This window comes from Bacillus rossius, chromosome 1 (genome assembly GCF_032445375.1).
Source record: "Bacillus rossius redtenbacheri isolate Brsri chromosome 1, Brsri_v3, whole genome shotgun sequence".
In the NCBI taxonomy this organism is placed as follows: Eukaryota; Metazoa; Arthropoda; class Insecta; order Phasmatodea; family Bacillidae; genus Bacillus; species Bacillus rossius.
The window spans coordinates 292,578,169-292,650,257 of record NC_086330.1 but is presented as its reverse complement, the minus strand read 5'-3'; the positions used below and the strand labels follow the sequence as shown (position 1 = coordinate 292,650,257).

General features: G+C 36.9%; 2 protein-coding genes and 1 long non-coding RNA gene across 5 annotated transcripts; all 3 read right to left on the bottom strand.

Moving 5' to 3' along the window:
* Positions 1–17,888: 17,888 nt before the first annotated feature.
* On the bottom strand, positions 17,889–22,411 carry LOC134527748 (uncharacterized). The gene is made up of 2 exons (XM_063360676.1): positions 21,893–22,411; positions 17,889–20,550 (listed from the first exon to the last, which is right to left on the bottom strand). The coding sequence occupies exon 2, from the start codon at positions 20,539–20,541 to the stop codon at positions 18,226–18,228; it is 2,316 nt and encodes a 771-aa protein (XP_063216746.1). The 5' UTR covers positions 20,542–20,550; positions 21,893–22,411; the 3' UTR covers positions 17,889–18,225.
* A 20,070-nt stretch (positions 22,412–42,481) lies between these two features.
* On the bottom strand, positions 42,482–45,883 carry LOC134527747 (uncharacterized). The gene is made up of 2 exons (XR_010074263.1): positions 45,266–45,883; positions 42,482–43,002 (listed from the first exon to the last, which is right to left on the bottom strand). It is a non-coding gene; the product is annotated as an uncharacterized LOC134527747 (long non-coding RNA).
* Positions 45,884–54,086: 8,203 nt separating this feature from the next.
* LOC134527744 (uncharacterized) lies at positions 54,087–63,891 on the bottom strand. 3 transcript variants are annotated; one of them, XM_063360672.1, is made up of 5 exons: positions 63,487–63,891; positions 63,231–63,371; positions 61,831–61,929; positions 60,012–60,168; positions 54,087–57,769 (listed from the first exon to the last, which is right to left on the bottom strand). In XM_063360672.1, the coding sequence occupies exons 1-5, from the start codon at positions 63,591–63,593 to the stop codon at positions 56,963–56,965; spliced, it is 1,311 nt and encodes a 436-aa protein (XP_063216742.1). In that variant the 5' UTR covers positions 63,594–63,891; the 3' UTR covers positions 54,087–56,962. The 3 variants fall into 3 exon arrangements, with proteins under 3 accessions (XP_063216742.1, XP_063216741.1, XP_063216740.1); XM_063360671.1 differs by having other exon boundaries at positions 60,012–60,137; positions 63,487–63,881; XM_063360670.1 differs by having other exon boundaries at positions 63,231–63,881.
* Positions 63,892–72,089: the final 8,198 nt, after the last annotated feature.

Below are 72,089 nucleotides of genomic sequence, written 5' to 3'. Positions count from 1 at the left end.
AGCTTAGTGAAATAATCGCCAACAATCACACGATTCAGTTTCTGTGCTCTAGCTGGATTTAATGATTGTGCTTTTCTGTTTGCAAGACGTGGATGAAGGCGCATGAATGAACGGTACCATTCCCTACCTGCTAGCTGCTCCTCTTTGTTGAACGGGTGTGGAATACCGTGCTTTTCAACAAATTTGTAAACACACCTGCGTAGAATTACCGGTGTGAGTGGGAATCCAATTTCACAGAAGCGTATTATTCTGTTCTCTAGGTCACATTCTTGATCAATTGTTAGAATGCATCGTTTCTCCAGCTTACGCTCAGATGACCCTGATTTTATGTGATTCCTCAGGGTTCTGCGTGGTATACCCAACTTATTTTCCACATACCTTTGCGATTTCCCCTGTGATAGTAACCTCAGAGCTTCTTGCATCGTAGATTGGTCCCACTTTGCTCTCAGTCCTCTGCATTTCTTGCCCATTGTTCAATAATCTGGAACAACAATTTTATTTTTGTTATATCAAACAATAAGTGTTGGTTATAAGTTATTTTCTATGCATGTTGTAGATAGAAAAATGTGTGGCCACTAACAAGAAACGAATTTCCTTGCGGCTAGTGATTAAGTATTTATTTGAAATTCATTTTTAAAATAAAAATCGAAGCATGGCAGCAGTAACTGTCATATTTTCTTTAAATTCTAGATTTTTAAATATTAAAATTAATATATCTGGACAGAGATTAAATTGTTTTGTTGAAATTATATTTTATTAAAAAGATTTCTTTAAAATTTACACTAATCACATTGATTAAAACTTTACTTAAAAATAGTCAAAAGTTATTTTAGAATTTAAATTCATGTACGTGAAGTGTAACATTTTTTTAAAACCAATGGCAGGTAAAAAGGCCTACCTCGAATAACACTGGGCTTTATTTCTTGTTAGCACGCCATTTTTGTTTTATTCAACACAAAAAATAGGAATAGTCTTAACCTAAATTTTAATGCATGATTGCATGGTTAATAAAGTACACTAATACACTCTATCTTACCTTAACTTATTATTAATATATTGATTAAAATGTAGAGCTTCTTTTCTGTAGAAATGTTATAAAATAAAGCAAACACTCACCTCCCGTTTCTTTGACGTGATGTATACTGAACACAACGAAGACTACGAAGTTGATGAGTTTGTCGTTAGATAGCACTACTAGTATCTTCATGACGGCACTCTCAGCGTGCAAGATTTTTGGCGGGATATATGTTAAAAAACAACTGGGCCTTATTTACTGGTGGGCCTTATAACCGCAACCTACCTTATATGACTTAAAAAATTGGTTGTCTGTAAAGTCGGTTTACGGACGATAGTTTAACGTGACAACGTCATAACAAAACATTGATGAAATGATTGCATCATTTTATGAATAAAATTGAATCAGTTTTATTCACGAAATGATTGCATACTTTTATGAATAAAATTGAATCAGTTTTATTGTAATAATAAAAGAATAAATACTTGAAATTATACTAGTAATCAGATTTTTTAAATGCAAGAATAATTAATCTTTATTGCCGAAATTATTGTTGTAATAAGCAATGAAAACCACATTAACTTTTCACTTCACTTTATAAACAGTCGACGAAACAGTTCACGTGTAGATGTAAGTTGTGTGCTGCCGTTGTCTTTCTTCTCCTCGGACGCATAGGCCAATCGAGTGGAAGAGGGATAGATGCGGCGCAAGCATACAATGAGCGTAACGGGACACAACGTAACAGAACAATATGTGTAACGGAACAATGTGCGTAACGGGACACTTTTTCGTGCGTGCAGCCGGCGTTCATCGATTTATTAGACGTCACGTCAAAAAATATTTAGTTCCTGCTTTATTATTATCAGTTTTACTACCGGCTAGTTTGCTTACTCAGGGAGGCATAAAAATATTTTCTATACGGACCACTGAACTCGGGCGAGGTCATGTAATGTAACTTAAGTTGAAGATTTAACCAGAAAAAAATGTTTCTCACTTTATGTCAGTTCCAAATACTTAATAAAAAATCACAGTTATTTGTAAGGTATTCGTTTTTACATGGCAATATTAAGACGTTTCAGTTCACATGTACAAAATTGCATCTCTAGTTGAACAATGACATTGCCTTGACTTGAGTTTCAATTACTGATTTAAAGTACTTAAAAGGCATAAATACCTTTGCATTCACTCACGTGTAGGTAATTTACATCGCAGAACCTTTTGATAATACTCACAACACAATGTATACGATTATTTCAATAAAAGTTGCAAGAAAAGCAACAGCGTCTGGGGCTTAACCCACACGAAGATGACGCTAAAACGTTCTCTCTCAAATTATATTTAAAAACTCATTATTAATTAATCGTGATCCCTGATTGCCTGGAAGGCCAGACACATAGATAGAACTCCATACAACAATACAATATATGAAAACAAACAGGAAATCGATTAGGAAATATTCACAACATAAAATTAGTGTTATAAATTAAATCAAATCATATTATATCATTTCCAGACGTAAATACAATTTTTGGGTTATTTCAAATGGCTTTAACTTGGTTTGTTCACATTTCTATTACAGATGTTGACGGATTTTAGGTAAACATGAATACATGCAGTTAATTGGCTTTTAGACTGAAGCATAAATAATAAGAATCAAAACGAAATAGTATGGCAGGAAAATAAATAAATAATATTTAAAACAAAATCTGTGTGGTTCATTGTTACCGCACACCATAAATTCGTCGTCTTTCTTCAGTGCTTCAACAGTCTTTAATAAACGCCATTCGTTATCCAGGTTTTCGTAATATTTTTCTTCAATAACAATAAGAAAATATTTGGCCAGTGGCATTACACTGTGATTGTCATCTGATTTGTACTTTTATGGACTCAGCGAGGCTAAACCTATTAGAACAGAGTCATTAAAATTTATTCGTTTTAAACCTTGGCTGCAAAATTCAACATAGAAGGCCAAACAATTAACTTATCGTGTTAGCCTACATCACTTGGTTTAACTATGCTCTTGTCTAATCCCATCAAAAAGAGCTTCCAATCTCGTTCCTAGATAAACTTTCCTTATGTCTAAAACTGGCCGTTGTCAGCTGTATTTTCTTTTTCAATTGGATTATTTGAAACATATTGATGTTTAATGTAATATGTCATTGTCAGTTTCATTTTTTCTCCCACCGATGAAATCAGAACATGAAGACGATATTAGTACATTGCTAATCTAAATTTAAATTAATTATTACTGTCGGCAGAATAAAAGCCAGGAACAAAAATATGCCTTAATTAATGCCGAACGACCGACTTGAGTTCCTGACCTGACTCGTCATCAACTGAAAAATTAGATTCCCTTCCACTCCTGTGTGTGTTTGAACAACACTTAATAATAAAACAATTTAGTGTTAACATAATATTATATTGAAGGCAAAAAACTTGAAAAAGTACTAGCTGTGGACACCCTGATTGTATCTGAGAGTTCCCGTACTTATGTTATTCTTCTCCTGGTCACGTTCCCTTTCCCCGATAGCTACCGGCCAATGGCAGCGAGGGGGCGGGGCTTGCGGTGATTCTGACACACTTTCCCCTGGTAAGGTCTAATGACCATACGGTCAAGCGTGTCGCCCCATTCATTCATTGGACACAACAAGGGGGCTGACACGAACACAATAACCCATTCTAGAAAGAGGAGACAGCTTAGATCATATTGACCGCACAGAGGGCGTGGCTTTAACGGCGTGGGGTTCACTCCACTGCTAGAGAATTCTGCTAGTGGTCGCTCCTATCTCCGTCTTAGCCCAGGAAACAAAGGTTTCAACCTGTGAAAAATTTGTCCAAAGCTGAATTTTTGCACAGTGGTAGAGTCGACTATGCTTAATAACATACCGAAAGTTTACCGCTGTAGACCTTGTGCGTATCACTGAAAATTTGCAGTTAAGTCCTAGATGACAGCGACTTGCAGCAGTTCATTAAAATGCTTCCCATTTTCGCACTTTTTACCGTAGACTCTCGATAGCTATATGAAAATAATTTTAAAGCACTACTACTCACATTTATAATGAATAAAGTTCTAAAAGTTAATATTAAAGGTAAGAAAAAAAATGTTAAATTAATGAAATAAGTTTTTTTTACATCAGTCAAGGCAATAAAAACACAATTCACTTAAAAATAAAGGGTCTTACGCAAATATTTCTTGAACAAAAGTTATTGTATAGTTCTTAAGCTTTACAGGGACATATCTCTCAAAAGTCTAGCTTAATTTATAGGATCACTAGAGACTCCCGAGCTTATCAATGTCGTCTACGCACTGCGACAGAGCCACAGCTGCAAGCGCTGTGGCCACTCTCACTCCCACGAAATCGGAAGATTTTTAATCTTTGTAAAATTTGCTCCTAACTGAAATTTAAAACAGTGGTAACATTCAAGTTTTCTAGCAACATTTGAAATGTTTACCTCCGCAAACCTTGCGCGGAACACCGAAAACGAGAAGATAAGTCCTAAATAATACTTTATTGACCACTCAACAATATGGCACTATAACGTAATTACTATAGTATACTTTCAGAATAGCAAACCAAAACTTACTCAAAACATTATTCTCAATGATTAAATTTAAAAATCTTTCACTACGTTTGACTAAATATGATATTTATTCAATAATATTAGAAGAGAGGTGTTCTGGAAAAAAGGGCACAAATGAAAATACGTATTACAAAAACACGTAGAGCCCGATGTGAAAACATTAAATAAAAGTAGTTGCAAAGTTCTTAAACTTTAAATTAGTTTATTTTTTGAGAGCTTGGTACAATGTGTCTGACCGCTAAAGCGATCCGAGCCGCGTTGTGTATACTACTGCGAGGTTGTCGAAGTAGGCTCGGATCGAGACGAATTTCGCCGTAAAGAAACAAAGGTTTTTAATACATGGAAAATTATCCCAAAGAAGAAACTTTGTACAATTGCAGAATGAACGTTTCTTAGTAACTTATCAAAAGTTTACCGATGCAAACCTTGTGCGTCACGCCAAAAGCGAGCAGTTAAGCCCAAAATGTCAATTTTTTTGCAACGATCCACAATAATGGATATTGCAAATGCAGTTTATGGAGTAGACTGACAGTATGGAACCCAAAATAATCTAGAAACATTGCCCTATCTGAGGATAGTGATAAAAAGTACAAAGTTTAAACATCTTTCTATAAAATAGACAATTTAAATCATTAAAGTTAACGAATTCACTTTCATTCAATTTTTAGGAAATATAAATACATTTTACAGAAACTTAAAGAGCCCAAAATGGAAATCGCTTAAAGTAAACGTTGTTGCATATTTATTCATCTTTAAATTGGTATAATTTTTAAGTTTCTCATACAATTAGTCTGACCGCTGAAGCGATCCGAGCCGCGTAGTGTATACTACTGCGATGTTTGTCGAAGTAGGCTCGGGTCGGGACGAATTTCGCTGTAAAGAAACAAAGGTTTTTAATACATGGAAAATTATCCCAAAGAAGAAACTTAGTACAGTTGTAGAATGAACGTTTCTTAGTAACATATCAAAATTTTACCGATGCAAACCTTGTGCGTCACGCCAAAAACGAGCAGTTAAGCCCAAAATGTCAATTTTTTGCAACGATCCACAACAATGGATATTGCAAATGCAGTTTATGGAGTAGACTGACAGTATGGAACCCAAAATAATCTAGAAACATTGCCCTATCTGACGATAGTGATAAAAAGTACAAAGTTTAAACATCTTTCCATAAAATAGACAAATTAAATCATTAAAGTTAACGAATTCACTTTCATTCAATTTTACGGAAAAGTTAATACATCTTACATAAATATAAAGATCCCTACGTGAAAATCGCTTTCAATAAACGTTGTTGCATATTTATTCTTCTTTAAATGGGTATATTTGTTAAGGGTCTCATACAATTTGTTTGACCCCTGAAGCTATCCGAGCCGTGAAGTGTGTACTACTGTGAGGTTGCCGAAGTCGGCTTGGGGTCGGGACGAATTTCGCTGTTAAGAAACATGGAAAGTTATCCCAAAGCAGAAACTTTGTACAGTTGTAGAATAAACGTTTCTTAGTAACATGTGAAAAGTTTACCGATGATCCCTTGTGATTTCATCAATAACGAGCAGTTAAGTCCTAAATGATAATTTCCCAAACGATCCACAAAATTGTGTTTCGTAAATAATTTAATAACTCTATAAATACTTTTTTTAAGTAGGCTCCCAGTAAACAGCAAACTTGGTTTGTCCTCAAACGCCATACTACTACGGTAATACGAATATGAAATCACTACAGACAAGATTTTGTTCCGTTTACTATGGTGAAGCCAGAGCTAACCGAGAAATGACCGAACGTCCCGGAAAGTTGTGATATTTGACGATATTGCGCGAGTAGCACACCCGTACGTGACTACAGAGAATGGATAGTTTCCTTAATCGTTAGGATTTCTGGTACGAACACCCTCTCACAGGTAGGGTCATAAAATACGGTCAAACTCTTGCAAAAACATCCACCACCGCTCTTTGCCACTAGCAATCCAACGACGTCAGCTAGGCGCAGCACTCAAATACATTAACTTATAAAAAAAACTGAATATGTAATGCTACCTATACGTTTTACAACACAACTCGTGTTTTATTTATTTTCTGGTAAATAAACCTATTATTATAGGATTTATGTTGTAAAAGTGAAAAAAAAAAACTCAGAGTACATTTACGATGTATCGTTTTATTCAATTTTTATGTAGTAAACTGATTTTAAAGAAGTAAATATATATTTTTTTTTCATTTTGTCGAATACAGGCTACATTAAAATTTTGCATTGTTCTGATCGAAAATAAAACGATGTATCAGAAATTAAAAAAAAAAATTTGTTGCTAAAAAAATTATTTTTAATAATAAAATTTTTGAAACAGAATAAATCCATGCAGATATAAAACCAGAGGTCCTCTAGAGTTTTTCATTTACAAGTTCCAAGCAGAAATCGTTTATTGTTAATTTAATTGTATCAAAAAACATTCATATAAGAAAAAAATGCATCTCATTACATGTAACATACGCCCTCTCATATGAATTAGCTATGTTTTAAGTAATCCCTAAATAAGACCCAGTTGAATGAGTGTCGCAGTACGCAGTGTGTCGCATTGCCGCGCTGGAACGGCGGTGGCCGTGAGAGATCAGTACGGCCGCAGTACACTGCAGCGCTCGGGCCGCTTTAATGAACCAACTAATTACGTTAGACTCTTTATAAATATACTGTCTTAAAGCTAAAGGTATAACCAAAAACATTTATTTGGACATTTTTCGCATTGGACTCTTCAAATTGGTGTAAATAGTATTTTTATCTGAATGGCAAAGATAAAAAATAATATGTCATGAATTAATCGCTTAATATCAAATCTTTAATATTAACAATTTATGCTTTTTACAACATTAACGGTTGTATTAGAGTCTCAAGATTATTTTGGTAGTTTTATGGACAGTCTAAATTAAAAACTGTACAAATGGGTAGCATTTTAATGGACTGATGTAAGTCGCTGTCATCTATGACTTAAATGCAAATTTTCGGTAATACGCACAAGGTCTACAGCGGTAAACTTTCGGTATGTAATTAAGCATAGTCAAATCTACAACTGTGCAAAAATTCAGCTTTGGACAAATTTTTCACAGGTTTGTGCCTTTTTAAGTCTTGGTTTCCTGGACTATCTTTCTCCTGCGCGGAACTTCTCTTTCTATTAGGTGTGGGCATTCCCGGGTGAAATAATCCCCGCAGTCCCACGAAAAGAAGGGGGGCGGGCTGCCGTGTTGCCAAACGTAAACTCTAGCTGGTAGAGACATTCCTGGAAGCGAGGTCATTATCCCTGGTCTCTCTCGTTCGAAGATGACAGTCGTCTGCGTTACTTTTTGCTGCCAGACGAGTCAGGCGCTGGCTTTCTGTGAGAAACGCAACAGCTTTCGAAAGAGTGGTGAACACGAAATCAATAAGGAAATGATTGTAGGCCTATATTATATTATATTAAAGATATAATTTGTTTGCGAAAGCCTAAACGTTTAAACGGATTTAAATTAAGGACAGATAGCCCAGAAATAAAACACCATAGCAAATACTCAATAATTTATTAAATGACTTTCAGCAGGGCATTTTATTTCCTTACGATTCAAACGCATGGATACTTTAGCCACGCAGTTAGTCAGTATTTCGAGTAAATATATTAATAATAATGTTTTATTGTGGTATCAGGTTCTTGGAAAAAAGCTTTAACAGCAGGAATATTTAACAAAATTTCCTTCAGAAATGTAGTTGCTGTAAATAAATGTACAGCTGCATATGGTTATATGCTTTGATTTATATACAAGCATAACAATAAATCGTAACCAGATACTACAATCATTGGTTTTAAACCAAACAGTTCTAAAAATTGTTTTTTTGTGATTATATTCTGTCCATTTAATCTTTTTGAACACTTTTGAAATCAAACCTTGAAAATATATCTGCCAATAACTGTGTATAATGTAAAATTGTCTAGTAAACATCCTGTAAATTTGACAATGACACCATAAAAATAAATTTTAGTGCATTAACATCGTATAAAAGGTGTAGACTAATATTTAATTTGCCTGCTCCTGTAATTGGTTTGTTTTTGCTTTATGTGAACTAGAGTAACAAAATTAGTAGTATTTCAAGTTTGTAAAATATTTTAACTTTTCTCGTGATAGATGTATGAAAACAAGCGCTACGCGAAGTACAAAGTCAGTTTTGCTACAGAGAAGAATGATAAAAAACAAGATAAAGAAGATAGTAAGCAAGACTTTCTAAAGGGTTCAGGTAAACCTGAACACACAATTTTAAATGTTGTAACTTATTACTAAATAAGCACTACAAAATACGCAAATTGACACACTGTGAAAGTATTGTATGTTATCAATATAACTCACATTACATTGCGTATTTTAACCCAAACCATATTGTGGATATTTTACATTTGACATACTTGGTAAGAAAAAAAACTAGTTTCAACGATTTCATATCCCGAGTCAAAACACCCAAAATCAATTACAAATTCATAAATTATAACTCACCGTATTTGTATTTTGTAATACGTAGTTGCTGTAAGAACAAGCTATGCTTATTTTTTGAGGCAACTCGATAAAGGTAAGTTTAATTTCAGATTTGACTACCAGGGATAATTTTATACTGAATAACATAATTTTGAGGGTTAAAAAAACAAGGGTTTGAAAACTAAAAAAATCATAACTCCCATTGTATGCACAACTTCGAATCTGAGCGAATATTTTATTAATCTTATAATTTTTATCTAAAAGTTTTGGCTTAAACATATTTGATTAGAATAACTGCTTTTGGGAGGATTTAAAAACATAGGGTAGAATTATAAAACAATTCATAACTCCCTCAGTAAGAACACGATCAAATCCGTTTGAATATTCTTGTAAAGCTTATAATTTTTAACTAAAACTTTTGTGTAAAACAATTTTTATGGGACGAACCAATATTGCAAGGGGTTGAAAAACAAGGGTTGAAGGACAAAAAAAAATCACAGCTCCCATTGTAATCACAACTTCGGATCCGTGCGAATTTTGTATTAATCTCATAATTTTTATCTAAAACATCTGTCTAGAACTTTTTTGATCAGACGAATATTTATTTTTTTAAAGAGAATATATATATATATATATATATATATATATATATATATATATATATAAACTTCCTTAGTGGGAACACTATCACATCCGTTCAAATCGTGTGTAAATCTTATCATATTTATCCAAAACGTTTGTCCAAATATCCTTGATAATACAAACCATTGCTGCAAGGAATTAAAAAAAACTATGGTTTGAAACGTGAAGATTAACTAAAACATATTTACCATGTACTCTATGGAATTAATGTTTGTACTGCAGGGAGGTAAAATAACAAGGACAGAAAGATAAATAACACAGTTAATACTTTTTAACGCATATTTTTATTAAACTTCAAAAACATTTTTCTACAACTTGTGGCTGAAAGAATTTTTGATAAAATAACCAATAAAAACAGGGTTTGCAATTTTTAAAAAAGAATAACTTACAACAGTATCAGTTTATCCGAATTTTTTTAAACTTATCTTAATATTATATTAAACCTTGGTCCAAAGGTTTTATATTTTTATACGAACATTTATTAGTGCCAAGGATGAGAAGTAGAGTTTGAAGGTTAAAATCAATTACATAACTACTTAGTATATACAATATTAAATTCGTTTAGACATTCAGTGCTGAATGCATTGAGTTGAGGAAAAACATTAGAAACATTTTTGGTGTATGGAATACAAGAAAATGTTTAATCGATAATTTTCGAATATTGGTGAACTTATAATAGGGTGTTATGTACATTGAGTTTTAAAAATGTCCATCTACGAATAATTTTTTTTTATTCACTCCTTTCATCAAAAGAACTGGTGGTAGAAATACTCCTGCATTGCAACATGCAATTCACAGTAAATGAACGAGTGCTACAATTTTTACTGCTAAATAAAATCATTCTTTTTAATAATAATAATGTCATCCTAATTCTCAGTTTCAGGTATGAATCCTAATAATTACTAACTAGATGATGAGTGAGCGTTATCTTTAGAATCCTTCATATAAACTGCCACCTTCTTCTGCATCAGAGGGAGATGGAACGAGTACGACTACTGTATTGTGCTGTGCTTTTCCCCACTCAGCTACTTTCTAATATTATTATGCTAGATAGGTTTGACTGTTGGTTACTATTACTTTCTGCCGATATTGATATATATATATATATAATTTGTAATAGTGTATAAGGGTAGGTCAAACAACACAGATATTATTCAGGTTCTGGTAATTATGTGTAATATTTAATTACATGTGTGGCAATTTATTACATCGGCGCCTATTGCTGCACAAGGGCCTAACCCACTTAACACAAATGAGTATTAGACACAACACAAAACATAGGTTAATATGACAGGTTCATTCATATCTCGGTAAATTGGTAAGGAAAATTAACATACGTTGAAACTTTATTAATTGCCAAAATTTTAAATAAAATATTTAAATAAAATTTATTATCAATAAATTACTGAACTGGGTTGTGGAATGACTATAATGTTCGTTAATCATCTGGATATTTACGTCGCACACATGATTACGATACAACAGTTCATTTAGGTCCATTCAAAAATACGTAATATTATGTTGCACTTTTGCGTGATCAACGAGTTAGCAATCCACAAAATCAAGTATTTAAATAACAATTTCAGTTCGTTGTAGAGTTCGTGTACCTAGGCTTTAGCTCAGTTTTACGATCGGTAGAACACAAAACTATCTCTCTCGTTTCACCTCTGGGTTAAAATTGATAAATTAGATAGTTTACAATTACAATAATCTTTACTGTTTTTGGTTATTTAAAGTCTTTTAAAATGTTTGATAATATAATTTAAACTCAATGTTCTTTCAATTAGTACGTCGCTATAACAATTTTAGTATGGCGCTGTTTCACATGGTATGGAGGGTTTTTACTTACATAAACTAATCACTCCTGGGTACATATTCGTCAGAATATGCCCTAACAAACTAGTAAACATTTAACAACACGACGAAAAAAACTCATCCTTTGTTGCGGATGGTCTGAAATAGCTAATATCTTTTTTTCTTTTGAATTTTTGACCGGCTCCGCGCCCTTGCATCTCACTGGGACGCCATCTCTTACATAACTCTTTCGCAAATAGAAACGTTCCAGACGCCTTCTACTTGAAACATGGCCTCTGATTGGCCGGGGCGGAATGCTGTTAACGAAATTTACAAAATCACATCTTGTAAACAAAAGGTATTAACAAAGTTGCAAACACAAAACTGAATTAAATTTAAAAACAGAATTTCCAACAATGCCACATCCTTCGTATATGACACGTATAATAACACAGTTTATACGTTTTGTTCAATTGGTCCTTAGAGGGGTATATCTAATTGCCGGTCCATATATGTCTTCCCCACTACATAGAGCATATCTCTCATAGATATACCTAATTAATAGGAATATATATTTAATAACTTTTGCGGGCGAACAATATACAAATTAAATAATAAAATTTCATAATAATAATAACAGTCAATGTAATAAGTTTTTATAAATAATAGTATCATTAAAATAAGTCATAACTTTCTGTGCATTCTGAAAATAATAACAGCACAGTATATGATCACTTATCAGAGTAATGGTGAGTCACTGTTATTTTGTGAAGGGTATGCGTATCTGTAATGGCTTTTTTAAAGAAGAGGCTGAATGATAATGAGATTGGGTGCCTAAGGTAAATTAATATTAATATTGATTTTACTTAGGAACAGAACACTCACAGTATGTCTAAGAGGTTAGGAGTTTGTGAAGTTTTATCTGTCTCTCAAAAAAATAACAACTAAGATTATTTAAAATAAATTATAATATTGTATTACAATAATGTTTTTTTTCTTCATTGGCGAATATTTTAAGAGCCAGAATCAACATTACTTCTCTGGAATTGTTAAGTGTTCCGTTAGTTGCTAAGTGGTAAAAAGTCGTACCCGTAATTGATATTTTGCTTTTCGGTTTGTTGACAGTCCCCTAATGAACTCAAATCAATATAAATCAATAAAACATGTGGCGTTATATGTCGTTAGCAAGAGTGTGAAAGTATCAAAGCAACATAATTAGCAACTAAAATACCCCTCAATGATCAAATTATCCAAGAAATCTGCCTTATATTACAACATAGATGTAAAATTCTAAAATGCATGCAAAAAAGTTTTTTAACTTGTCTTGAAAAATAAAAAATAAAATAAAATATCCTAATCAATTAACAAACAATAACAGTCGCATCCAACCAGAATAAAAGATAAACAAGTGTTTTTTTTTTTTCACTTCAATAGTACATGATCACTCTTCAATCAAACCATGTTCTCACCGAGCTTAATTAAGGAAATATAATTCAGGCAGAGTTTGACATAATAGGACTCTATTTATTTAAGTATCATGGCGGCACTGAAGGAGAAAAATATTGTTGTTTGTTTACCCATGTTAAAAGGAAAGCCAGTATGGTAAAAATAATTGTACAGGTCATAAGTATGTGTCATACACTGTGTGTGTGTCTCAATATTTCATCATCTGTTGTATCAGAAATCTTAAAATTGCAAACTGGCTGTTAGTAATAAATTATAAAATTCGCTCTTAAATTATGGTACAAAAATACTACTTTTCCATGTAAAAATTAATAGATCATATTTGATAATGTCACTTCTATTTTCTAGTTATTTGTTAACAGTGTATTAAACCAAGTAATTACATTGCAGAAAAATAATACTATTGCGAAAGTAACTGAAGTGGTCTAAAATTCACATAAGTATTTTTTTTATATATTGGTAGATATAAAAAGGAAATAACAATATTCGCTTGCATTTGATCATGGTCCGAAATTCATGTAAGTTATATATAGGCCCATATATAAATATATATATAGTTTGATATAAAAGGAATATAATTTGTAGATGTATAAAGAAAATAAGAATATTCACTCGCATTTGATCATAGTCCAAAATTCACGTAAGTTTGAATTATATATTCTTTGATATAAAAGGAATATAACAATATTCACTCGCATATGAACCTGCAATACTCATTTCAAAATCAATATGAGTTGGTAAGAAACCGTTTTTTTAGATTTAAAGATCTGCTTTAGCAGTACATACTTGATTTTATGTCGAGGCTTTTCGTTTTTTCGCCTGTAGAGCTATTGTTATGTAAGGTGGGTCTTTGACTCTCATACCTCTGGGTATGCGAGCATCAGCTAGCTCGGGTAATATGCATTCCATGAAAAATAGTTTCAATTTAGGAACCATGATATTATTCCATAAGAGCTCGTCTTTTTGAATCCTATCAACCGTGATAGCACCGCCTGCATACACAACAAAGTCACAATAGTCGCGGTTGCAAATATTAAGTTGACCTTGTACTTGATAATAGTACTTATGTGTTCTGCGCAGTCTTGGTACATCTCTATTTCCATACATATCTTTCGGTCAGTTGAAGAAAGTGCTTGGGCCAGTTGAACATTCTTAAGTGAAAACAAACATTTAACTTCAAGTAAACCATCATTTCCTAAAAGACCATCAGGACTAGCACCAAGGAATGTATGCTTCTCATCGATAAACAAACCACACTTCTTCACAATACACCCTGTCTGAGTCACATACATATCAATAGCTTCAGTCTCGAGTACCCTCCTGTACTGTATTGCAGGTGTATTAACTTCCTTCTTATAAAGAATATCCTTTACTAAGGTGTGACATGGTGTGGTTTGTCGTCGACACATTACATGACCAAATACAGATGCGGTGAGGCGATTTATACGCATTTCCCGCCACTTGCTATTATTGTGCTGGCCAACAGTACTGCGCTCGACTTCAGTTATATGTTGATACACTGACATAGCCTCCATCAACAGCTAGTACTTGTGCTAAACTAACGACCCACATATTGACACACGGGCACCACGCGACGAGCAGGTATGGGACGGGAAGCTAAGCCTAGGTGGAGGGTAGCCGAGGTCTGGCAACCTCGCGGCGGGGAGCCGGGCTGTATAACTGCTCGCTCGGGGGCTGTCCTAGACTTCCCGGCGCCAAGAAAACACGCATTCAATTGGTAGCACAAATCTGAAGTACTATTACGAATATCACACTTTTTATTGTTTCTTATAAAACTGTATGGTTGTAGGTACTGCATAAATATATTGGTTTTTATTTTAAGTGAATTGTTGCCATTTTTATGTTAAAGTGAAATTGTCTGATTTTATGACCGTGCACAAATACTACCAGTCATTTTTTGAAACTTTTGAATACCATTACTTAGTTGTTCACTTATGTGAGTTGCACTATACAAAAAAATGGCAAAATCTATCAAATACTTTTATAGTTTTGTACTACCAGACGTGCTACCAAACTAAACTTTGAGCTCACATAGCTCATAAACTATCAGCTTTAGAGACAATTCGTCACTCCCCAAAACTTCTTTATATGTAAATATTATTTTCACATTACAATCAGGAATAAATATTTTTGGGTCATACAGCCTTAAGCAGGTAGTTTTTTTGGAGGTTTTGGACTGTCGAGCTTCTCGTACCCATCCTCTGCTCTCCGAGCGCACAGTGTTTCAAATGAACTATCTAGGTGAACAAAATTATTTTTCAGCATTTTTGCATTTATATCGATCGGTTTGGTAATATTATAACAATATAAAGCATTTTGGTTAATAATAAACTTTATTACTGAGGTTTTACATAAAGAATTAAACATTTAGGAAAAAATTATATTTCATACAAGAATCCGTTAATGAGGTAAAAATACAAATAAATGCTTAAATAATTTAAAAACCAGTGTTTTAAAAGAAATCAAACCACCAATTACACATTTATGCCACATAAAATACACATTATTACACATTGAAACCAAAAATAATTTATAAAATATTTCTATAGCTAATCCTCATCAGAATCTTCCGAGGATTCAGTTATGTGATAATCGTTCTTGTTTTGTGGTGTGAGGTTTGAACATTGCAGAGGTCGAGGCTCTATCATAGGGGCTATAAGCAGCTTTAATATGTACTTCTGAACACAATTTACTTGTCTTCTTTTTAGGAACTTCTCGGAGGCTGTAGATTAGAGGATCAGATGTTATGATCAACGTGGAAAGTAAGTCTCCATTTGTGGCAATACGTGAACGCTTTCTGGTGTTATATTCCCTGAACCGACGACAATTTTTGTTCCTAGCTTCCTGTGCTTCTTCCGAAAGTTGCCCAATTGGAACAATCGCAGTTTTTATGACTTCTGTACTATGGACCAGAATTTTATGTACAGTAATATACATATAATACCATGAGTAAAGACTGAGATAATGCTTTCTCGTGTCAAGACAAAATTTGTTGAATTCCTTTAAATTAATCTCTAAACCAGAAGATAATGTTCTCAGTAATACATCAAATTGCTTGATGAGTGTAATATCTACTCCTGTGATCTGAGCACTCAATTCAGGTTTGCTAAAGAAACGGCGAGCAGTGTTTCCATCATTTGTTGAATCAAATCGTAGCTTTGGTTTGTCCACAATCAGTCCCATTTCATGCTTCAATCGTTTAATTTCCTTGGATCGTTGATTTACACTAGCCTTATCCTCAGCACTTTTAGCCTGCCATTTTTGTATATCCAGCTTATAACTAATGTGTAAACAGCATTCGAAACAACGAATCCACGCATGAAGCGTTGACAAACCAATGCCAAAATTATCTTTGTTGCTGTTAAAATGCCTTGATTCGTCATTCATTATTTTGGGGATAGCACCACAAATGAAACACTTCTGCGATGAAAGAGTTTCGGTCAAGGTGTTACACACTTTTCCATCAGTCATTGTCAGCAGAAGTTCATGCTTGACAGAAATGTCAGTATCACCAATTTCACAAACTGTTGAAACTAAGTTGTTTATATCTTCCAAGACCTTGTTAGTTTCTGCTATCGTCAATTCTGTGGTTTCCTTAGCAAAAATGAACTTAATCGGACGACAAAGCATCGTGGATGATGGCCTGGGATTCTGCCAAATGATGTTGTTGCCATCGAGTATTCTAAGGGGAACAAACGAAAATATGAATAGATACTCGTCATTATTCTCATTGGATTCAAATTTTTGTTCACCTATAGGCACTGTGGCCAGAACTTCCATCACACCCCCATTTACTTATGAGAGTAAACGATGAATTCGGGTGAACACTACTTATGGGTTCTCTCTGAGCTACTAAGCGTTCAACAGTTTTATCTAACACGGCTTGCAACTTGAATTCAGCACGAGTTTCTGTCACTATAATGTGCTCCTCTGAAGGGTAACAGGCTTTTTTTGACTTCCGTAAACAGTGGTAAGATGGAAATTCATGATGATCTACCTTCATAGACCACTTCCTAGTCTGCTTGTATGAGTGCGTTGTAGATTTAGAGTCTATGTAATAGGCTAATGCCTCGTCACCACTTAATTGTCTAGCACTATCCAAATAACTGGTTTTCTTCAAACTTGTGGTAACACTCGCAGATTATGGACTTAAACTAATTTTTCTGATTGCTGTGGTAATGTATTGCCTGTCGATCGCACGGCTACTTCTGCAGCAGTCAACAACTCTGCAACGCTACGCGATTCAACGAGGTCTTGAATTCGACATTTTTTCGTTTTGTATGATGACTTAGTCAAGAAACGCTTCTTTGACTTTCCAGCAGCAATCCATTTGGAAGCAAATTTCGACAGATTGCTGGCCAACTTTATTTTAATTTCTCTTATAGAGTCCTCAGTAACATCAGTAAAATTAAATTAAGTCGAAAGAAACTCGAAAACTCGAACATTTCTATCATTTTTTCCATGTTTGAGAAATTCTTCAAAAAACTCTATTTTTGAAATAGAGTGAATGTGCTCTGAAAAAAAAAATAGTTGTACTTGAGTGTGCTGGCTAAAATACATATTATTACAAAGAGAAATGGTGCAGATATGATATATAAAAAATTTAGCCTGGTTACATGTGTGTACATGTTAATTACATGCATTTAAAAGAGTAAATTAAATAAAAAATTACATATATTTTTATGTATTTTTAAAACATTCTTTCATATTTTTTGACTACCAGAAAGATTTAAATTTATTTAAACAATAAAGTAGAGGAAGATGGGGCAGAATGGGATATGAAGTTTTCAACTAAACATACATCATCAGGGTGTCTAGGGAAATGATCAGAAAAAATTCCTGTACAATTCCTGTACATTCCTGTACATGTCAAAAATGAAAAGAATACATGTAAATCATACGCGATAAAATTTTACCCCAAAATCATGATAGTACATGCAAAATTGAACAAATGCAATAAATTACTAAATTACTACTGTATGTAATGAGAAAAAGCATTTTAACAAAATGATCATCTAAAGATGCTATAAACATCAAAGACATATGCAGGCCTACCTTCTCACTGGAAATGTTGGAACTTCAAATTCATTATTAAAACATTGGAATTTTTCATTTGTCCTGGTTCGATAGTAATTGTCTTGCAGCTTGTTTGGTCCATAGTCACACTAGTACAAAACTGTGAGAAGTTTAACTGTATAGTGTCATGCAATACACAGCCCTATACTATTTTTTAAGATCTTTCACCTTCTCATCGATGGCAGATACTGCACGCTGTACATCCTCAAGCAACATGAGTTTCTTCGCCTCAAGCTGTTTGATCTCAGTAGCTGCACGTTTTCTTTCTTCCGCTAGCTTGAAAATTTTCTTATTTGCACACTGCTGCTCTGCAAGTGCCTCACTGTACATGGAATAAGCATTCCTCACTGCATGAATCATGGCTTTAGGAATGTCTAGCTTCATCAGTCCACCCGGCTCATTACTAACAAAATCAAAAATACGACGCTGGGCTATGAGTGATGGTTCTTTCAGATTTTCGACTAAAATTTCTTTGTTCACTGAAAATCCTCGTTCGATGTTATCACTGCCGTGAGACAAAATTAAAAGTAGTTTGACTACTTTAAAGAGGTTCTCATATTCCTTCTTTCCTTCTATAAGCTGCACCCAGAAGGTATCCAAGCGAGTTTCAGACTTAGAGTAGGTTTTCATTTCTTCAATGACATTTGATTGCGAGCAAAGAAACCTGTACTCTCTATCAGCCCTTTCAACAGTGCTAGCTGGCAGAAGATTGGCCGTAAGGAGGTGGTCAAGAGCAGTAGTAAGTTGTTTTACACAACTATCTTTGGAAGAAATATGATAAGGGTTCAAAAAAGTAAGAGCCTTGGTAAGAGAATACTTCAGAGGAGACTTCAGCAACAGGTTACTCACGAAAAATTGCAGGACATTCCGACACTCTTTTCTGAAAATTAAAATATCTTTCTCAGAGGCATTCTTACACTTCCTTAGTGCTGCACGGGTACTGTAACCAAGCTCAACATGTTTCACATCCTTGAGATTTACAAAAGTCTTATCTGCATTCTGTTTGAAAACATCAATTTTGTGAAGAGGAGTTTTCTCAATAATCTCGGTTTTCACAATTCTTTTCATAGCAGTCATTACAATAAATGTCAAACTATCGAAAAGAAATGGTGCCATTGGAGAATCAGACTGGAATTCTACCAAAAATGGTTCAACGTCACTTGCCAGTGCCTCAAAGAAAGCTATTTTCGCTTGCAGGAGTTTGTCTTGCAGGGCTTTACATACAACAGAAAAGCTATTACAAGATGGTTCCTTTGCTGTGGTTTTGACTATGTTGACATATTTTTCAACAAGTGGCAATATTTCCATTGCTCTCCTCGCTACTTTGCCATTTTCAATCCAACGAATTGAGCAAACCCTCAAAGGAAACACGTGTGAGTTTGAAGCCTCTGTATAGTCTCCTCGTCGACTTGGAGCCTCTTTAAACAAATTGTAAAGGGCTCTAAGAAACTCAATTATCTCCCAACCAGATTTCTTGATGCCTGTCTTAAAGGCATTGTGCACTGTGTGTAAACCACAAGAACCAATATCTAGTAACTGTGGGGATTCTGGGTCAGATCTGCTGTCTTGCTGTAAAAGCCTAAGTACTTTGAAATTTACGTTAGGACCATCCATTGATAATTGGATAATCTTCATCATGTCAAATCCTTCCAAGCCAGTTTTCATGGCTTGTAAGAGATCTTCAGCTGTAGCGTGATTCAAAAAGATGGATGTTACATACCTACACATAACTTTATTTACATTTGAGTCCCAAATTCTGACAGACAAGTCCATCTGTTGTTTCTGTGCAATTTTGTTCACACTCTCATCAAAACCCAACACGAAATGTTCACACTCTTTCAAAACACTTTTCAACTTATCATAAAAATAAGGAGCAAGTCCATAAACTATGACATATGAAATTTTATCTTTTTGAAGTTTCATATTGTTTGCAACACGATCGTTGGGAAACATTCGCTTGAACATGTTTACGCTACTAGCAGCGCTGCGTAAGGAGTTATGATTCATCACCGTTTCAAGACACCACAAAGCTTCGGCACGAGTCACATCGTCTTTAAGAAGAAAATTATCCAAACAGCGGGTTGTAGAAGCAGATTTCGGGATTAACGAATCTTCAGCAGGTAGATTCATACTCGCACCAGGAATAACAGCAGCTGACGAAGGTTGAATTACAGATGAAGATGGTAAAGGTGAAGGTTCAGATGCTTTAGATGTTTCAGGGGCAGATGTAGTAGCCCAAATTTGAATTGGCGCTGTCTTATCTACACTACTCACATTTTTCTTATGCTTGTTTCCACTGGCATGGCTTGTAAGAGCTGTTCTTCCCATGGAAGTAATGGAAAAAGTAGTCCCACAGACTGCACACCTAGCAGAGTGACGATCATCCTTGATGTCTTCAACCCAAGGGAATTCTACTTTCCAATCCGTTTGAAACGAAATTTTCCCTCTCACCCGACGAGCCATTTCAAGTCCCTAAAAATTATAAAATTACTATTAGGTAACTTCAATTTTTCATTACCATATTTACTCGTGTGAATGCTTCATACTATGTCTCTAACAAATATGTAGTGTAATCTTTATTCTTTTTGGCCAAAATGTTAATATCTGTAGCAGGTATTGTCAGGTATACAGTAAACCCTATATATCTCAGACCTCGATGTCCCAGACATCGGGTGACGGACAAAAAAATGTTTCAACAAACCACATAATATTGCAAGATAGTAAATTTTATATAATTTCTGGAAGCTACAAGGCACGAAAATTGCAAAGTTGTGTTTACAATTTGTACAAAAGAAATACAGTATGTTTACCCAGGAACGGGACAAGCGCACGCACGTGATAGCTATTTTCTCCCGCCTATTATCACTATTTCAATTTATTACGTTTATCAATGAGGCTATCAATAAAAGAATTATGTTCACAAAATTACTGACTAGTGAAATGTATGTGCGCACGCAGTTTGATGGAGTACTGTGCCTTCCAGAGTAAACAAAAGAACATTAAAAATTTTCTCTCTAAAATATTTTAAGTTTAGAATGGGGCGTTTACACGGGTAAATAAGGTAACTTATTTGTTGGAAAAGTATTTAATTTTGCTTAGGCATAGGGATACGACCTTTGCAAGGAAACTGAACGCCAAACAACGCAAAGAAATGTGTTTTGTCAATGCATACATTATTATATAGAGACCTGAAAAAAGAGTGGTTATTTTTTCTTAAAAGCGGTGTTATTTTTCGAAAAATTTGCAACAAAAAGCGAGGTTATTTTACTTTTATTTGCAATTTTATTTGACTGCATATAATTAAAAAAAACTGAACCGAAACCAAATGTTTAAATAAGATTTTACAGAGATTCTGTTTTGTAATTGGTTTACCTTTTAAATTTAAAACTTAAGAGTATAAAAATTCAAACAGAATATGTTTGAATTTACTTATCAAAAGACAGCAACCTTCCCGGACATTTTAAAGGAGGTTATGAAAATCAGCAGCGGTTAAAATAGGCATACGTAACGCTGTTTCGATGCACAACGTGTAGTTTTTCAGCTAAGCTTGGTACGTGACGATATCGGGTGGTTTTGGTGTTGTATTCTGAGATGGGAAAGACGTGAAAATGCACAAATTCATGCAAAATTCGTAGAAATTCGTGAAAAAGTCTGAAAAAATTATGAAATCGCTTTTAACTTCAAAACATTACAACTCGCGTTATTTTTCGAGTTTATCGCGATCGCGATTTTTTCAGGTCTCTAATTATTAGCAACAAATTCCGCCACCTCTGAATGCAAATATTCCACTTTGGAAAATTAAAGCAGTACTTACGTTTTACTGTAAATACTTAATAATCCACATACACGCATTGCAACGAAACACAAACACTGGATAGCGGAAAACAGCGGCAGAATGCTGTTAGACGGCGCCAGACGTCTGAACGAGAGATTGTGAACTGGTGTGTGTGCGTGCGCTCGCGTGGGTGAGTCACACAAGCAGTGTTGCCAAGTCTATCGCGCTGTCTCCGGGCGCCGCATGGACCTGTGAAGACTCGCGTCCCACTTAAAACTTATTGATAGTTTTTAACGGTATTTGTTGGTCAGCGATGATGATCCAGAAATGAAATGCAGCATAACACGTTTTAATAAAACTTTGTTTTTATCCCCGGATTTATGAAAAATTCCTGTTACAATTCCCGGATTTTTCCTGGCAGTTATAATTTCCGTACAATTCCCGGCTTTCCCGGTTTTCCCGGTCACTAGACACCTTGATCATTAATTAAGAACACTGAAGATCCAAACTTAGTATCAATGTAATGTTTATAATGTGAGTAATAACATGCAATATCAAAACATACAAATAAATACCAAAAAAGGCACATTTTAAAAACAATGTCACGTTTCACATTGTACCCATGCGTGGGGCAGAATGGGATAGCGAATAAAGGCAGTACGTTTAACACATGTTTTGTACTGAAAATTATAAAAAAGTTATGCTGTTCTTGCAAATTTACAAAATTCACAAATTAGTGCATTATCATCTTCGCTGTCCATTCCTTCACAAGATTTATGCGCCCACTGTTTACAGATATAACAGGATACCCACCCTTCATTAGAGGTAGAGTAACACTCACCACAGTAAAGACAGTCTGCATCGTCTTCCGTCATTACATTATTTCTGGTCGGCTTTCTTCGTCTTACTTTTAGCACTGGTTTTCCTTATTATTTTTTTCCTGGTTCGTGTGCAAAACAATTTCATTCTTGCTTAATCTTCTTTGGCCTTTTGTTTCTGTTCGTTTACTTTTTTCCTTTCTTCTTTGGCCTTCTGTTTCTCATTCCTTTTATTCAGAGCATTTTCCAATTCCCTTTTGTAGGGAGATTCTGTCAATACAGCAGTTTTACCTTTTTTCCTATTTTTCCTCTTCTCAGCTTGCTTAACTGCAGGAAGTGGCATCTCAGCCATAGGGGAGGCAGTTTGAAATGATGACGTAGGCCTAGTTTTATCAATCACAGAACTATTTGGCATCCAGGAACACCCAGGTTGTGCTAGGTCGTCATTTGGTTTGGCATTTTTGTTAGGCTGGATTGAGCAGTTTCAAAAACATTAATCCCAGTGTTCGGAATTAATTGTGTAATTTCAGTAACATGCAGCTCACTGCTGTTTGTTGGGCACCCACTTTCGTTCAAACTGATTTCAGTTGTAGCTGCAGGAAGGTAATCTGCCTCCGAAAATACATTGGGATCAGGAGGCCAAATCCCTGTTTTTTTTTAATGCGTTTATCGCAGTTTTCATGGTGGCTGATTGTATAAATCTGTACCAAAGATCGATGAAACCTGCCAAAGGGTAGCAACTTTTCCAGGATTGCAGCGAAGCTATTTTCGCAGTTCTTCCCCATAGTGAAGACTTAGTGATTTCATGAATGCGACATCCATAGGCTGCAGTCTGTGGGATGTGTGAGGCGGTAAACAAAGCAAAATTACTCCGTTGTCCCTGGCCATGTCTATCAGCTTTAGGTTTTTGATGTGGGTAGAATGTCCATCGAATATCAGAAGGACAGGAGACTGTTGTGATGCTTGAGAAAAGCCTACAAATCTTCCAAACCACAATATAAATAATTCTGTTGTCATCCAGCCAGTTTCATGAACTTCAGACCACACTCCTGGTGGTAAACCAAGCTCAAATCCCTGTTGCTTCTTTTTCATAGGAAATATTACCATGTGAGGCATATATGATCCTGCAGCAGACATATACAACGCTGCAGTTACGTTTTAACCACGCTCTGATGATATCAAAGACCCTATTTGTCGCTTTCCCTTAAGGGCTATTATTTTAGACTGGTTTTTGGGATTTACTGAGATGCCAGTTTCATCACAATTAAAGATCTTGTCACATGTTAGTTTGTATTTGTCAATGTTTTGTGTAAGCAAAGTAAAAAACTGCGACACTGCTACTTGATTGAACCCCATAGCTGTTGCACCTGATGTAGCTTCCGGTTTTCGGATGCTTAAGGGCGCGGTTCAAGCATAAAAATTCGCCACTTTCGTAAATCTGTATTCTGTTGGTGTAACATTGTAGTTGGTGTCGAAGTGATGTTCCCTACTACTCCTCTAGACTGTATATATACCGTGTGGCTAGCAGGAAGCGCTCAGTTGAGAGCCGGCTGTCGGAGGAGGAGGCTGTGTCAGGTTGCTTCACGATAAGCCTTCCAGATAACCGCGTAGTTCAGACCTTCCCCCACCTCCAGCGTCACACAGCCGTAGCAGTGTTGCCACGCGTATTAGCATCTGCCTTCCCAAACGTCCCCGCTCTTAGTCGGCCGCGGCGTCGTCTCTTTCCACGCGTATCCATAGCCACTGTCATCCATCACCCAGCCACCATGCGCACTGAGCCATCTTTATTATTTATAAAGTTAGTAATGCAATTTAGCAACTGTTATGGAGACTATTTATTCGTTGGAAATGTTATTATATATGTTTAACAGTTCTCGAATGTCTGAAAGGAAGTGTCTCTTTGCATTATAATTTTTCACTTCAACATAAAACAATTGAAAAGATTTTTAATCCAATGTTATTGTTACAGTTACTATACGCAAATTTCAAAAGGCAAGTAATGATACTCAAATCGTATGGCACTTACCAGAGTCAATGTAGACTGTACTACCATGTCCTCCAGGCACCCGATGCAAGTCGATACATAATAAACATAAGAATGGCCCAATTTAAATGATAAAGCGATGTGCGACTGCCACAATTATTTAACTTTAGCTGCGACAATGCTGCCTTTACGAGAGCACACACTCGGTTCAGCACTCCTAAATTCAACTGCAGGGGTTCGGTAAATCTGAAGTATAAGTTTTCAGTTATTTTTATCTGTGTGTGTGATGTGAATAAATATATGTGTGTAGTAGTATAGGATAGCCGGAACTGGGACTGGGTCCTGGGTGTGGTGCCTGTGGTGCCGACCGCCAAATTGGATTGTGACGTCACGGCGGCCATCTTGGAGGAGTGTAACGGGACATAGCGTAACGGGACAAGTTTGACCTTGACCTTTGACCCTCAAAATTCGCCAAAATTCGGCAAAAATTGCCCAAAATTCCTCAAAATTTACATTTCTGTGGAAAAAAAATTCCGCCAAAAATTCTCAAAAAATTCCACAAATTAAAAATTTCTCTTTTCGAGGGAAAAATTCCCGTTTCGAGGGAAAATTTCCCGTTTTTAGTCCTTAAAAATCCCAGCGGCTAAAAATGTCCATATAGAGGCTTAAGCATCCATGTCTACAGCCTCTGATAAGCCTCTGACATCATCATGGAATATGTCATTTTGAATAAAGACGTCACCATTGCAATTTTCGTTACAGCCGCCATCTTTAACTTTTTTATTTATTATCCGATTTTAACGGAAAAAAATTTAAAATTTATAAAAAAATTCAATTAATAAAAATTTAATAAAAAATATTTAAAAATCATACATTAACGACACGGAGCTCGGAGTCCTCAGTTCGAACCCGACGAGCGCAAAAAAATAAATAAAAATGACGACCGATCCTTCCCCCATGGTGGGTGCTAGCAGACTGACTCCCACCACCAATAACAAGGTATTTACCATCAGCTGGTATGACGTCATGTCCGCCATCTTGTCTTCGATGCTGGAAGCCATCATAATTGTATCGTCGGCTAGAGTGCGCTGACGCCATGTTAGTTTAATTCTTACCCGCTAGAGTGCAGTAAACATTTATTACCGAGGTGCCCCCGCCATCTTGAAATTTGACCGCCATCTTGAAAATCCGTAAATATTTAGCTAGAAATTCGGGAAAAGTTCCAAAATTCATTAAAAAAATCACTCATTAATTTACATATTGATTTGATCCGCTCCTTTCCTTGGTTCGATCTCTGAACGAAACTAAAAATAAATTTAATTTAAATATCAGAAAAGTGTCAGGTTCAAGGAATTAAACACCACAAGTTCTTTTACAAACATAATATTTATTACATAATTTCTATTCTACTACAGGATCAGTTTAAAAAGCCAGCAATCTTATAATCATTAGTTCCGCATCGGTGTGAAATGACTAATTCTTAGCTCCAATCGGCTTATACTAGACAGAGACCAACCAGAACCTTTACTGACATAGTCCTCCTCTTCTTGACAAAGTTTCTGGATACCGTGTTTAACAGTTTGCTTCACATCGTCCGAACTGTAAATTACTGCTGCCGATGTCTTGAATGCACACGTCTTCTCTTTGTCATCAAACGGATATGGCTTTCCATATATACAGTCCAACCACAAGTTATATTTCAAAGGTCCGTTTGTTGCTACGTCATCAGTAAGCTGATTGATTATGTTCTGTCTGATATCATCAAGAAAATTACAAATGTCTTTCGACTCACCTAACGTATTTAGATAATAGTAGTCTTTCAATGTTCCACGAAATGCAGACTGCGCCAAGTAGAAGCCATTATCATTCACCTGCAGAGCACCGATCACAGTCTTAGGTTTAGTTCCATGCCCAGATGCCATAGCAATCGGTTGCTGCGCATCTGTTTTCTTGCTTGTACGCTTACGAGTCTCCAATCTAAAGCGAGGAGTCGAAATTTCTGAAGGTAGTTCAGCAGTAGGCGCACGAACTTCACCTTTACAGTTTTTCGAATGTCGTCGCAAATTATCAATTCGAGTAAACCATTCATAACACTCATCACAGCGAAACTTCATGCGAGAAGGATTCTTCATGCATTTGCTCCGCTCATGTCTTCGTGCATCATGGGAAAATGCGAACGACGTATCACAGTAGCTGCAAGGATACCGCGGTGATGAAGACGAACCTTTCAGACTCGATCCAGATACTGACGTTGTCGCCGACGTACCATTTCCAGGCATGCTCTTATACACATCGATGCATCGTTGTTGCACCGATACCTTTACTTTCTGCCGCGCAACAGGTCCTTTGCATGTCTCCAAGTGTTGCTGCAAATTAGCATTTCTTGCAAATTGCTTGCGACACTTAATACAGCCAAACATTTTTCGATAAGGGTTCTTAGCACATTCTCTATTCTCATGTCTGCGAGCATTTGAGGTGATAGTAAATGATGCGTCACAGTATTTGCACTGACGCAATGTACGCTCTTCATTAGTTGAAGAATCCATTGCTGATGATGAAACTTCGGATGATGGTGGTATCACATCTGTTGAAATCTCCTCCAATGTTGACGTCGTCGTTGCCAACGGGATCTGCACATTCTCCATCGTAGCTGTCGTCAAGGTTCCCGTAGTCGACGGTACAACCTCCGAGTTTAACGTTAAAGACGGTAAAGATGCCATCGAGGTCTCAAGAACAGCTAATTGACACGACTTATGCACCAGAAGAAACAAACTAGGTGATCCTTACACCGCCGTCGTCAGAAACAAACTGAGCGTCCTGTTGTCTAGGACTCGCTTATATACATGCACCGTATTGGAATAATACGCTAGTCAAATCAAGAACCATGTACAATAATACTAGAGTCAAATCTACAAATTAAAAAAGAGGATCATTTGATCGGAAAAAAAAATCGATCTCTCCAATATACGCCAGGCTCCAAGAGCTACAATTCACGTCATCAGATCCATCTACATTTTGCTCCTATGCTTCAATTGACCATTAGCTGCAAGTGCTCCAACAGCTCCATCAGCTCCAACACGTAATGTACGCAATCTACGCGCAATACATGCTATTTACACGCAATAAATGTAATGATTACACAGTACACACAGGAAACGGAACGTACACACAGTACACACACACAGGAAACGGAACGTACACACAGTACACACACACAGGAAACGGAACGTACACACAGTACACACAGGAAACTAAACGGACACACAGTACACACAGGAAACTAAACGTACACACAGTACACACAGGAAACGGAACGTACACACAGTACACACAGGAAACTAAACGTACACACAGTACACACAGGAAATGGAACGTACACACAGGAAACTGAACGTACACACAGTACACACAGGAAACTGAATGTACACACAGTACACACAGGAAACGGAACGTACACACAGTACACACAGGAAACGGAACGTACACACAGTACACACAGGAAACGGAACGTACACAAAGTACACACAGGAAACGGAATGTACACACAGTACACACAGGAAACGGAACGTACACACAGGAAACGGAACGTACACACAGTACACACAGGAAACGGAACGCACACACAGTACACACAGGAAACGGAACGTACACACAGTACACACAGGAAACGGAACGTACACACAGTACACACAGGAAACGGAACGTACACACAGTACACACAGGAAACGGAACGTACACACAGTACACACAGGAAATGTAATGATCACACATACAGTAGCGGAAACAACACACACAGGCTTAGTTGGAAATCAGAATACAAGAAATAAAAACATTAAATTTTTACTTTCAATATTTTATTACTTCTCAACATTACACAAATACAAGTAAAAGAAGCCATTATTGTATGTAGCCAGCTTTCCTCAGTTCTTTGAGTATGAAGGATATTTCTTTGATGCACGGATAGTTTCCTGCACAAAGCGAGCCATGTAGAAGTCTTAGCCGGTCAACCAATATGTTTGGATCTTTCCATGATGTGTAATCAATCTCTTCTACCACCATCTTACTTGCTTGTTTATTATAAATACTTTTAATATCACAATCGTCCCAGTGATCATAATAAGCATTATCAGATTTATTTATTATAACACGACGTTTCCATCGTTTCGGTCTCAGGACATCGCCACATTCTTCGATCTTGTCAGCTCTAGGTGCTTCATCACAGTCTATGCCTTTGTCAACAGCCTCAGAGTCACTGTAACAATCACTGTAGAAGACATCCTCTTCACCCAGATTACCGTATGAATTCGCTATCGATGATGTCGAAGTGTCTTTATCGTCTTCATGCTTCCTTTTTTAGGAGTCCATCATTTTTACAAAGAATGGAGGATCTACTGAATATAGGCTTGAATGTATTCTCACTATTCACGGTGTTGATACTTCCATTAGTTTCAGTCTTCCCGAAGCCATTAGCATCCTTCAATTTATGTTCTTCCTCACGATCGGGTGAGCTAATACCATCACGCTCAGGACAAGGAAAATTATTGTCATAATGCAGATCACTCTTCTTTAGTCTAGTGGATCCATCGGTGTCCTCTGTGCCGTAAGTAGTCTTGACTTTACATGTTCTACCATGTCTTTTTAAGCTGTCAATTCGTGTTAACAACCTGCTACAACGATTACAGCTTAACATGTTGCGTAGTGGGTTTCTAGCACAATCATTCTTCTCATGACGTCTAGCATTCCTTCTCATGACAAAATCCTTGCCACAGTATCTACAGCGGCTTCCTTCCGATTCAGCTATAGATAACAAACCACGAGCCATGGTAGCTTCTGTGACTAATGTTAGATACAAACTGTCAGTTTTCTCCAATTGGAACCATTTCTTAAATAGAGTTTTTGAAATATTACATCAGCGAGAGTTAAGTTATCTAATGCAAAGCAAATTGATGCAAGTAGTTCCGGCTGTCGTCAACAGATGGCGCCACGTGTTGCTTGCAGGTAAATAATATATATTTCATAATGTGGGATGCGGAACGCTCACTATCGATCGCAAAGGGAGGTTGGCTTCGATAGTATCCAAGGAGAAAAAAGTTCGTCTTTCCTGCTAGTGCTTCTCAGATTTCTCACGGTCCGCCATCTTGGATTACGACGTCACGGCGTCCATCTTGGATGGGTGTGACCTTGACCTTTGACCGAAACCGCAGGAATGATCGCAAGCACACGGATTAACCATCAAAATATTGATAAGAATAATCAAGAGCACACGGAGAAAACCATCATAATATTGGCAAGAATAATCAGGAGCACACGGAGAAAACCGCCACAAGTTTTCTTTGATATCATTAAAATACAAAAAAAAATTAATAAAAAATTAAAAATAAAAACGAAAAAAAAAATTCAAACATTCTGGCTTGTACTAGAACTCTATCTTTGCTCAACAATGAGAAGTTCACAAGCTAGCAAAATGTTTGAATTTTTTTTTTCGTTTTTATTTTTAATTTTTTATTAATTTTTTTTTTTGTATTTTAATGATATCAAAGAAAACTTGTGGCGGTTTTCTCCGTGTGCTCCTGATTATTCTTGCCAATATTATGATGGTTTTCTCCGTGTGCTCCTGATTATTCTTATCAATATTTTGATGGTTAATCCGTGTGCTTGCGATCATTCCTGCGGTTTCGGTCAAAGGTCAAGGTCACACCCATCCAAGATGGACGCCGTGACGTCGTAATCCAAGATAGCGGACCGTGAGAAATCTGAGAAGCACTAGCAGGAAGGACGAACTTTTTTCTCCTTGGATACTATCAAAGCCAACCTCCCTTTGCGATCGATAGTGAGCGTTCCGCATCCCACATTATGAAATATATATTATTTACCTGCAAGCAACACGTGGCGCCATCTGTTGACGACAGCCGGAACTACTTGCATCAATTTGCTTTGCATTAGATAACTTAACTCTCGCTGATGTAATATTTCAAAAACTCTATTTAAGAAATGGTTCCAATTGGAGAAAACTGACAGTTTGTATCTAACATTAGTCACAGAAGCTACCATGGCTCGTGGTTTGTTATCTATAGCTGAATCGGAAGGAAGCCGCTGTAGATACTGTGGCAAGGATTTTGTCATGAGAAGGAATGCTAGACGTCATGAGAAGAATGATTTTGCTAGAAACCCACTACGCAACATGTTAAGCTGTAATCGTTGTAGCAGGTTGTTAACACGAATTGACAGCTTAAAAAGACATGGTAGAACATGTAAAGTCAAGACTACTTACGGCACAGAGGACACCGATGGATCCACTAGACTAAAGAAGAGTGATCTGCATTATGACAATAATTTTCCTTGTCCTGAGCGTGATGGTATTAGCTCACCCGATCGTGAGGAAGAACATAAATTGAAGGATGCTAATGGCTTCGGGAAGACTGAAACTAATGGAAGTATCAACACCGTGAATAGTGAGAATACATTCAAGCCTATATTCAGTAGATCCTCCATTCTTTGTAAAAATGATGGACTCCTAAAAAAGGAAGCATGAAGACGATAAAGACACTTCGACATCATCGATAGCGAATTCATACGGTAATCTGGGTGAAGAGGATGTCTTCTACAGTGATTGTTACAGTGACTCTGAGGCTGTTGACAAAGGCATAGACTGTGATGAAGCACCTAGAGCTGACAAGATCGAAGAATGTGGCGATGTCCTGAGACCGAAACGATGGAAACGTCGTGTTATAATAAATAAATCTGATAATGCTTATTATGATCACTGGGACGATTGTGATATTAAAAGTATTTATAATAAACAAGCAAGTAAGATGGTGGTAGAAGAGATTGATTACACATCATGGAAAGATCCAAACATATTGGTTGACCGGCTAAGACTTCTACATGGCTCGCTTTGTGCAGGAAACTATCCGTGCATCAAAGAAATATCCTTCATACTCAAAGAACTGAGGAAAGCTGGCTACATACAATAATGGCTTCTTTTACTTGTATTTGTGTAATGTTGAGAAGTAATAAAATATTGAAAGTAAAAATTTAATGTTTTTATTTCTTGTATTCTGATTTCCAACTAAGCCTGTGTGTGTTTCCGCTACTGTATGTGTGATCATTACGTTTCCTGTGTGTACTGTGTGTACGTTCCGTTTCCTGTGTGTACTGTGTGTACGTTCCGTTTCCTGTGTGTACTGTGTGTACGTTCCGTTTCCTGTGTGTACTGTGTGTACGTTCCGTTTTCTGTGTGTACTGTGTGTTCGTTCCGTTTCCTGTGTGTACTGTGTGTGCGTTCCGTTTCCTGTGTGTCATGTGTGTACGTTCCGTTTCCTGTGTGTACGTTCCGTTTCCTGTGTGTACTGTGTGTACGTTCCGTTTCCTGTGTGTACTGTGTGTACGTTCCGTTTCCTGTGTGTACTGTGTGTACGTTCCGTTTCCTGTGTGTACTGTGTGTACGTTCAGTTTCCTGTGTGTACGGTGTGTACGTTCAGTTTCCTGTGTGTACTGTGTGTACGTTCCATTTCCTGTGTGTACGTTTAGTTTCCTGTGTGTACTGTGTGTACGTTCCGTTTCCTGTGTGTACTGTGTGTACGTTCCGTTTCCTGTGTGTACTGTGTGTACGTTTAGTTTCCTGTGTGTACTGTGTGTCCGTTTAGTTTCCTGTGTGTACTGTGTGTACGTTCCGTTTCCTGTGTGTGTGTACTGTGTGTACGTTCCGTTTCCTGTGTGTACTGTGTAATCATTACATTTATTGCGTGTAAATAGCATGTATTGCGCGTAGATTGCGTACATTACGTGTTGGAGCTGATGGAGCTGTTGGAGCACTTGCAGCTAATGGTCAATTGAAGCATAGGAGCAAAATGTAGATGGATCTGATGACGTGAATTGTAGCTCTTGGAGCCTGGCGTATATTGGAGAGATCGATTTTTTTTTCCGATCAAATGATCCTCTTTTTTAATTTGTAGATTTGACTCTAGTATTATTGTACATGGTTCTTGATTTGACTAGCGTATTATTCCAATACGGTGCATGTATATAAGCGAGTCCTAGACAACAGGACGCTCAGTTTGTTTCTGACGACGGCGGTGTAAGGATCACCTAGTTTGTTTCTTCTGGTGCATAAGTCGTGTCAATTAGCTGTTCTTGAGACCTCGATGGCATCTTTACCGTCTTTAACGTTAAACTCGGAGGTTGTACCGTCGACTACGGGAACCTTGACGACAGCTACGATGGAGAATGTGCAGATCCCGTTGGCAACGACGACGTCAACATTGGAGGAGATTTCAACAGATGTGATACCACCATCATCCGAAGTTTCATCATCAGCAATGGATTCTTCAACTAATGAAGAGCGTACATTGCGTCAGTGCAAATACTGTGACGCATCATTTACTATCACCTCAAATGCTCGCAGACATGAGAATAGAGAATGTGCTAAGAACCCTTATCGAAAAATGTTTGGCTGTATTAAGTGTCGCAAGCAATTTGCAAGAAATGCTAATTTGCAGCAACACTTGGAGACATGCAAAGGACCTGTTGCGCGGCAGAAAGTAAAGGTATCGGTGCAACAACGATGCATCGATGTGTATAAGAGCATGCCTGGAAATGGTACGTCGGCGACAACGTCAGTATCTGGATCGAGTCTGAAAGGTTCGTCTTCATCATCGCGGTATCCTTGCAGCTACTGTGATACGTCGTTCGCATTTTCCCATGATGCACGAAGACATGAGCGGAGCAAATGCATGAAGAATCCTTCTCGCATGAAGTTTCGCTGTGATGAGTGTTATGAATGGTTTACTCGAATTGATAATTTGCGACGACATTCGAAAAACTGTAAAGGTGAAGTTCGTGCGCCTACTGCTGAACTACCTTCAGAAATTTCGACTCCTCGCTTTAGATTGGAGACTCGTAAGCGTACAAGCAAGAAAACAGATGCGCAGCAACCGATTGCTATGGCATCTGGGCATGGAACTAAACCTAAGACTGTGATCGGTGCTCTGCAGGTGAATGATAATGGCTTCTACTTGGCGCAGTCTGCATTTCGTGGAACATTGAAAGACTACTATTATCTAAATACGTTAGGTGAGTCGAAAGACATTTGTAATTTTCTTGATGATATCAGACAGAACATAATCAATCAGCTTACTGATGACGTAGCAACAAACGGACCTTTGAAATATAACTTGTGGTTGGACTGTATATATGGAAAGCCATATCCGTTTGATAAAGAGAAGACGTGTGCATTCAAGACATCGGCAGCAGTAATTTACAGTTCGGACGATGTGAAGCAAACTGTTAAACACGGTATCCAGAAACTTTGTCAAGAAGAGGAGGACTATGTCAGTAAAGGTTCTGGTTGGTCTCTGTCTAGTATAAGCCGATTGGAGCTAAGAATTAGTCATTTCACACCGATGCGGAACTAATGATTATAAGATTGCTGGCTTTTGCAACTGATCCTGTAGTAGAATAGAAATTATGTAATAAATATTATGTTTGTAAAAGAACTTGTGGTGTTTAATTCCTTGAACCTGACACTTTTCTGATATTTAAATTAAATTTATTTTTAGCTTCGTTCAGAGATCGAACCAAGGAAAGGAGCGGATCAAATCAATATGTAAATTAATGAGTGATTTTTTTAATGAATTTTGGAACTTTTCCCGAATTTCTAGCTAAATATTTACGGATTTTCAAGATGGCGGTCAAATTTCAAGATGGCGGGGGCACCTCGGTAATAAATGTTTACTGCACTCTAGCGGGTAAGAATTAAACTAACATGGCGTCAGCGCACTCTAGCCGACGATACAATTATGATGGCTTCCAGCATCGAAGACAAGATGGCGGACATGACGTCATACCAGCTGATGGTAAATACCTTGTTATTGGTGGTGGGAGTCAGTCTGCTAGCACCCACCACGGGGGAAGAATCGGTCGTCATTTTTATTTATTTTTTTGCGCTCGTCGGGTTCGAACTGAGGACTCCGAGCTCCGTGTCGTTAATGTATGATTTTTAAATATTTTTTATTAAATTTTTATTAATTGCATTTTTTTATAAATTTTAAATTTTTTTCCGTTAAAATCGGATAATAAATAAAAAAGTTAAAGATGGCGGCTGTAACGAAAATTGCAATGGTGACGTCTTTATTCAAAATGACATATTCCATGATGACGTCAGAGGCTTATCAGAGGCTGTAGACATGGATGCTTAAGCCTCTATATGGACATTTTTAGCCGCTGGGATTTTTAAGGACTAAAAACGGGAAATTTTCCCTCGAAACGGGAATTTTTCCCTCGAAAAGAGAAATTTTTAATTTGTGGAATTTTTTGAGAATTTTTGGCGGAATTTTTTTCCACAGAAATGTAAATTTTGAGGAATTTTGGGCAATTTTTGCCGAATTTTGGCGAATTTTGAGGGTCAAAGGTCAAGGTCAAACTTGTCCCGTTACGCTATGTCCCGTTACACTCCTCCAAGATGGCCGCCGTGACGTCACAATCCAATTTGGAGGTCGGCACCACAGGCACCACACCCAGGACCCAGTCCCAGTTCCGGCTATCCTATACTACTGTGTGTGTATATTTATATAAGTAAAACCCGGGAGGGGGGCAGCCACGCCCGCCTACCCCCCCCCCCCCCCCACGGAATATAGAAGCCCTTAACTGTGGGGGACTGTTTCCACTAGAAAAAAAACCGACTGTGAAACAGCAACGTAAGCATCAAAACTATGTTTTCTGGAAAACTTTCTGTATATGTATTTTCAATTTTATTCTAATTCATGATGCAGACCAAATTATTGGCAATATACAATATTCGAGCACCTTATCCAGAGAAGATGACTTGTGACGGTTAAAACCCACACTCAAAATTCTTGGGTCGTGCAGCCATACCGCTCCCCCCTCCCCCTTACGAATTTCCGTGGGCCCTCTAGTGAATCCTTAAAATTTGTGCCCTTGTTTATATATATATATATATATATATATATATATATATATATATATATACACATACACATACATATAGTGCCCTTTTCAACCTAAAAAATTCTTAAATTTTATAGAAACCTAATAAATTTTCTAACGTGTTCTAATTGGTTAAAACATAATTTAAATTAAATGTAATATCTCTTAAATTTTACACATTACTTCAAATATTACTGGTTGAAAATATTATATGCTTGCGAACACAAAATGATGTTTCCATTTTTTTTTTAAGATTTAAATCTCTAAGATAAAAAAATCATTATTTCAATATGTATACCTATATAACAAAACAATTGCTGAATAACAGCACCAGAAATATAAAAGCTGGAAGAATATGTTCCTATCTGCACACCGGATAACAACAACTCGTAGTAGCCTATATAATAGTATTTTCTGCGACTGGTGCTGGTGCGTGGAGCATGAGCGGGGTGTCCATCATCTAGGATTTTGAAATCACGGCGTCCGTCTTGAAAAATCTTGACCTTGACCATTTGGGATGACATCAGCAATTTTGTTTTATTGAATATTCTGCCATCTTGGTCTTCGCCATTTTAAATCATTACATCACTTGCACCATATTGATTATTTTAATAACCTACTATCCAAAAATATTGGGAGTGATTAAATTTTATTTAATTACATATATTTTAAGTATATTTTAATAGAAAAACACAATTATTTCATGGAGCTTGTAGACCTATTTTTGAACCTCGTGAGACCACAATATTCAATCGTTCCCCCATGATGGCAGCTGTCAGACTGATCCCCACCACGTTTACCAATGTGTAGCCTATATTTCGTCAACTAGTATGCCTACATAAACCAACATCTTGTAACTATTTTTTTTTGTCTGAAAGAGTTTGCTGCTGCTATACTGGTTTAATTTTTATCCTTTAAAGTGCAGTAATATTAATTATCAGACATTCGTAACCGCATCCAAGATGGCCGCGCATGACGTCATATTGGTTGGCAGCAACCACCATGGAGAAATAATTATTTAATTTTGTACTCTCCTTAGGTTAGAACCCAGGTCTCCATGCTCCAAACTTCATGACGTAAATGAGTTTATAATAAAATTTATTAAATTTATTATTCAACAATTTTTTATAAATTTTAATTTATAATAATTTTTTGGTTAATATTTAAAGATTTTTAATACGGTGGACGTAATGTCATAATATTAAAAATGGCGTTGCCCAAATGGTTAAAGGTTTTAGAAACCAAATGGTGGAAATTTCTATTTAAAAACAAAAGAGGAATTCAAAATGTTGGAAATCAAGATGATGAATGTGACATCATTCAAGATGGCTTCCTGCCTTTACAACACAATCAAAGATGGTGGACATCCAGCTCCAGATCCATGCACTAGCAACAGCTGCAGAAAGTACTATTTCATGTTAATTGATTACAAAAATCACCCAACGACATATGAAAACCATTCGTTTTATAGGTATGCTATTAACACATTCGGTGACACATACTGTCTCTATGTGTATATATCGAAGTAATGTCAAGGATGGTTTTATCATATTTTACTGCAACAAGTGCAACACAAATTTTCTTGAATGTTTCATTTTTCCTGTTAATGAATAACCGAAATATATTGGCAAATCATGAATTTTTATTTTCTAACTAAAATATTATCATACAGTTTCAAATACAAAAAAAAACACACTTATCAGTTACACACTAATAAGTATTTCATTCATAATAATTTTACAATTTGCACTTTTGTAAATCATGGACAAAAAAGTATAAAATATATCTTTTTTACTGAAAATGACTATGTTGATAGGCGATATGTCAAAATTAAATAGAACTACTTGGTTCTCAACGAGACATTGTATTTACAAATCTAAAAAGTCCATTTTAAACTACTTCAAATTATATATTATTGATATATATATAATTAAAATGAATATTAATCCGATTGCATAAATTGGCGACATGCATCCCCGTTGTCATTTTTTTTCTATTAATAATCCTAATATATTTATTGTTAGTAAATTTTGTAAACTAACATTGCCAGTCGATTTTAAACTACTTCTAACTGTCGTATAGATTGGAAACATTGCAAGTATATCTAATATGGATGACTCTCCAGTTGCATTAGCGAAGAGTTTACAAGCCAGGATTTGATTTGAAATTCTCTCTCTGAAGGTTTTCTCCAAGTCCTCCAATTTTTTCATGCAAAAATTGATGTTTTTTTTTTTTTTTTTTTTTTCGTGTGCTTCTGCTTTTTCCTGTGAATATTTCGTTGGGTTTTCTCTGCGTGCTGTTGTTACTCCGTCCAATATTTTGTTGATTTTCTCAGTGTGCTGCTGGTTATTGCTGACAATATTTTGTTGGTATTCTTCGCGTGCTGATGGATATTACTGATTATAAATTGCTGATTTTCTACGGGTGCTTCCAGTTAGTAACTTAAATACACTTTTTTTCTAGATGAGACATGTATTTTCATTTAGCTTTTCGTTTAATTTCTGAAACCATGTTACGAAATTACTTTTGATAAACTCAAAATCGTATGGAATTCAAAAGTAAAAAAAAAAATCTTTATTACCGAGTATATTATTACCTAACCTCCAAACAGCTGAGAAACACTGGCATACGAGATGATTGACCTTCTCCTTCAGGTCTACCGAAGCTTCCATTCTCCTAATCACCTTTGAAATTTTACGGGGACTTTAAATATCAAAAATTGCCCTGTTTTTCTTCAATATTATATCCTACAGACTTTAACTTGACAGTAATGTTCCTCATGTTATGCAGGATGATGTTTTCCGAAAATCAACTCCCAAGGGTGGTTAAGCCCGGGCAACAGTGGAACAGCGCGATTTTGCATTGTTTATGCCTTCTGCGTCTCCATGGCAACGAGCATTGCTTTGATTTTTTTCCAATTCGAGGTGCGGCAGTGGCGTACCCAAAGGAGGGGCATGTATAATGAGCGGCGCAAGTGTTCTGCCTGTAGACTGCCGTAGCGAAGTACGGGTACATCAGTTGTACGTTGCGTGCTCGAGAATCGGAACCATCGGTGCTACTCGTTTTCTCTACGGTACATTACAAAGCATTGTAATAAATTTTTGTCGAAATTAATTGCATTTTATTTCATTTATTTTTACTGTAAATGGGATATTTAGTCTCATTTTCCCCCCATTAGTATAGCCGTGCGAAGCTGGGTCAGGCAGCTAGTATATTATATATATTTTATATTTTATTTATTTATTTATAAATTGTGACATGCATGTATTAAATTATATTGTTCTATTACAATATTCGCTAAAAACACCTACACATTGAGTTGAGGCCATTAAGCTACTGACTCAAACACAACTTCACACCACGTTACACTCAACGAGGTCCCTTTCATCTGAGGCGAGAAATTTACATTTCAGCTTTTCAATGTTTGTAACAGTCGTTTAAAATTACACACCTTGCGATAATCAAACTTTTTTATTCGTGTTATACGTACAGATGTACAGTATTGATCAAACGACCAAAAAACGCCCCCCCCCCCCCGTTTTAATAGTTTTATAGAGTTTTGTATGAAATTAGGTCGCAATCACTACTGTTACTCAATGCCAAATTCTACTAAGCAAATCTAAAACATAATCAAAGTAGAGTTGAACTGATTATTCCATAGTTAGACCAAACACCGCGATTTGAGAATTTAGACTGACCTATCATGAACCAACCACTGCAATTCAAATTTATTTACGTTTACTTACCAATTGGGCTGCTTGGTGACGTTATTTCTCTCGTTGCTCTGTGTTTAGAAATTGAGCTCGAATGACATGAGTATTCATAATTTTCTTGCCTTATTTCGGCGGGGGGGGGGGGGGGGAATTGAACCCCCAAAACATCCCCCCTGGGTACGCCTATGGCTGCCCTATTAAGTGTTTCAATGCCAGGTTTTTCATTGCAAATTCGGAATTCACGATGACAGCCATCACACTCCAGCAACCACTGACATTCTATGCCTTTCCTGATTTCTTTTGTGAATTATAAGGTCCCTGCCGTACACTGTCTTGTGTGCTGAGCTTGCAAATTAAGCATGAATGGAAAAACGTAAGCAGGATTAAAAATTCTGTTTCCCATCAAGTCATCCCAAGAAGTTTTCAAATTCACTGACTCTGTAATAAGTGCAGGCAAATTACTATCTTCGTCACAAAAAACCATTTTCTCCCTGAAATGTAAAAACAATCTAATTAAAAATAGGCCTCTTAGTATTTTGGAAATAAAATAATAGTTAGGCACAAAACAATTTTAACTCTGTGACCAGTATAAGTTCAGAGTATTAAGTATCGTAAGTTGTGGAACGGGGCCCACGAGTTTCAGAACGGTTAGAGCGCATTCAACGTATCCAGCGAGGTCAGGCGAGTATTTTCACAAGTGGTAATAGCACTGGTCGATGCCTATAATCCGAGGATGGGGGAGACGTCCTGTATTCTCTCCGCCCTTGTATTCCGACGTTCTGCTGCGAGTAGCAAGTCAAATGCAATGCCAGTTATTTTTCGTGCTGATACATGTCTCAAACGATTTCTTGTTGCCAATCACGTAACAAAAATAAAGTATCCCAGCAGGGCCTAATTTTAAATGCCAAAAAATTTCGACCATTAAATGTTTTTGTGGTGGGTGTTCTATGCAATGAATGTTATTATGATACTAAGAATTATAATTGTATTGTTTTATTTTATTCAATTCTACAAAGGGAAATTTCGTGTTTGCGACAGACATTAACGCATTCACTGCATTTTAAACTAAGATTTAAGAGCCAGAAAAGTAATAAATATTTATATAAATATATATTTTATAGATCCCGCAGGGTCTGCAGCTGCAATGAGAGGTCCACACGCCCCTACCGAACAGGAAGAACGATGTGTGTGCGGGGGGTGGGGGTGGGGGGGGGGGGCACAAGGCCAGCTTGAAGCTTATGGTGAGATGAGGCGGGCATGGAACATCGCTGGAATGCAAGCGCGAAATCCCGGGAATCGAACCCGGACCGCCTGGACGGGAGGAAAGAGTTCTGGTCACTACAACTCCATGGCCCCACAAAAAAAAATTAATTAGTGATAAATATAAGCAATTTGTTAGCATTCCCAATTCATTCACAAAATTACAAAAAATCAGTTTGAGAAACACATGTAAGTATAATGATTTTCACATGAAAAGGCCAAACATGTTACTGATTTTTATTGGCAATTGATTTATGTACTTTGCACTGGCCACATGATTCAATACTTCATGCTTAAATTATCCTTTGAAGGTAAGTACAGCTTTTTGGAACACAGAATAGGCACTGTTTTATAGGTCATGACTTACGGTGCACAATGAAATAAACTGTTATTCGTCTTTGCGAAACAAATGTCGACATAATATACAGAGGTATGTAACATCAAAATATGTCAGATTGTACTGTGAAGAAACTATAAATGGAACGAACTACAGATTTACGGAGTAGATCGTTTAATTTTTATTTAGAAAGAGAAATGGAATATAAAATAATAATCAAATCAAAATAACTGAATTTCTCCACACTATTTTAAACATGCCAATAATTAGAAATATATTGTTATTTAACTATTGATGATAAATAAGCACCATATAAAATATTACCTAATTATGCAATTAGCTTTTTTTTTCAACGAACAACAATCAAGATTTCCAAAATTCCTCATCAACAAAAATATTGCAGTCGAAATAACAGCATTGTTACAAATGTAAAATACAATATCAATATTCCAAAATGTTAACTGTTGCAAGGATTCATTTTGCTGTGTAAAGAGACTGAATTTTTAATTGAGTGACTTCTGCGTTACGAACCGCAAGTAAACCGGCAAATGAGCTGTCGTGGCTGTCAGAAACGTAAATTATTTACGCTTACTTTTTGTTTTGTTTTTAACGAACTAACATGTTATCATGCATTAATATAGGAAATATAACCTCATTTCATGCACGCAACGCAGGTCGCACAAGCATTCACAACACTAAGATTACTCATAAAATAAAAGACGTATACTGCAGATCGTAATATTCATCACAAAGAAAATTCTTACTACAATTCGTTAATAAGTTTAAAAACATTGAATTTTTTTTTCCAGCTGAAAGCTTACTTTCTCTGTATTAGAATGAGCATCATTCAATTCAGTTTCTTGCGTCACTTCTACTACAACTTTTATTATTGGATCCTCTTTCCTCTTTCGACAAGATTATGCAATCGCTAACCCCCTTTTACTTTTCTTTTTATTGTAGTAGTGAACTTTCCTCTTACCCATTGCTTCACGAACAACAGTCCTGCTAACAGTGACTAGATACGTCGGGTCGAAAGATACGGCAACGCGGGGCTATCCGAGCCCGCGCAGCTGCGCCGAGGCGGTTGCTGATAAGGCATCGAGTGCGCTCTGGTAGCGCGCCTCTCAACTAGAGAACAGATTTCCCGTGAGTATCCTCACTGTTTATTGTTTTACGTTTAAACTACTGGAGATAAATTTTTTTTGTTAAGTCAGAATTAAAGTGCAAATGCAAACCAACCACTACACCACAAATGTATTACATTTTAAAAGCTTTGTATCCTTAAAAATGTGTGTTTTGTGACCAGTCAAAGCAAACTTCGAACACAAAAAAAATAATTAAAAATACTTTTTTTTTATCACAGCATGACTAACACAATACAATTTGAAAACAGGGTTATTACATATTCGTGTAAATATAAGACAGCGATCATCTAACATTTTTTAGGCAAAATGAACACTAAACCACTTAATTCCAAAAGTATTGTAAAGAAGTATTATTATTATTATTATTATTACAGAACGTGGGTCATTTATTTTTTCTAACTATGGTGTGTGTGGAATGAAAGCATTCTTTTTTAATTTGTCAGTATTATGTTCTTTATTTCTTATTAAATATGTTTATTACAGCCACCCAAATTTCCTCTGAATTTCTTGCCATTTTGTGAACCGCGCCCTTAATGTAGGATGTCGTGAAAGAAAGCCTCTCGCCCAATCCTCATCTGCCAAACCTGTACTGTTATTGAATCTGTGGCTCAGGCCGTTTCACTCAGCTAACTGAAATGCTAAGAACCGTAGGTCTTTCATTGCTAAACCAAAGAGTCTACTTTCCATAGATTTTAAATAGTCAGCCAATTCAATATCTTGTTCTAGGGTGAATACATTATGATATTTCCCCTCAGATTTGTCTATTTCATAGCTTACATTGTTTTTCTTTTTTGCAACATATCTTTACAAAGAGGTTTTTGGCACATTGAAATGTTGTGATGCCTTCAAATATCCCATTTCCCCGGAAATAACAGCTACCACTGCAAATTCCATCGATTGTATACTCCATTTTTGTCTGCCTGTTTTTCTTCTGTAATTCCGCACCATCTGCAATCGATAAACATAGTTAAATGAAGCGTAACATTTTTAAGGGGCAGAACGGGATATTGTCCCGTTCTGTTCCATCCCATTCTGTCCCATGTGCCGTGTTTAGGTTCGGGATTTTTTTAGGTTCAACACATGGCCAGGTTAAGCAAACCACTAAACTCCAGCAATCCTTGAAACACGTGCTTTACGCATATATTAGTTTCAATTGTTTGTAAGCTTCTAAATTTTAGCTTACCTTTGATGTAAAGTAATTAAAAGTTCTAATGAATTGCTCAAAAACCTTCAAACCACCGCACCACTAACAAACATGTTGTAAACAGCAACGTAATTGCTGCAACGGCCGCGCGCTGCTTTCTCCTTGTAGTTACATGCCGTTCCGCTAGGTTACAGCACTTTGCAGGCGACAAATCAGGGTGATCCCGTTCTGCCCTACTATCCCATTCTGCCCCGTTTTCCCCTACTCATACCATCACTAAAAATTACCACTCACTTACAAACTGCCACAATTACATGTTGTCGAAAGTGTCGTGACAGTGCGACTGACCTATTATTCCGATTGCATCTAGACTATTTGTATATATTGTATATATTCATATTATATTATATATTATTATATATATACAATATATATTATATATTATATATATTATTTATATTGTATATATTTATATTATATTATTATATTCATATATATTAATATTGTATATGTATATTTTCATTAGTAGGGCAAGTGTACCGAATATGAGACTCCTTTTTAAAAATATTTATATTTTGTTATTAAAACCACTATTGGTAGATTAATTTATCTTATATGATATATTATGTAATGCACTTTTACTTCAAAACAGGATTGAGCACTTGTATTAATACAGAAAATAATTAAACTAAGAAATAAAAAAAATGCGAAATTTTGTGAAAACAAAAATGTGTTCCTAATATGAGACACCCCCTACATTATGTTACAAATTCCATATTTGATACCATTTAGTCACTTTTTGCACTTATGTTTGTTACACATAGGACACACAAAACATGGATCGGCTCCGCAATCTTCATGAGCGCACCCATAGCACTTGAGGCACTGCCGCCATTTCTAGCCATGTTTGTCCTCTGAGAAAAGGCAGCCGCATAACAAACACTCTGCATCCATCACTTTCAGATCCATCACTTTCATTTGAACTGTCATGCAGCGAATTATTTTCGTCACTGGAGTCCTCAGAATCTACAGCGATGAATGATTTGATAGTAATCCTTAATTTGTCCGTGTTTCGAGATCTGGTTTGTGTAGGTCTAGCTTCGTTTCCTTTCTGTTTCCCAAGAACCAATTTCTTACGAGCTTCAGCCTTTTTCTTTCTTGCGACATTTTCATCCAAGCTTGTTTTGTATGGCGATGATGTGATAACATTAGCACTGCCACATCTACTGGATGTTTCTTTTGAAGGAAAATTTGGTAGTGGTGAAATATCCACAGGTCTGATAAAGGGACTAACTGCACTGCTGCAACATGGCTGATCTGTCTGCATCGAAGTTTCTCTTGGGTGGTTCTGGTCTTCTCTACAAATGGCTGTATCTGAATTCTCTTGAGCTCCATTTTCTTATCTAGTTTCTTGGCCATTTAATGATTTAGAGAAAGCACCAAATTCATAATCACGAAATATGTTTCGGTTAAATGGAAACAGGCCTGTTTTATTAAAAGAATTAACAGATATTTCCATTGTTGCTGCTCTTTGGTATGCAGCACTGAAAAGTTTAGCCACTGAAAAGTTTAGCCACTGTAAAGTTTGTAACAACATGATTTGGGTTCGGCACAGCCAGTCTTCTTCTTCTTGAGCATAAGATGTCTTGAGAGGGAACATAAAAACCTACGTCCAACGGCTGCATCTTATGAGATGAGTGTGGAGGTAAGCATATGATCGAAACGTGGCTTTCCCTGGCCTTCTCAGCAGGGCCTACATGTCTAACTATGTTCTATCACAAAATTTTAAGATATTTTATATATAATTAAACTTATTAGTTACTGTTCTTACAGCGACAGTATTATTTTAAATCTAAATCACCTAATATGAGACCCTTACTCCTAATATGAGACCCTATCTCAAATTAGGACACGTAAGTGGTCTCATATTAGGCACCTTGTCATGGCCGCTACAAAACACATCAACAAGGCTGAAATTTTAAACTTCCATAGTTCCTTATTTATACACATGGAAGCTTACTTCACTGCTCATAAGAAAGTATGAATGGATAATTAATATAAACGTACCTTTATGTTGATAATAAAGCTGCAAGATGCCACTCACGAAAACTCAAAATGAAGAAAATCGTATAAACTGTTATTCTGATTCTCGCGCGCATCAGATAAATGTCTCACTCTATCCGTGGTCGGGAAATGGAGGCTGCTGGTAGTTCCAAGAGCGGCTGATAGGTAGCAGCTCTTACTTGTCAAGATAACCAAGGGTCTCATTAAGAGCATTATGTAGCTAGCGTGACCTTGAGGCGAGCTCTCCAAGCCATGTGCGCCAGCCGTCTGAGAGGCGTGGCGTACGGTCAGGGGCGCGGCCACAGACGACTGAGATATACAGACTGTCAACGCCTAGGCTTCTAATGTAACACAAAACTTCGCGTCGCCCTGGTGGTGTGTGCATGAAGCTCGACGGTTTACAGGTCCGGTACGCAGCGCTGCCAAACGAGCGAAGTAGGAACCCAATAAGGCTGGCGCTGCACGACTATCAGCGGGATGGCATGGCATGAAGAGAGTGTGAGGGGAGGAGTGAAACAGAAGAGCTCAAGGTCACACAACGGGTCGCGGTCGCAGCGCTTTGACGATACAGATATGTGCGCATATACCGACCGCGTTGAGACATACGGCGAATAAAATATTTAAAACGCTTTACTTCTCCTGGTTCTGTTTACATAGAAAACAATTTATCATTCAAATATTGTCCTATATCAGAGTGATATTATCTTTTTCATTAGGCCTAATTGTGTTGCTAACATTTTATGCAACCTCAAAATGCCAGTTTTTTCGCACAGACTACAGTCAAGAAATTTTCTAACGATGGCGCTCAACAATCTTCAGTCGGTACCTAGCGAATATTTATGTTTAAATAATCACTTTTATTCCTATTATGGTTATGTATTTATTCATTAATGCATTAGCTTGATCGCATTAATAAATATAAATAACTGAAATAGGTAAAAGAGTTGGTGATCTACAGGTAACTTCCGCATGTCATAGGCATTATTGGCGTGATTAAAAATAAATGTATTTAATATTTAAAATCATGAGATTAGCTTATCGGGTATTAATATGCAGTTTTCGTATTGCTGTTGGCTTTTATGTGAACTCCGAGAACAGATTAGATTGCGTTATTTACGTAATAAAACATTTGACATATCACTTGAACTAAACTTAATACCCATTTACTTATTTGAAAGTACTACATTTACGTAACAACATATACATAAGCAATGTACACTCTAAACGTACTTAATACACAGAATACTATTCAATTATAAGAGGCCCACCTACTTAGAACTATAGACGTTACTCAACTTAAGAAAGCAGTTTAAAAGTGAAAAGTGATTATTTAATAAGTATATGTATAATGAGATACAAGCGAACAGAAAATTCATTGGGGCATTACTGTGATACGAACGGGAAAATTAAGAAAACAGTTTAATCATACTTGAACAGTAGGAGACGTAAACAGACGTATCCGTTTAAAATACCGACAATGTATCTCCATTAGTTCTGAGTACCATTATTTAATGTTCGAGATAGGTCGGCCGCTTAAGTACACACAAAATAAAGATGTTTTGTTTTTGGAAAGAAATACTAATCTACTTTTAGTGCTACAAAGCATAACAAGGTAGATACAATACCATTTCCTGGAAGGTCATTTTTCTTTTCCTCCAGAAGACAACCAACAAGTTAACAATGTAACAAGTTCCTAAGTTTTTGAGGCGGCTTCTTGGCAGAAATGCAACTTTTTTTCGATGACCAAAACAATTCTCTGTTAAGCCTTATTCGTATCAAATGGATAAGAGCATATATTCTGTGTTTTTTGCATGGCCCGAAAAACCAGCAAGGGTACACATTTTTCACTCGTTTTTTAACTTCTTTAAAAATCAATCCCAAGACTACTTTGTCAGAACAGCATTTCGGGTAAACTTCCGTAAATGTTGACAAGGTTATGTCAGTTACCTTGAAAAACATATCGCTCGGAGCAATCAGCTTACCTACTCTGTCTTCTTTAGCCATGTAAGCTCTGTTGAAAAGAAGTAAATTGTGATGACTTTCTAATTGCATATTTGGAGAAGAAAAAGACTTACGACATGTCACACAGTGGTACTTGTTTTCTAATTTCTTCGCAAGGTATCCTGCAACGTACCTGTAAACAAAAACAAAGTTTTATGTTTGCTAGGTTCATCGTGGACGAATTATATTCATGGTACGGAAAGTTAAACGAAATAATAATACGAATTAAGGTTCAATATAACTGAATCAGAACTATGTCATGACCAATAATTTATAGACAGAATACATCTTCGTTGTATAAATAGTACAGTCATAAATGTTACAGTATGTTTTAGTTTTCTTCTGTTTAGGTGAAGGAAACTAACAAATGTTTTGTGAACAAAGGGAGTAAAATAATATACAAAGTATACAAGCGATGGAAATATTCTAATATATAACACAAAAACATAAGCCAATATAACTTTAATGACAGAAAATTAACCCTTACGGTTATAAATGCTAATGTGAGTTTGTAAGTTTCGTTTTTACCCCTTAACTACTGAACCGATCATCATAAAATTTCGCATACTCTTTGTGAACGACCGACGATCTGAATTTATTGACAAAATCAAACCTACATTAACACGAGCGAAGCGGCGGGCAAAAGCTAGTAATAAAATAATAATCTACTGTGGCAACATTTTTTTTATGTGTACGAAAAACAGTAATGAAAGTAAATACGACAATTAGCCGAAAACTTTGCAAGCTAGAATATGAGAAAGAAACACAAATGAAAGTAGAAACAACCTTTAAAATAACAATGAAACACAATCAGTCAATATTGTTAGAAGTTATATATTTTACAAATATAAATGTAACATGGAACAATTATAGGAACGAGTAATATTAATCAGTATTATTAAGTAGGCATTAATAAGCGACATCGTTCGTTCCCTTGCATACAGAATTTAATTTCTCCAAACAACATTAACAGGTTGCTACATGTATATTGCTATTATATAGGTCGTTCAAAATAAACATTTCACGCCATATTTCACACATGTTTCTACTTTCTAATTGATTTAGTATTAAAATGCAAACTATTAAGATTCATGAAATAAACAACATTTTACGTACAATTTAAATACTAGAATATTTTTATGACATCGTACGAGCTTACCTTACAGAGCAGGACTCCAGGGTTGAATCACATTCAGAAATCTCTGTAGTATGTTCCGAAGCCAGTTCCCTGCCATCTGCGTCACTGTCGCAATCGCTGAGGTGGTCAAATCTCGCAGCTGTGTCGTCCTGAACAGCTGCCGTTGCCTTGGAGAAAACGGACAGGAGAGCATCCTCGTCGGGTTCACAGTTTGCAATCTGTGCTGGCTTCAGCAGATGCGTGCAGACGAAAGCTCTTAAGTTGTGTCTGAGCTGTTGAGCCGAAGGATTAGCATTGAAACCTCCTCTGTATCGCAAAACTGAAAACATGTTCTCAATAGCATCTTGGTTCAGTCGAGATGTAAGAACATATTCGATGCCTTGCAATCTTAACTCTCGCCACAAATCTACAATACTACGGATCGTCATACTAAGTCCACTGAAACAAGGAGGCTTTTTAGCTCTCGCACCAACTGCGACCCAAGTATCCACAAACTCAGCTGAATCTAAGAGAAACTCTTCAACCTCTGGATAATGGTTGCTCAGTGCACAAGAGAAGGGGTTTCTGCTGTGAAGTGAGTTGCAGTTCAGTGCATCAAATATATTATTAACCCTACCAACAAAAACTGCTGTGTCTACAGCGGTTTCTGAAACCACTTGCTTGGTAGCAACTGCAGTAAGTAGACCAGCTTCCATGGAGTGACTGAAAACTTGCGTCGCGAGTTTCACAGACATTTTTTGAAAATTTTTTGGAGCAATGTGTTTTTCTTGGATTTTTGGCAACGATCTCACTTTAGGAGCATGTTAATCTTTGTTACATTGACTGTCCAGAGCATAAATATCTTCAATATCTCTCCAACTAGCACGACGTTCCTCATCATACTGAATGTCATGTTGCATCAAGTTGTTCTGGGCACTCTTTACTAAATGTGGTACGTCGTATACAATGTGTATTTTTTTGCCGTTTACATTTATGTACCGGTTTCCTTCAGCAACACCAAGTTGTCGAAGGGCTGCTCTGTTATTGGGCCCTTGATCGCACACAATCGCTCTTACAATCAGTCCAGCCTCTTGCAATAGAGTAATATGCTCAATAATTAACTCTTTCAGTACATCACATTTTACGCTACTCGATGTCAGGAAATACGAAATCGGTAGTTTCCATTTATGAAACATGCCCCTTACCATGAACACTAAGGCTTGTTTAGCAAATTTATTTGAGCGTTTACCAGCTCCCATATCCTCAAAGCCTTCTATGATATCGTTTTTTCTGTCATACTGAAGTAATGTCGTAATAACAGTTTCATCGAACATTAAGGTCGCATTCTTTTCTAGGTCATTATCCATTGTAGAAACTTTAGCCTGGAGCTGTTTTAATAACGCCGTATTAGTTCCTGCAGTCATCGGAACACGTGTTAGCCACGTTCTAATTACACCAGGGCTTGGAAGGTGTAAACCTTGCTCACGTAAATGTTTGTACAAAGCAGGCGACTTGTAGAAGCATGAAAGACTGAAGCGTTTCTCATTTTCTGTATATGGAGACCTTTCCCTGTGAGTAAATTGCATGCACATAAAGACAGCGGCAGGTTCGGAAAATATTTCATTTATTTTGGGTATTAGTTCAGCAACTGATAGATTTCTAGATTTGAGCCTGGAAATGATTACACGTTTCTTGGACAAGAGTGATCTTTGTTTCTCTATTTTCCTTTTCAATTTCTGCTTTCTGGGTGTTAATTGGGACCCGCATAGTATTTTGCTCGAGTAATCTTGTGTATTCTCACCTGAATCCAAGTGGGAAGTATGGGAAAATACAAAAACCCCATCACTTCTGACTTTATGCAAAATACCGCAGCGATCGTATTTTGAGTATGTGCGTATTTCTTTTGCAGAGTTTTCCGCCTGTCTTTGTGCTGCCGAGAACTTTTCAGTACTATCCTGTTCTGTATTCAAACTGGTTAACGGAACAGACACAGGCAGAACATATCGTGGTATAGCTGTAGGCAAAGTGCACACTGAAGAGGAAATATTCGCAGACTGTATGGACTTTGACACACAAACTACCGAAGGTATGCACGCTGGAACAGTAGTTACAGATACTGAACCAGTCACTACAGAATTCTCCAACACTGTGAATGTTGTTGAAGTAAATGCGCAAACTGAGGTTGTGTTCGTCGGCAATGGATGTTCTAATGAGGCCACCACTCTTGTAGGAGGAGAGGCAGCACATGTAGCTGGAACAATGGCCGACAAGTTACACATCGTGGATTTTGTCTGTGCAATTACTGGAGACGAGTTAACTGCCGTATTTACTGCAGGGGCGAACGGAAATGCTGTCAATGGCGGGCTGTTCGTGGTGATTGTAACCTCTTTTGGAGTTACTATTGTGTGTGAAATATGTGAGTTACAATTGGAGAGGCACGATGATTGTGATAAAGGAAATGCGATATTCGTAGCTGAAACATTTTCATTGCAGATGTTTTCAGTAGGTACGGCAAATGAGGTGAGTCGATGTTTAGTTTCATTCATGAAGGAATTGGCGGTAAAGTGAACTTCACATACAGATCTATTTTTAAGCTGATTAGCAGATAGATCAATTAAGTCCGGCTTTTCACAGCTTATAATCCACACATCCAGAATGTCCTTTCTTGAAACAGGAAACGAATAAAAATGTAAACTTGGGTGAGTTAGCGAAGTATTGGTACAGTTTCTGAAAGTACAGTATCTCGGCATTTTTAAACATTAAAACAGCAAACAGCTTTATTCTTTGTTCACAATATGTTATTCCATATATAGTATATTATTTCGATATATCACTTCAACAATAACAAAGATTTATGGGCACTTAAACTACGCTTCCTTTAGTATAGGCGCACAAAGTGTTTCTTACCTCGAGTCGTAGTACAATGCATTTCTTAACACGTAAAAATTATTAGAGTTACACTTGCGCTCAAATTATTTCTTTAGTCATGTTTAGCTGTCTATCTCACAGAACGTAATTGATCAGAAAAACAATGGCTACTGTCCTGAGAACTGAGCAAAATACGATCTGCAGTTCACCAACACAAAGAAACAAAGAGTCAACCGAGAGATGTTATCTTGAGCCTAACGAGCGAAACATTGCTGCTGATAACGGAGCTTCACAGGCGGGGAACATTACTTCCCGATAGGCCGGTGGTTGGGTAGGGTTTGGGGGGGGGGGGGAAGAGAGAGTCCTCGGATTTCCACAGCGGAGTAGAAAGTTTTTTCCACCTACGCTAGATAGCACTGACGGCGGTTTTCATTTCGCCGGTGGCGCCTCGCAGCGTTGTGTGCATGAACTACGTGCTCCAGGTCCGAGAAAAGCGTTACAGTAAAACCCATATGGTTGTCCCCCCCTGGGCGCGGCTTATCGCAGTGACGTACCTAGCGGACGTTGCTGTGGTGGGAGAGCGAGCTCTTGACTAGTCCCTTCCCCTCCCTCGGGCGGCAGTGTCTCTGTCGCCTTGCTGCTGCATGATAAGCGCGGCAGGCAGCCATATCGCTCCAAGTAACTTGAGTAGCGAACATATGTATGGTGGCTCGGTTTCTCATTGCCTAGCAGCGCGTGGTACGCATCAGTTATTTCTGCCAGACCTTAGAATAGCAGTGCTTAATTGTACACAAAACATAAAATATTCACAGCACGTACACAAGATAAGTTTAATTTCAAAGTTGGCAAGAATGTATTAATTATGTATATTATAATTATAGACACTGAAAAGTGGCGAGAATCTTTCGCGCCAGCGTTTTCTGCAAATACAATGTAACGTCTAGCACCAAGTACGACTGGACGACTGACGGTCAGTGGCGTACAAGAATTAGCAATGGCCCAGTCAAATGTTGACACACCAATAAAGAAAGAATACCATTGAACATGGACATGATATATTGAAGCCTAGCAAACGTTCAACTTTTACCGCAGTAATCAACATAACTAATTAGAAACATAATGTTTTCACAAAAATTCATGACAGTGGTAAATACGTTTTGCTGATATGTATACAAGCAACAGCCTTACAAAATACCAGACATTATCTCTTTCATTTTATCAAAAATATTGCAGGCAATACGTAGCGCACAGCTGCAAACTATTAAATGTTTCACAATAATGTTTTAATTGCTACATAAATTTTACAACAAGTTATTCCAAACTTATGCAGTATCAACACTGTTCAACAGTTTTTAAATTAAATTTTTTGATCTTGTTTGATATTGAAACGATCAGAACTTAATTTTATTTGCAAGATTTTGTTCCCAGTTATATAATTGTTCCAGGTGTGTTTGATATACAGATTGTGTCAGAGTGCCTGATTCTGTTATTTGGTTTTTTAAGATATAATAATTAATGTATTTCCTTATAACCACTGACTGAAAATAAATTTTTTAAACAAAGTATATCACCTAAGACAATCACTGTTTCTATAAAGTTACGATCGCAGGAGCTATAGAAATAGATGTTCTCGGCCTCAGGTAACAAACATGAGTACGGCGAAAGGATGAGAGTGCCAATAAATGGAACGATGTCTTGTATCTGAGAAGAAAAAAAACATTAGTATAGCGCTGTCCGAAGTTGCCGTTTGAGATAGCCAACGCAAGCCCGATCGAGCCCTTTAGAGTGCTCGCGTTTGGGCCTGGTAGATATAGTCTATCCCACGTATGAGTGCACTTTCTTGACAGTTCTTGCGGTATTTTATTTTGTTCTCCTTTTGTAGAAGCAAAAGTTCTACAAGTTTTTCTATGCTGTCAACTAATTTTATTTTCAATTGTCCCTCTAGTAATTTGCAATATGCAGTTTCACGACGATAAAGTATTGGGTTTATGTTCTGAAACAAGATTTACAACCTGTCAAAAAAGTGCACTCGTTCGTGGGATAGGCTGTAGTTACGTATCCGACCGCTCGGCTCAGTGGTGAAAAACTTGTAGAACTTTGTCGGCCTCCGTAGCGCAGTCGACGGCCCACCGGGCTACGGTGCGGGGGCTCCGGGTTCGAATCCCGGGTAAGACATGGGTGTAATTTGTATTGTCTTAATAACAACCTTCAACCAACACTACCATTCCACAATGACTCGGGGTGACTTAAAATTACAACATTAAGGTGGGGGGGGATTTTGTTGGCACACTGGTGACTGTCAAAACTTGCAAGTGTGCCATCCATCTTTAAAGTAAATAAAAAATAAAAATAAAAAAGTGGTTAGCGCGCCTGGCTGCTGAACCCAGGGTCCTGGGTTCGATTCCCGGCCGGGAAGGTGTAATTTACACATCCGTCCCGGGTTAGGACTGGGTGTTGTGATGTCCTTCCCATAGCTGCGGCACCGCCCAGGTTTCACCCATTCCTAAATACCACAGGTCACCTCCTTGAGGGAAACGTAACGAGCGAATGCTCAAGTAAGTGAGAAAAAAAATGTATAGTTTCAGAACTTTGTTCCAGTAATGTCGGTCGATGCTCAAAGTTCCATCAGGGTTCGATTGGGCTCCATCGGTGTACCCACATGGTGTTTTCTGAAATTGTTTGTGTGTTTATCCACCTCGCTGAAAAATTTGCTTGCAAAAAAAGGTTAGCGTAAGGAAAAAAAAGTGGTAAGGCATATAACGACAATCGCATTCTATGACAGATATAGAGATATTATTACAGAAAAATTTCATTTTTTCTTATCACAATCATAGCTGGCATAGATGTTTAATGTAATTAAAACATTTTAAAAAAACACATGTTTATAACAACCTGCATAACAAAATTCTACTATTTACATTATACAAATATGAATAAGCACTTCTATAAACACACATTCAAAAATTATAATTCTAGTCAATAATTCTCAGCATTATTACCCAGTTTTTTTAACAGTTACAAATTCTATGGAATTTATATGCAAAGACCGTAGCGTGCTCCATAGCCTCAACATAGAGAATATGTTTCTTTTATATCAAAATACTAATACATAAAAAGCAACAAACAAACATTTGTTTGCAATGAGAACCAAACAGGCAAAATTATATTTTGGTCTCTCGGCTGTGTGAAAATCGCTCTGTACAGTATCTGTGCTCTCTCCATGCTTTTCGTGTAATGGAGAACTGTCTTGAGGATGAAATGTATATAGATCAGCACAGCCTACAAGAGCATACCATATAAATAATAACACATATGGGAGACAATTTCAAAGAAATAACATTGTGAATCACAGCCCTTATTCACTGGTAAGTACAAATCCATAAGCAGATGTTTAGCAATTTTTTCCAACAAACAAAGTTAGATTATTGCTAATTAATTATAGTAACAAGAATGCATAATAAATAAATGGCGTATGGGGAGGGTACCCGAGGGCAGGGTATCAGACCCAGGAGCAGAGAATTTCTTAGTGTGCTCCCGTAGATATCCGCGAGCCCTGAAGGATGACATGAAGTGATGCTCTACAATTGAGAAGTGACAGAATGCGAAAATGCGGGGGAAACGGGAGTACACCGAGAAAACCCGCCGGCCAACGGCAACGTATACCACGTTTCCCGCATGTGAAAATCCCGGACCGGATCAGCCGAGGATCTAACCCAGATCGCATAGGTGTTAGGCAAATTCTGACCCCTACACCACCGCGGCCCCCTAGTAACAAGAACAAGAAGACTATGAAATGTATGCAAGAAATGTTATAAAAAGACTACTGGCTATTACATATGAATTACAAAATATGGTAATAATTAAAATACATGACAAATTTTTCATAGCATGACCATATGTTCTTATACACACAAATAACAAATGATTTATCCATCAGCTCACTCCTGATCGTTTCAGATAAATCTGAGCATGAAAGGGAAGTACAGGAAACAGGAAACTATAAAATTCATTGCATTATTATGTCTTTTGAGTTCTTCGAGGCAGACACTTTTCCTTTCTTTTTGCATGGAATATGCCTAATATACTCTGGATCTCTGATTTCCATGTTTCTGGTAGAACGAGGGTCTACCAGTTCTGGAACCATGCAGTCAAAATAGAACCTGGTCAACTGTTTCTCCATTTTTTCTTTCCAAAATTGATCATCTTTTTGTACAGTAACAACTTTAATGGGAATATCTTTTGATGTCCAAATGGCGAAAAGAGCAAATTTTCTGTTTGTGATGTGTAGCTGTCCCTGTACTTGATAATAATAGTCATGATTTGTTTTCAAGCGTGTAACTTTGTTTTGGTCGTTGCACATCAGATAACCTAATTTACCATCTGAAACTGCTTTATCTACATCGATACCTGCTGCAGACGACGGGCATTTGATTTCTACAAGGCCATGCTCCCCAATCAAGCCATCTGGAGTTGCTCCAAGGAATGGAAGTTGTTCATCTATGAAAAGGCCACATTGTTGGATTACTAAATTCTCTTGCCTTTCAAGCTGCTCAAGAGCAATCGATTCGTTCTTTTTTCCATATGCAATAGCTGGAACACTTGAAATACTCGATGAGTATATGATGTTTTTAACCAAGGCTTTGCAACTTGTAGTAGCACGTCGGCGACAAATTCGTCCAAATTTGGAAGCTGTCAGCATTTTGCGCCTCCGTTCCAGCCATTCACCACTACCTGCTTGAAGAAGTGTTCCCCTCTCAATTTCTCTGCGTTCTTCAACAGTTTTTTCCAGTGACTTCAGTAGATTTTCTTTTTCTACTTGAAAAAGATCGGGGGTCATATCTGGCCGTTCACAGTTCGGACCATAGTTAGCATCTCCTAAACCTGAGGGGTTTTCAGATTTGCTTCTTTTCATAATGATAGCGCGTTTCACACGCTTTTCTTTGGAACCTGTTTCTTCTCTTTTCCTTGACCGAGACAGCTCCAATTTCTTGACAAACTTGTTTGGGCTGAAACCGTCACACCATGTTTTGTGTAGTACATAATGTGGCTTTTTGGTGTTGTGAGAAACAACTGCAGCGGAGCATCTTCCCTGATAAGATCTCTTTAGCGCATAGTTGATTCTCTTGCCTCCAACAATTTTGGCTATTATCGAGTTGAACTGTTTGACAACATTGCTATCGACATCATGAATTAAGCTCCTTGAATTATATGCTAAATACTTAACAGCTTTCATAATGTGTTCGTACAACTCACTCATTTTCAGTTCAGGCACAATATTTTTCTCACCTTCCTTAGGACCCGAACAAAAATACTGACAACACTTACTATGATCACCAAAGACATGGCTTGGTCCATTCAAAATGTCGGCTTGAAGGAGAGCTATTTTTTCACGGAGTGACATTTCTTCCGACTTACGATGTTTCACAGCTTCGGTCACTGCCCTTCGTAGTTTCAAAATTTTTTGAAGTAATAATTTCCTTTGCGATGAAGAACCAATCCTGTGCTGTTCTGACAAGTTCCTCAGTTTGGTACAATAATTTCGTAGAAGATGATTACGGCACTCTATTTTTTCAACAGTTAGATTTGCATATGGTCGTGCCTCCAATATCTTCTTATAACAGCTACTGTCACCATCAGCAATCATTTTACTGTACTTCACGTTGTAGAGCGCCTCACTCTGTTGAAATCCTTCTAGTATAATATTTGCTTCCATACTAGTGGAGCTTCCCGACCAATTTTTGTAGCAGGCATGCTTGGGAATGTCCTCTCCACTTATACTTTGTGCACATACGTAACAAAACTTGTTCCGTACTGACATGAACAAAGCCTTTCGTGTAGAATCCCACTATTGCTGCTACTCCAGAGGGTGCATTATAATGGGTTCTGTAGGATCTCTTCGACCAACAACCATCAACTGCAACAGTTAAAAGGGGAGTACCATTTTCATCCACATCGCCTCTTTCTACTGCTAGCTCTGCTTCTTCCTTTGCTGCATCCTGCATTTCTTTTATGGCTGCCTTTTCCCAGCCATCGCAAATCTTATCGTGTATTACTGAGTATGTTTTCGAAGACATGCTCGGCATTCCTATGCTAGCACATATTTCTTGCAGATGCGAAAAGCCACCTCCCACACTCATAATTCCAGCAACAGCTCTAGAATTTATGTCCATATGTGATGATGAAGTATCAGGATCTTGAGTCTGAATAGAAAATTTTCCGTTACACATGTTGCATTCTAAAACGATAACAGACCAAAGACCATGACGAATTTCATTTACGCATTTTAAGTTATTCAACGAACACCCAAAAGCAGGATTGTGGTTTCCAAGTTCGGTCATCTTCCTTAAGATAAATGAAATGTCCACTATACGATTTCCTTCGAGTGATTTTTCATTATCATTGTTGACATGTGCTTTGTTGGTAATGATCACTGTGGATACAGGCGTCTCCTTTTCAAGATCTTCTGAACTGCTATGCAAACCCCCGCACTGCTCTACATGGCACGCCGACATACCAGAGCACTGCAAATAACAGAACAAAAAAATATTTAAGAAACGTCCGCACCCCCATTCAAATTACATTTCTCTAAAACATATACATGAATACTCTTGACAAAAGCAAGGTAGAAAAGTAGCAAAATTAGGGGTAAGTTCGGGAAAATTTACGTATACTAGAGCAAAATTATCAAACATGTATAAAATTTTGTTGCTGCATGCTAATACAAATTACCCTTAAAATGTTATTTTTGTTACATAAGGTTTACTTAATTGTTTCATTATTTTAAACCGTACATATCTAAAAAAAACTATTTATGATTGTATCACGCTAATATAATGTAATATAACATATAAGAAAAAAACTGAACGAAATTAAATCTATTGTATTTCATTTTTCTCACTAATGGTACATAAGTATGGAATTTACTTCAGACAAAATACTACTGTTGGCAGTAATAATGGTCAAGTGCATTGTGTGTCGGACTGCTCATACGAGGTATTGTGGTTAGTGCACAACTCCCGCCATGATTATCATTACATTAGCAAGGTAAAAAAATCTATGTTTTTAATCTTATGAAAACTAGTAAACCAACATTAAACTTCTTAATTTTTAATGAAAATAACTGTACATAATTATATCTGTCCCAGAAAAATTTCCGAGGCGACTTTTTTCAGAGTAGATATTTTATTACTGAACGTTCATGTATGTAGACCAAGTCAGTAAGGTGCTTTGTTTTCAACTAAAACATTTATAACGCTTTTCATATAAATAAAGGCTTACAACTACAAAATCTGTTAGAAAGGAAAATTTATAGTTTTATACTCATCAGTTCAGCATTACCCATGACTGCATGCTATTAAAATTTTGAAACGACATAAATCAGAATTTTATAATAAATAAACGTTCTTAAATCTCTGCACGAGACGTTTTCGGAGCTATAAATATTATTTATAATTAAGATATTAGTCTTTTTAAAATTTGAGAAATTTTCAATCTTAGGTATCGTTATAATGAAACTACTGAAATGTATTACGGATCAACATTAAATTAAAAGTACTTATTTCTTCCTGTTTCATCTTGAAAATACGTGTATTTAAAGGATGCTGAGCCCTGCATGCTACATGTTGTTAGAGTTGTTTAAGTTTTGGCACATTTTAACACTGTCTTCATTATTCTAGTAGTGGAAATTTTAATTTGACATGGTTCCGTGGCTTGTTAGCGACTGTGTAAAACATTTACTTTTTATGTCAACCATGACAGAACTTCATATAAATTATTGCTGTCACATTTCAGCACATTTTACTTTTGCATAAGGGTACAAGATAAATGTATTTTCTTTGTACTGTCTGAAAGCTGCAGATACTTAGTTTTTTGACATGAACAATTAAATATGTTATACATATATAATATATTTATAATATATATAATATTATATATTAAGTATGTTATATAAATATGTATATATAAAATACCCATTCTGTGATGCCATGTCACTTACACTGCAGGATACGTCTGGCAGTCACTTGGTCCTATGCTCTAAGCGGCCGATTCGCGAAAACAACAGAAGCAACTTACACACACACATATACATAAATACATAAAGGCCATTCAGAATAATCGTAACATTTTGAAAGGCCTCCTTAAATTCTATTTTTACCCAGCTTGTATCTTTCCGCCACATGTTAACATGAACAATGGCTGGCGATGTAAAATGCATCTGTCGGTAGCGCTCAGCGGACGTGTAACTTTATTACGACATGAACTGACTAAAAGTAAACACTGAGAAATAACTGAAATTCTTTCATAAAGATACGTTTTAAAGTACCTGGAATACAACTACAGTATAACTATTTCATTTGGCTTTATTTCAAGATTACAGTATTTAAATAATACAATAAATAGAATTATTTTGCGTTATTACTTGCCAACCTTTCTAGCAGTTTTGCAAACCATTGTTATTGTCGAGACTCGTGCTCAAGTGACTAGTAATTTTTTTCAAAGGTTCTTCCAAAATGTTACGTTTATTCTGAATTTGCCTGTACATACATATACACTCACACACACACAATAATTGCAACTCAACTCATGGGGGAAAATTTTCACATTCAACTTGCACTTTTAAGTCTGGCACAAGGCTGGAAATTTTTCAAATCCTCAGTCCAATATCGTATTCCACTGCCTCTACTTCACTCGTGAATTCTGTACTAGATCATAATGCAGAATATGTACATTCTTTTCTGTATTAATTAAATGGAGAAAACGTACCTCTTGTGTATTCTGAGGTGCTTCGGAGACACCACATGTTGGGACACTAACTCGGCATTGTAATTCCGCAACATCTTCATGTCTTTCCCAGGATGTGCATCCAGACTCGTGTAGTATCGAAACTGGCTGTAGACAAGTATATGATTTGGAATTCAGGCTGTAAATAAAAATAAAAAATTAAACTAACTGTCCAAAATAAAACATTAGAATATTTGAAAAAGCATACGCTGTTCTGTTAAAAAAGTAATGCATATGAATCATATCGGGAAAATGGAAATATGAAAGTAACTTCTTTCAGTTACCTACGTAATATTAGGTGACTTTACATATATTTAAATTATGTAACGTATCATGCTTGCGTGTTTCACTACAATTTATAAACTAGTTAAAAAATTTAAAGCAATACGTGTAGTTTAATTCAACTGGTGAAAACGTAATGTATGTGTCACATATGAAATCCGCACTATAGCAGTTCTTAAAAGTATATAGGCCTACAGTTTCAATTTATTTTTTCGTATTTAAATTAGGTCTAACCTATCTGCTTTACAACTGTCTGGTTATGGGGGCGACTACAAATTTTATTAATAAAGTTTAACAACAATTATTCTTCATGTTCATAACAAAAGAAAGCCTAAACAAACTAAGTTGGGTATTTGCTACTTGAGTTTCAGTTATATTCACGTAAAAGAAAACATCTTTAATATAAACATTCAGCAATATAATAAGAGTACGTCGAAAAATAAAGGTCTTCTGGAAGACATAGCAAAAGGGAAACCAATAGCTAAAACTTAACAGAGTCATAGTAAACATACTTTTGTACCACCCTGACGTCTGGTTTCTTTTAGATCTTCGTTTGTTGCAGAAATAGTTACAATTAGTTACTACCGACAAATAATGAAGGTTAAATTTCCTCAATTTTCAGGATGCTCTCAACCATTTTTGACTCAATATTTGTCAGTTATTTTTCTTTAAGCATGACAAGTCCCCTGCATATTAGTTCAGAAAACGTTCATGTCAGAATGTTATCCCAGTTTAAATGCATCCTATGTTCTGATTACCGTTGTTAATTCATGTAAATAAAGAAATAAACTTAATCATTTATATTAGCTTGACCTGTATCTATGTAACGGAATCTTTGGACATGATTTTCTCCTACTTCAAAACATCAGATCGCCTCGAACTTTACATATGCCTACTTATTACGGACTGATGACAAGACAATCAGTTAGTAAATTTGTCCCAGTATAATTGCCAGGATCACAAGGATATCAATAAATAAAATAACGGGATACTGGTTAATGACTATCAATTGAACAAAAAAATTAAAAGTAAATTATAGTTAAAAAAAAATCTCAAACACGCTTTATTAGAATACTGAACTAAAAAAATGAAAAATAATTTTCAACACATATATAATAAAACTAGAGTGCTGAACCAAAAAATAAATATTTTACCATTTCGTGTGTGGGGTGCTCTATATTAATAAATTTCATAATAAACAGATATTGGTTAAAGTAAAGTCTCCAAGAAGAAACCATACAAAGCACCCCTCGCTTTTGATACTATTTTTTTTATCACTAGTTTTATTCTAAATGTATTGTATATTTTTGTTTCGTTTTTTAGTTCGTTTTTCTAATAAAGCGTGTTGTTGTAGTTTCTTAAACTATTATTTATTAATGTTAAACTTCATTACATTTCGGAAAACGGAATTTACCTTTACGCGGAAATAAAACTACTATATCTCTTCTAAAGCATTGTGCCGTGTCGATATTAATTTAACGACTAGCAAAATTTTCCTAGGTATTAGGCCTATACATACTTGTCTCGAACTATTGTTTGTGTCACGGGCTTTTCAGAAAGTACTTCCTGCAGATCTACATCTTGACTGTTATGATGATTCTCTTCGTACTGCAAGATTCTGAAAAAAAAAAAGAATTAATAAAACAGTAGAAAGTAGGAAATTACATAATTGTTATGGTTGTAAGCCAGGCTTAGCAAAGCAATTTATAAACCAACAAAGATACAACAATATTAAGTTCCTTTTATTGCTGCTTAGCTACACATGTTCACACAGTTGTGCTTTCCTGTATTACTCATATCAGTCTTCGTCACTGAATTTGTTATTCACAATTTACACAACGCAGAATCCTCATTGTAAAAATTAAAGCTTTTGAGACGTAGGCCTATATCAAATATTGAAGTTTTCAATAACCCAGAAAACTCAAATAGGCGACATTGCAATTCAGAAAAAAATTGTTACTTTCCCAAATATTTTAATGCTAATGCCTACATTCTATCCAATTGGCTTATTTTTTCTTTCAGCCAAGCAGCACTCAAAGGAATAAACAGCAATAAACATGACATGAAATAAAGCCCTACAATGAAGAGCGACGGAATAAGAAGGGTGGGGGAAATGGGAAATCCCCTAGAAAATACGCCGTCCATCGGCAACGTCCGCCATGTTTACCGCATGCGAAACATAAGGACTATGAACGCACTGGGAATCGAACCCGGATCACCTTGGTAGCAGCCGAGTGATCTGACTACTCTGACATCATGTTGTTAAATACCATTCATATTTTTTTTAAACGCGTAAGAATAAACATAGAAAACCTAAGTTCAGTTCGATTGCTACGAGATCTAAACGGCGCTCAATCACGTTATGTCTAGGAACGATATTTCTGGAAACTGAAATAATTTTCGTTCTGTCAGTAATGTTCTGCGTAAACAGTTAAATAAAAAAACTATTTCGATTCAGCCGCGGCGCGAAACTGTAGATACGTATCGTCAAGCGAACGCTCTACCATCTACGCTACTGAAACACATATCAATAGAGTTCAAAAATGTTGTACTAAAGCCAGCGTATTATAAAATTTTAATGAAATCTTTGTTAAATGCAGTTTTCGGCAGGCAAGCGATTTATAACCTGCACTGTTTAAAACAAGGATAAATCACCAACATCGGAGCTCTAAAACCAAAGATCTGGCTACAACTTATCTGAGATTTTCGCTAGCAGTATAAGGTTTAGGAATACAGATAAGGTCTAGGTACGAGCTGAGCCTAAACCTTTATAAACACGTTTAGTAACACCGGCCAAGTGGTGTCGATAAAGTTAGGCGTTCAGTAAAGGTAAATGCTGGTGAAAATGCTATGCAAATTAAATAAACACGTAAGACAGGTAACGTAGTGCATAATTAGTTTAAGAGAATTTTAACTTACTTTGTTCCAGTTATCAAATTGAGAATTCCGCTTTCACTACGACTTGTAGAAGGTGCCGACCATTCCTCGTTTCCCTTATTGATTACTGTCGAAGTATTCTCCTCTGGAATTTTCGAGTGTTCTTGAAGTCTTTTCTTTTTCCTAAGAAATATGTCACAATATTATATATACGTTCAAGACACTTCTTGAAATTACAACTGTATGCATGTGTGACATTTTTGTGTCCAGTAAAAATGTCAGATAAAGATTTGCTTACCTTTCTTGCTGGTATGCGATCGCCGCCGTTGCTTTCCTTTTCTTTCGTCGAGCACTTAACCATAAATGTCCCGACTTGCCAATTCTCTTGTCTCGTTTCTCTTCCATTTTTGTGACGTTTTACCACAACACGTTGTACCGCACGCTAAAGGCAAATAAATTTACAAATCCCGGGAAGGAAATATTAACAGAATAAATCGACCCAACAGCTTCTACTGGCGCTCTGAATGACAACGGCTATATTAAATTACCAGGACGTCAGTTTGGAACCTCGCGCAGATAAGCGCGCGTTATCGTCCAACAACTTCCCCTCCTGCGCCTTCAGGAAGGGCCATCCCCTCTCCGCACGGACTCCTGCGTGGGCTCGGCGTGTTTCAACCGTCGCTCGAGGCAGGCAGCAGGAGCCAGGCTCTAGTCGCGCGAAAATATCCACTTTTCATAAACAATTACACGGAATTCCAATGCTGTGACCATCAACTTTTATGGTATCATTTAGTCAGAAAAATTAGTACTTTAGTCCTAGGGATGTAATAATCAAATATTTATGTTAAGGAAACAAGAAAAGAGGCACCAAATACCTTCTTTTGAACAATTTTTTAAAGTTATTTGACATAGTGGCACATAAAATTCTAATCGATAGATACAGCGAACCAACTTCTTTCTCGTGAGGAAAAAATAAGCAATGCTGTATCTTTAGTAATATAATTTAAAAATGATTGAGAAAAGGTAGGTGTATTCCAAGTTTTGACAAGCAGTACATAAGCCTCTTAAGGCCGGGTCTCATATTTGGGTCACCTACCCTACTCTTCACTGTGGAATGTTATACCCAAACAATTCTTGGAATAGGATGTTTAGAGGTTTAGTGTACATTAGCTATAGAGCATCCCACTCTTAGATTGCAGTGTGGAAGTAAATGGGCGCATTCTCTCTCTCTCTCTAACACACGCCGATTGCCGTTAGCGCTATCCTTGTTTCTTCGTGCGTTGTTGCCAAATATCAAACGAAATTAAAATATTAATTTTTGGACCAAGCTTTTTTTCATATTGTGTAGCATCGAAATACGCATGAGTCAATGATTATTTTGAATACTTAACAATATTTTAAGTGTCCGAAAAAATTTAAAAAAAACATAACTTATTCACTGCGAACTGTTTTGAAGTATTCCGAGATGTTTCACATCAAAAAAAAACCTACATGTGTATTTCATTCAGATTTTTTTTATTAATAAATTAATGCCTTAGGACGCCACCGAAAAAAGGTTAAGACAAAAACTATACAGATTTCACTTAAATAATTTTTTTAATATATTGAAATACATTTTCTCACAAACTGACACATCAAAAAGTTTACCAGCGGAAAACTTTTTTTCTATTAAAGATAGATGGGGGACGAAAGCGTGAAAAATGTTCACAATGAATTGAATTAGTTTTTAAAAGCAGCTCCATCTCAATTGCTTCTACAGTTTCCGTGGAAACAGCTGTTAAAGATGTGTCTTATCAGTACAAGAGCGCGCTGTAATAGAGGTTTCACTCACAAGCTGCAGTTAAAAAACATTCCTTATCGGCACAGCCTAAAGGCGCAGGAAGATTTTGTTGATTATATTGTCACGTCTCACTTTCAGAGGGGGGGTTCAATTCTTCAAAAATGTAGCTCTGAACATAAGAAACTCAAAACATTAACTAGCCATAGAGCATCTCACTGAGGATTGAATCTTAGTAGGTGTATTCTTATACAAGAATAGAAAATCAGGATACTGAGAAAAAAATAAGAGTAACCTAAAAACAATAGAACAATCACATTTATTTATAACAGTTAAATAAAGCTGACAAATAATGAGGCACCTTCCATGTCCGCTACCAGCCTTATAGATATTCCGACAGAAAAACAATAAACCATATATAAGATTTTCTTAGTAGTACTAACACATTAACATAATCGTAATAATTTCCTCCAGGCCACCCAGTGATACCAAGCTTCATTAGCTCTTCCACAACTTCATTTTTAAAATTTATTAAGAACATCCACTACCTTGAAACGGATTTTAGAAATTATTTAGTTTAAGTTTATAACGTCATCATTTACATGAAAAGACAAGGATCGTGATGCAAACAAATTACCGAGTTATACTTGAAAATAAAAAGGGAACGGTAGTGCTCAACGTATTACACGTTAAAACCACTAAGTTTCTAAGAACAAATTATTTATAAGAGCAAATAATACACCAAACGAGAATTTTTAAAGTTAACTACGAAGAAACACTGAAGGCTAAGAGTCCGGCATCACTCAGGCGCCATTTCCGATAGCACTCACCTAACCATTACCAAGTCGCCGCGCGGCCGGGCAGCATGACAGCCTTCCACAGGATTACCGCCCCGCGAAAACATTTTACATCTCTTTTAAGCTATTTTCTTGGCCGCAAAACCCCTACGGGGAAAACATCCTGACGGGAAGTTTTCCTGTGTTTTACAAACACGTAAAGTTATTACAACAAGCCGGCCGCGCGGTCGGCCGCGCCAGGTTGCCCACGTAGTCAGAAAACCGGCCGCTAGATTGCGACACTCGCCTGCGCACGGCGACTGCGCACAATCTGCGCTCTCAGCTGGCCTCAAAAAAAAACGACAAACAAGTCTGCGCCGCGTTTCTCTGGAACTGCAGCAAACAACGTGTCAGCTGGCCTGGCTGAAACGCGGTCACGCCTGCGTTCCCAGACAAAGACGTGCAAGACTCGCACTCTTCCAGCCCCCCCGCAAACCCAAATCCAACAAAGGTGTTACCCCATCTTAGCGTGAGGGAAACCAAGTCCCGAACTAGCGAAAAGAATTTAAAAATTGTATTTTCAACAAATAAACTAATTAAATAAATTAATGATAATTTTGAGCTACGCGACATCACCCCGGGCGGCAGGAGCTTGTGCCCCACAAGCTTACAACAATGCTTGGGGAATATTTAAGTTTGCTTCAAAAAAAAAAAAAACCAATTGTCCCTATCATTTCTATGTGATCCAGTTACAAATTTAAATTAGTGATTACAGTGGTTGTTGTTTAGGTATAAATACCAACTCTAAGTTCTACTAGCACTTATTGACAATTTCCTCTCGGAGGACAAATGTGTTTTACAAAATTTCACATGTTAGCACTGCTTGGGACAGCAAGCAGCCAGGAGGGATACGGCGAAGAGATGCACCAACTCAGGGCAGAGACAGGAACAGCCAGCGGAACTGTGAGCTGCAGAATCACACCCCACTCCAACTTCTGCCTCTCCCAGCCGGTTCATCCCGACGTCGTTCATCCCAACTGCTCGTCATCCACGGTACACGACACCATTCCTACACAAAATACATGAGCAGCATCAGGAGTCATACAATTACAAACAACTAAAAAAAAACTCTCAAACATCAAAATAATAGTGAACAAATCAAACAATTAAATTATCTTACTTAAGTTAATGACGTATTTTCATGTGTTTATCAAGAAGTATTCATGAGATCAACATAGATCAACACAACTAACCAAGGAGGGTCATACCAGGTATCAACACAAAAATAACTTTTAAAGATTCTTAAAACAAGTAACTATTCAAAAACTAAACTCGTAACTCATCTGCAATATTCAACATCTTGAAGAAAAGCCTACCCCCCACATTTCGTAGAGGAAGGATAAGGTAAGGTACCTAATAGGAAAATTTACAACAAAAACTTGACTGTGTCCACGTGTAGGTTGAAAGTTTATAACTACACTGGCCTTGTCTTGCTATACACTTTGTTTTGAACGTCAGGTCAGTAGTTTCAAACGATGGATAATTCTAGTCTTCTCGATAAATTTGTTGTTTGGGGGGCCACACCCTATCGCGATGCGTAATCACTGTCCTTGGACATGGCCACTCCCAAACCGCTGATACTCCTGGTAATCGTGCATCACCACACGATTCGACGATACGGGCACCAGCCCGCAGCAATGGGTAGAAGCAGGTCCTCTTCTCCCAACTGGCCCACGTGGTATCTGGCTGACCCTTAACGACGCGCCTTCTCCCAACTCGAGAAGGGACAAGAGTTCTGGATGGAGCTGCACCACAGCACTCCTTTCGAAATTGCCCTTAACAAGTCCGCCTCAAAAGTCATTCTCTTCGATTGACGAAAACTATCAATGTCACTTCTTGAATAATAAAAACACAAGGGGGGGGGGGGGGTTTATGGTGGAAAATGGGAATACGGAAAGGATCCCACCCACTTTCTCAATGATTAGTCCTGACGTCATAATTCCCCTTATTGAACCTGGTATTCTCCCTCCATCGTTATTTGGTTCTATAAAAATTATTTATGGGCGCATGCCCCTTCACATAAACATTAATCAAATTCTAATTTTTCTAATCGTAGGTAAAGCTTTACATTGAACAAAATTCATTCACTACTGATCATCACAAATGGAAATGGTTACTTTCAATTCCTCCCCAGTTTCACTGGATAACTTAGCTACACAACCATTATCTCTGGCTAGTATGTCTTTTAATTCTACCTTTCCACTGGTAGAAGGAACAGCATTTTCTACTGTAGTCGAGATTTCTACAGACATACTGAGGGGTTTCCGATTTCTCAGATATTTTAATAACAGAACTAAAAACATTCCAACTATTACCAATATAGTAATTACAGTTACACTTATTTCTATGCCAAGGGTAGTAACATTGTCCAAGGCGGATACTCTTGGTAGCGTTCCAATACCTACTAGATATGGATTTTTAATAATAATAAATAATAATACACTACTTACAATGGAAAGCGCAATACTCTGTAAGTTTTTCATTACAAATCTTGGTACGTTTTCTGGTTCTCTTAAATGAATCGGGTCTAAAGGGGTTTCAAACTTTGTCAAAGAAAAATTTAAATGTGGTATTAGAGTTGGCCAATTTTCATCTAAACAATCCATTAAGGATGGAAAAACTGTATGTGTTGACGTAGGATGAGGGAAAATTTTCAATTTACGTAACTTCGTCCAAGCAGCTGGTATTACATGTACCAATTGAAATTTAGATTTTGTTAACGCATCACATGGATACAACTCGTTAATTTTAAGTTCTTGGTTTAAATACAAACGACAATCACACGGTACTTCTATATCTACAGCTCCGAGGATGTCTCCACTTCCTAAAAATAAAGATTCATTGTTATGTTTCATGCATTGCAAGTCTAATTTTCCTGACGGGTTTGTTAGGAAGTACCGCTCTGGTCCAGCCTGGGTGATCATCAGTTGGTTTCCGGAATGGCATCGAAACGCACATGTGGTACTAAGATTTTCAACGGTAATCCCCTGAAAAAGAGCCTTTGGACACAAAGCACTACCTAGGGTATCTCCGGAGAACCTGGGAACAAAACACAATTTATCTTCAAATGGTCTACAATCTAATAAATTTCTACCCTGAATAGTGATTAGATGGTCTCCATCCACTGCCAGAAAATTCGGAGCATGATCCAAATGACAAGTTGAGTTCTTCCACTGAAATGGGACTGCGACGAACTGAAACAATCTCCAATTGGAATTTAGTTTAACAATTGGTACTTTAATTTGAAGGTATAAATTTTCCTTGTGGACTTGACATTTACAAATGGGTAAATTAAAATATTTCTGAACTTCTGATACACTTATGGACAACGCATAACCATCCCTATTAAGAATTTCATTTAGCATATTTAATTTCTCTTTCAATTGAGCTGGTGTAACTACAATGGCAGGTATTTTATTTGACCGGCACTGGTCCAGAATCTCTAGTCTTGTAAATGTATGCGCTTGTTTGGCTAATTGAGAGGCCAACAGTACCTGAAACTGGAATGAATGTCCTATGTCTTGAACCATTCCTGAAAACTTAGTCACCATAGTCTCTCGGAGGTCTTTTAAGTAATCAGACAAATTTGTGAATTTTGATTGTACTCTTTTTAGAATTCCGGTCATTCCCTCGTTTATAACAAAAATAGTGTTGCTCATATTTGCCAGTGCCTCATGAGTGTTTAAAATTTGTGATTCCATCTTGTTTATGTGTTCTGACATTTGTTGTTCATTTAGGAAAAGATTATTCAATTGACTATTGACGGCAATGTCACAACACCAATGAAAAAACTCTCCAATGAAATTTAACCCTCGTCTTTCCCGAACTTGAGACTGAAAATCCAATACGTCATCCCCTGCTGCTTCGTTTACCTTATTAATTAGCATGTCAGTATAAATTAAGCTATGTTTTAATTCTTTGAAAATAACACACCCTTCACTTGAACTATTGGAGGGACAAGAAGTGATTTCTTTGATACTATCCTGAATGTCATCTAATTGCATTGGCCAAGCAACCTTAAAATTTACGGGTACCGATGAAGTGTACAATGTTACCTGAGGTATCGGCTCGAAATGCGCTCCCGCAACCACCCCCACTGCTCCTTCAGGTAGCGGTCGATGTTGTCTGCTGCTTCCCAGCTGCAGGAGCACCAGGACGATGTGTAGCATCCTCATCGTCAGTACGGAAGATGATCACGCCTTAAGACTCTGTAAAAATTCTATACAAAACTAAATATTAGACAGGCTCGATTTTTGTTTACAAGTGTTACAAAACTTTCGAATTATTTTTTTTTTCTCTCTCTCTTTGTTTTATTTAGTTATCCACAACCACAATAAAAAAATCTCTATTACATAACTTATCATAACTTATACACTGTAAAAATTTTTCATTCTCTCTACGTTTGTAACTTCGTAAACATCTCTGCCTCGACTCGTCTTCTTTAACCTGTACAGGTTATTAGACAATTTGTCCACCACAACATAAGGACCGAACCATTTATGCAATAGTTTCTCTGACAAACCCTTTTTTCGAACAGGTGTGTACACCATAACCTCCTGTCCTATCTTATAGGTCACCGCTCGTCGTCTGCGGTCATACCTTTTTTTATCGATACCCTGTTGTCTCTTTAAATTCTCTCTGGACTGTCGCAGGATCTCCTACCAACGAGTACGCAGTCGAAGGCTGTCCTCATCTTCTACAGGCTGACTTAATTGAACATCTGAGGGTAATACAGGTTCTCTACCATACATGAGCACAAATGGGCTAAATTTTAATGTTTCCTGCCTCGCCGTGTTGTATGCCAAAGTGACCAAGGGTACATATTCATCCCAATTACGTTGTGAGGATGCCACATACTGAGATAGCATCATTGCTATTGTTCCATTTAATCTTTCACATAATCCATTTGTGTTTGGCCTGTATCCTGAGGTTTTCAAACTTTGTACATCCATTAACCTAAGTAATTCATTAACGACTTTGGAAGTAAAAACTTTTCCTCTATCTGTCAATATGGAACATGGTACAGAATGGCGACAAATTATGTTTTCTAGTAAAAACTTAGCTACGTCATTGGCGTTACTAGTGGGGGTGGCTTTAGTCTCCGCCCATCGAGTACCGTAATCAATAGCAACAAGAATGTATTTGTTTCCTGACACGGTTTTTGGAAAAGGGCCTAAAATATCGACACCAATACGTTCGAAAGGTTCACAGATAGGTAATGGTTCTAATAACCCTGCTTTCTTTTGAGGAACTCCCTTTTTCCCCTGACATCCCCTACAACTCCTTACATAGGCCTGAATCTCTTTTAGCATATTGGTCCAATAATAACGACGTATAATTTTGTCTGCGGTGCGAACTACTCCTAAGTGACCGCCAAAAGTGGGATTGTCGTGACTTTCCCTCAGAATTTCAGCCTTTAAGCTTTCTGGGACTACTAATAGCTTGTCTCTACCACTTGGGTTAGAGTTATTTTTGTACAAAACACCATTCAGCAAAGAAAAATTTTTCGCTTGTCGGCTTAACTTATTATCGATTCCTGACGGTTGAGTCAACTCAGAAATTAAAGGTCTTAGACTCACATCAGAATATTGCAGCTTAGCTAAATCCACATCATGCATCACAAAAACAGGTAACTCAAGGGATTTTTCTTCGTCAAGGGCTGTCCCTGTGTTGACAGCATTTCTACTCAAACTGTCTACATGTACATGAGTTTTTCCACTACTATAACATACAGTGTACTCATACTCCATCAATTTCAATGCCCACCTGGTTAACCTTCCTGCGCTATGAGCATTAAATTTCAAACGATTCAAATAACATAGGCTATGATGATCGGTTACAATTTTGAATGGCTTCAGGTAAATGTAAGGCCGAAACTGGTCTAAAGCATAAATCAAGGCTAAACATTCAAGGTGAGTTATAGGATATCTAGTCTCAGCTGACGTGAGAGTTCGACTGGCATAGGCAATAGGTTGTAATTTTCCATCAATTCTTTGTAACAATGTGGCTCCTATCCCTAAGGTACTAGCATCTGTATGTATTTCAATGGGCTGGTTTTCCTGGAAGTGAGCTAACACGGGGGAAGAAATCAGCTTTTCTTTCAAAATTTGGAATGCTTGTTCTTGCTTGTCGGTCCAGATAAACTTTTCATTTTTCTTTAGCAATGTCGACAAGGGTTTCGCAATCTGAGAGAAATTTGCTATAAACTTACGATAGAAAGAAGCTAGGCCTAAAAAGCTTCTCACCCCTCGTTGGTCCTTAGGTGTAGGAAATTGTTTCACTGCTACT

Bases quoted from the DNA above. Each gene is read 5' to 3' on its own strand.
- LOC134527748 (XM_063360676.1), bottom strand. From the start codon at position 20,541: ATGGCTCGTCGGGTGAGAGGGAAAATTTCGTTTCAAACGGATTGGAAA.
- LOC134527744 (XM_063360670.1), bottom strand. From the start codon at position 57,066: ATGTCAGTACGGAACAAGTTTTGTTACGTATGTGCACAAAGTATAAGT.